The 52,572-nt window shown below is 52.6% G+C and overlaps 5 protein-coding genes and 1 non-coding gene across 12 annotated transcripts in view; all 6 read left to right on the plus strand.

Moving 5' to 3' along the window:
* Nucleotides 1–2,954, plus strand: part of Lrrc23 (leucine rich repeat containing 23) — a 9,713-nt gene extending 6,759 nt beyond the window's left edge. For all 4 annotated transcript variants that reach the window (XM_075982809.1, XM_075982808.1, XM_075982810.1 and 1 more), the window contains exons 6-8: nucleotides 686–822; nucleotides 1,867–2,160; nucleotides 2,618–2,954. In XM_075982809.1, coding sequence (XP_075838924.1) covers nucleotides 686–822; nucleotides 1,867–2,140 — 411 coding nt within the window. In that variant the 3' untranslated portion in view covers nucleotides 2,141–2,160; nucleotides 2,618–2,954. The remainder of the gene's footprint in view (nucleotides 1–685; nucleotides 823–1,866; nucleotides 2,161–2,617) is intronic.
* A 54-nt stretch (nucleotides 2,955–3,008) lies between these two features.
* Nucleotides 3,009–12,395, plus strand: Eno2 (enolase 2). 2 transcript variants are annotated; one of them, XM_075982805.1, is made up of 12 exons: nucleotides 3,009–3,359; nucleotides 4,490–4,592; nucleotides 5,050–5,145; nucleotides 5,252–5,310; nucleotides 5,619–5,688; nucleotides 6,063–6,196; nucleotides 6,388–6,610; nucleotides 8,543–8,740; nucleotides 9,454–9,655; nucleotides 9,933–10,041; nucleotides 11,090–11,148; nucleotides 11,433–12,395. In XM_075982805.1, exons 2-12 carry the CDS (start codon nucleotides 4,508–4,510, stop codon nucleotides 11,500–11,502), a joined length of 1,305 nt encoding a protein of 434 aa, XP_075838920.1. In that variant the 5' UTR covers nucleotides 3,009–3,359; nucleotides 4,490–4,507; the 3' UTR covers nucleotides 11,503–12,395. The 2 variants fall into 2 exon arrangements, with proteins under 2 accessions (XP_075838920.1, XP_075838922.1); XM_075982807.1 differs by having other exon boundaries at nucleotides 3,300–3,548.
* Nucleotides 12,396–16,814: 4,419 nt separating this feature from the next.
* On the plus strand, nucleotides 16,815–30,440 carry Atn1 (atrophin 1). Of its 2 annotated transcripts, none has more exons than XM_075982812.1 (11): nucleotides 16,815–16,833; nucleotides 17,164–17,234; nucleotides 23,136–23,311; nucleotides 23,753–23,890; nucleotides 24,032–24,145; nucleotides 24,913–26,903; nucleotides 27,076–27,298; nucleotides 27,545–28,241; nucleotides 29,153–29,296; nucleotides 29,608–29,788; nucleotides 29,911–30,440. In XM_075982812.1, the coding sequence occupies exons 3-11, from the start codon at nucleotides 23,285–23,287 to the stop codon at nucleotides 29,942–29,944; spliced, it is 3,549 nt and encodes a 1,182-aa protein (XP_075838927.1). In that variant the 5' UTR covers nucleotides 16,815–16,833; nucleotides 17,164–17,234; nucleotides 23,136–23,284; the 3' UTR covers nucleotides 29,945–30,440. The 2 variants fall into 2 exon arrangements, with proteins under 2 accessions (XP_075838927.1, XP_075838928.1); XM_075982813.1 differs by having other exon boundaries at nucleotides 24,916–26,903.
* Nucleotides 30,441–31,523: 1,083 nt separating this feature from the next.
* Nucleotides 31,524–31,585, plus strand: LOC142856666 (U7 small nuclear RNA). Its single transcript, XR_012911706.1, has one exon. It is a non-coding gene; the product is annotated as a U7 small nuclear RNA (small nuclear RNA).
* Nucleotides 31,586–31,704: 119 nt separating this feature from the next.
* On the plus strand, nucleotides 31,705–33,720 carry C8H12orf57 (chromosome 8 C12orf57 homolog). Its single transcript, XM_075982817.1, has 3 exons — nucleotides 31,705–31,882; nucleotides 32,096–32,272; nucleotides 33,492–33,720. Exons 1-3 carry the CDS (start codon nucleotides 31,831–31,833, stop codon nucleotides 33,641–33,643), a joined length of 381 nt encoding a protein of 126 aa, XP_075838932.1. The 5' UTR covers nucleotides 31,705–31,830; the 3' UTR covers nucleotides 33,644–33,720.
* A 392-nt stretch (nucleotides 33,721–34,112) lies between these two features.
* Ptpn6 (protein tyrosine phosphatase non-receptor type 6) lies at nucleotides 34,113–51,950 on the plus strand. Of its 2 annotated transcripts, none has more exons than XM_075982814.1 (16): nucleotides 34,113–34,425; nucleotides 40,057–40,179; nucleotides 40,397–40,591; nucleotides 44,052–44,241; nucleotides 44,387–44,503; nucleotides 44,601–44,714; nucleotides 44,842–44,938; nucleotides 45,233–45,312; nucleotides 45,497–45,646; nucleotides 47,244–47,375; nucleotides 47,503–47,657; nucleotides 50,598–50,665; nucleotides 50,759–50,910; nucleotides 51,006–51,097; nucleotides 51,465–51,607; nucleotides 51,749–51,950. In XM_075982814.1, the coding sequence occupies exons 1-15, from the start codon at nucleotides 34,412–34,414 to the stop codon at nucleotides 51,577–51,579; spliced, it is 1,794 nt and encodes a 597-aa protein (XP_075838929.1). In that variant the 5' UTR covers nucleotides 34,113–34,411; the 3' UTR covers nucleotides 51,580–51,607; nucleotides 51,749–51,950. The 2 variants fall into 2 exon arrangements, with proteins under 2 accessions (XP_075838929.1, XP_075838931.1); XM_075982816.1 differs by lacking the exon at nucleotides 34,113–34,425 and adding an exon at nucleotides 39,816–39,971.
* Nucleotides 51,951–52,572: the final 622 nt, after the last annotated feature.

Consider the following 52,572-nt stretch of genomic DNA (forward strand, 5'->3'; position numbering starts at 1 on the left):
TTCTTTATTATGTATACAATATTCTGTTTGTGTGTATGTCTGTAGGCCAGAAGAGGGCACCAGACCTCATTAAAGATGGTTGTGAGCCACCATGTGGTTGCTGGGAATTGAACTCAGAACCTTTGGAAGAGCAGGCAATGCTCTTAACCACTGAGCCATCTCTCCAGCCCCGATGATTTTTTTATTAATATTTTTATCATCATCGTCATCATTTTTGTAGTTCTGGAAAACCTGGTCTTTAGACTTATTTTTCTTCTTAAATTAAAATTACTTTACAGTTCCTTTTCATTGGGGGGTAGTCACAGCCCAGCCTGCAGATGGAGTCAGAGGTGACTTGCAGGAGTTAGTTCTCTTTCCACCATGTGGGCTACTGGTGCATGAACTCGGGTTGTCAGGCTTGACTCATGGAGCAATACTGCAGGCCCCTTCTTTATCTTTTATTTTGGGGAGTAGTGTTTGAAATATGGTCTCACACTATAGCCCAGACATGCCTGGAGAATCACTAAATAGCTCAGGCTGGCTTCTAACTCATGACAACCTTCCTGCCTTATTTTAGGGGTGGGCCACCCCACCTACTTTTGTACTTCCTTATTCTCTATACCACACTCTTATCTGCCCCTTCTCTACCCTCTCCTCCCTCCCTCTGCTCCCCTCTCTGAGTCACTGTATTGCATGCTGAGTGTAGGCTCAGAACATGCTGAAGAGGATAGAAGGCCTGGAGAACCTCAGCAACCTGACCACTTTGCATCTCCGAGACAACCAGATTGAAACTCTGGATGGCTTCTCCAAGGAGATGAAATCACTGCAGTACCTGAACTTGAGGTACGGGGTACAGCCTCTCTAACACCCACCTTGCACCCAGCCATCACCAACAGCAGCTTCTGAGTCAATGGCCCTCCCAGTAACCCACAGCTGGGTCCTTCTCTTGTTCTCCTTCTGGGTCCTGTCCTCTGCTTTCCTTCGTTCGTTCCTTCCTTCCTTCTTTCATTTATTTTTAATATTTTTAATTCATTTACTTTTATTTTATGTGCATTGGTGTTTTGCCATAGGTGTTGGGTCCCCTGGAACCGGAGTCACAGACAATTGTGAGCTGCCATGTGGGTGCTGGGAATTGAACGCAGATCCTCTGGAAGACCAGTCAGTGTTCTTAACTATTGAGCCATTTCCCTAGTCCCTCTGCTTTCCTTTCTTTCTTCTGTATTTGGTTCAAAGAGCAACACAAAGATCTTCTTGAGCTCTGAACATCTAAAAGAATCTGTTTTTTCTTTTCTTCTTCTCTCTCTCTTTTCTTTCTTTTAATGGTTTTAGTTTTTCGAGACAGAGTTTCTCTGGCTTTCAACTCAGAGATCCTCCTGCCTCTGCCTCTTGAGGGTTCGGATTGAAGGCATTCACTACCATATCTGGCTTTTTTTCTCATTTTCAAACATGGGGTCTTGCTACATTAACCAGGCTGGTCCCAACCTCTTGAACTCCTGCAGAGCTAAATTATAGGAATTCACCACTATGTTCTAATCCCTGTTTTTAAGCAATTCGATCTGACTCCAATGCCACTTTCCTGTCTGTATCCTATATAAATGCCCTTCTCTCTCTCCTAGGCCCCATTACCTTTCCATTTCTGGTTTCTTTGCTCCTGAGCTGAGCATCACCTGTAGAGGACAGCCCTTCACTGATAAAATGTAGCCTGGCCGTGGTGGCCCACGCCTTTAATCCCAGTAGTGGAGAAGTAGAGGGACACTTGACAGATCAGCCCTCAACAGTCATTGCTTTTAGGGCCCAGCTGGCGGTGTTCTTGCAGAGGAAACCCAATTCCTGGCTAGCGATCAAAGCCCATGCTCTTGAGGTAAGCCCTCGTGACCTCGTCCACAGGAGCAATATGATTGCTGACCTGGGGGAGCTGGCCAAACTGCGGGACCTGCCCAAGTTGCGAGCCCTGGTGATGATGGATAACCCGTGTGCAGACGAGACCGATTACCGCCAGGAGGCCCTGGTGCAGATGGCAAACCTAGAGCGCCTAGACAAAGAGTTCTTTGAGGATGAGGACCGGGCTGAGGCAGAGGAGATCCGTCAGAGGCTGAAGGAGGAACAGGAACAGGACCTGGATGTAGACCATGACATGGAACCTTACCAGCCACCGTCTTAGAGGCTCTTCCTAAACCCATAGTAAGGGAAATGCTGCCGGAAGGGCAACTGCAGGTCAAAGGTTGTGCACACAGAGGAGGCCAGGAGAACGCTTAGTAGAGAGCAGACTTAAGGGTTGGAGGTATCTTGGGTATGAAGAAAAGATGAGAGGCCCAGGAAGAGCTGATAAAGGACATGGGGGACCAGAAAAGTGAGTGGCAGGCAGAGGAACTGATAGGTAATCATACCCTGCAAAGGGATGGTTACAAAGGGATAGGTCTGGGGCATAGAGGAGCTCGTGAGGAAAGGAGAGGTGGCTGGAGGTACATGGAGGATGCGGCTGGGCCAGGGAAAAGATCCTGCACTGAACCTGAATCTAAAAATAGCAGGACATGGGTGGGGAGGCAAAAGGAGGGCAGCGAAGCAGAGAGTCTGAGAAGCCCAGGGATGTGGGCCTTTCTAGTGGGGCACAAGCTGCCCTTCTGTCCTCTTCTTCCAGGAGACCAATGAGGCTGGCCTCAAGAATTGATAAGACTCCAGTGGGGGACCACAACATTCATGGCCCTGTGATGGAAGTGGAAGATACTTGCTGTCTTTTGTCTCCGAATTAACAATTCATCATATCCCAAGGCCCAGGTTCTTTGGTGGTCATCTCTGTGTGACTTGCTCTATGGGCCTAAACTCCTAAGCTCTGTCTGGAGCCTAGATCGGGGACAGCCCTCAAGCAGGTCTGGGGTAACCAGGATGGAGTAGGGGTTGTCTGGAGAAAGGAGCTGAGGAGGTGGACTGTGGTGTGACAGTTCAGGTTTCAAATAAAACAGTATTTTGATATTCTCGAGTCTGACCGAGTTCATGGGTCCGCGTCATGGGCTTCTCCACCAGCATGGGTCAGTACCTGCCGCAGTGCTGGAGTGAGGCGACGCCTGCTTCCCTCGAGTTGGCTGGACATGGGTTATGAGCGCAAGTGCGCTTAGGGGGTGGCCATCCTGGTCCTGGATCGCCCCTCCCATCCCCCACCCGTTCCCCACCACCACCCGCGCTCGTACGTGCGTCTCCGCCTGCAGCTTTTGACTCACCGGGGGCTCCGGGTCACATGCGCCAGCCGGGCTCTGTAGGCGCCGCCCCCTGCCCGCCCCCCGCCCGCGCTGGGAGCCGCAGCCGCCGCCACTCCTGCTCTCTCTGCTTCGCCACCGTCACCACCGCCACCGCCACCGCCACCGGCTGAGTCTGCAGTCCTCGAGGTGAGGCCCGCATCGGGCCGCATCCCCCTTACTCGCTCCTTGCCGTGTTCACTCCCCTCTGTCCTGGGCTTGGCGCACCGGGCGGGTGACGCTGCAGACCTGCTTGTCACCTGCTTTCCCCAGCATCCTCCATCCCAGGCCTTTCCGGACAGCTCCCGGCTTTCTGGCTCTTACCTCCTCCCGGTTTAGGTACCAGCTCTCTGCACCCGCTTCTCTAACGGCACGGTTCCACCCTCGCCTGCCCCTCTCCCCACGCCGGTCTTCGCCTAGGGTCCTGCCGATTTGTTTCTTAAGTTCGATGTCTCGGCCTGCGGCGCGTGTTTGCCTGGCACGTCCTTTTTGCTTTGCATTTGGGAAGATACCCTCTCTCACCCTTCCTTGGCTGCCTCAGACTTGCTCTAGACTCGTTTTTCAGTCCCTCCTCTTCGCCTCTCTCCTTTGACATTTCCTTTTCTCCGATGCATGGGGGGGAGGGGTGAGAGGAGTGGGAATCTGTCTGAGTGTAGGGAAGACGATGGGTTCAGCCTGGACCACCTCACCATTCCCCACTGCAGCCCCTAGGGTCTGGAGGCCTGACCCCAGGATGCTGTCCCCAGCCAGACTCCTCTTGAAAAGAGGAGGAACTCATATTTGGGAGAGAGGTGACGACCCCGGAGAGTGTTTTATAGACCCTGTGTATGGGGGCTGTCAAGTTGGGGCTCTGCTTGCCCAGACAACCCCTCATCTTCCCGTTCCAAGATCCAAGGAAAAAATACCAGCCTGGCAACCATCCCGCCTGGGGAAGTCTAGGGGAACCCCACTGGTCGGTGAAGCTGCTGAGGGGCGAAGGAATAGCTGCCGTGCCCCTCCCCTCTTCACTGCGGGGTTCTCCCAGCTTGTCAGGAGATGTACCCCGCCCCTGCTGCAGCGAGCTCCCCTTCCTCACTGCCTTGACCTTTCCCTATCTCCACGGGGGGGGGGGGGGAGGAAGAACCCCTTCCTTCTACAGAGGCCCATTGCAGTTTGCTCCTCCCCACCCCCAGCCACTGCAGTAACCTCTTTCCCAGCCCTCCCAGCCTCTGGCCCCTCCCACTGGTCTCAGGCTCCACCCTTCCAAGCCTCTTATCTTTCTCCCATCTCTTCCATCCAAGGAGATCCCAACCATCACCATGTCTATAGAGAAGATCTGGGCCCGAGAGATCTTGGACTCCCGTGGGAATCCCACCGTGGAGGTGGATCTCCATACTGCCAAAGGTGATGGGCGAGGCATGGGCTTTCCACAGCCCCCACTTCCCCTGTGCTGGGTCTGGCAGATTTCAGAGGTTTTCCTTCATGCCCAGGGACCAGGGGGTGCTAGGCCAGGTTTCCATAGCTGAATTGTGGAGTCTGATCTTCCTCGACTTGTAGAGCCGGGCTAGATGGGTCTGTGTTCTAGTTCAGAGTGGGAACGGCCCTGCCTCTGTGTCTGTGTGCCTGTGCCAGCGCAGGAGCACGCATGCTCTGCCTAGCATAGTGCTGTTTCTGTGGCCTCCCACATGTGTCTGTGAGGCCTCAGATGGGCGGGTGAGGAGGCCCTGCTTGTGTAGCTGGCTCGGTGTATGTGAAGAGCAGTCTGCAGGGAAGTCTGGATGTAGGAGTTTAGGCTGGAAGGTCCAAAGAGCTCTTGGCCCAGAGTGTCCTCCCTCCTTGCTCATCGTACATCTTCTTCCAGGTCTTTTCCGGGCTGCAGTCCCCAGCGGAGCCTCCACTGGCATCTATGAGGCCCTGGAGCTAAGGGATGGGGACAAACAGCGTTACTTAGGCAAAGGTGATGGTGGCCCTCTCCTAGCGTGCCCCAGCCCCCTAGATGACATCCCCCTCCTTTCCTCTCCACCCCCCCCCCTCGACTGACCAGCCCTTCTTCCTCTTTCTAGGTGTCCTGAAAGCAGTGGACCACATCAACACCACCATTGCACCAGCCCTCATCAGCTCGGTGAGCCCCGCTCTTTCCTGGGGGTGGCGGCTAGACCTGAATCCTAGAAGAAATCTTGGACCCAGGGAGGGACAAGGGGAGGCAAAAAGAGCCCATGCTTTAGGAATTGTGGTTACAGAGGGGAGGAGAGGGAAATACTGCTTACTGCCCCAGCAGGAACTCAAGGTCCATAAAGTTGGCAGAGCAGGCTGCTGTCACGGATCTGGTAGGACCCTGCTCACCCAGAAGACTGTGTGTGAAGGAGGGGACCCTCTGTCTTAGGGCCCAGCCTCTATCCTGGCTCTGAGTAACGGGGGCTCTGCCCACAGGGTCTCTCCGTGGTGGAGCAAGAGAAACTGGACAACCTGATGCTGGAGTTGGATGGGACTGAGAACAAATGTAAGCAGGGGGTGGGCTGGGAGGAGAGGGAAAGCACAGAGAATGGAAGGGGCTCTGCTGGGGGCACAGTGGTTGTCAGGGGACCTCCTCCTCCCTTGCCCAAAGCCACTGCAGAGGGAGGGAACAACATTAGACAGAAAGACAGAAAGCTAGGAGTTGGCACGAGGTCGTCTAGGGGTGTTTAGGAAGAGGTGAGGCCTTCCCTTTCTTGTCACCTCCTCCCCCAACCCCTATATTTGTCGTAGAAAATGAATAAGTTGCTGTGGGAGGTTGGGGGGATCTCATTAACTAACTTTCCTTGGGAGTATAGGAGGGGCAGGGGCTATCAGAGGGAGAGACAGTTTTGCTCAGTGCCTTCCTCTCTACTCTCCCAGCCAAGTTCGGGGCCAATGCCATCCTGGGTGTGTCTCTGGCCGTGTGTAAGGCTGGGGCAGCCGAGAGGGACTTACCTCTCTATCGCCACATTGCTCAACTGGCTGGGAATTCAGACCTCATCCTGCCTGTGCCGGTGAGCCTAGTCTCTTCCAGAGGAGGAGGGGACTTGCATGCTGGTGAAGGGTGAGGGGAAGAAGGGGAAGGGGCAGCTAGAGAGAAAGGGTGGGGATGTGGAACCTGAGCCTGGCATGTGGGGGAGCTGGAGATCCCATCCCAGGGGCAGGAGGGAAGGCTTTGACTCCCTGACCATCTGTGGCTCCCCAGGCCTTTAATGTGATCAACGGCGGCTCTCATGCTGGGAACAAGTTGGCCATGCAGGAGTTCATGATCCTCCCAGTGGGTGCTGAGAGCTTCCGGGATGCCATGCGTCTTGGGGCAGAGGTGTACCACACACTCAAGGGGGTCATCAAGGACAAGTACGGCAAGGACGCCACTAATGTGGGGGACGAAGGTGGCTTTGCCCCCAATATCCTGGAGAACAGCGAAGGTGAGGCCTGGAGCCCGTACCCCAGCTCTGAGTCTCACGCTGGGAAAGGTGGCACACATGGGTCCTGAGGGGACTGGTGGCAGGTGCTTGAACTTCTGAAAATCTCAAGAGGTACCAGCCCTTAGGGTGGGCTCCAGGGGGCCTTCGGATGTCACACAGAGACCTTGGATATCAGTCTTTTACCTGCCCAGCCCAAACTGTTAGCATAGGTCCTCGCTGGAACAGAGACTATTGGGACGCGGTCTGGGTAAGGTCCATTTCATCCTATAACACAACAGACTTAGAGGACATATACCATGCTCTAGGGAGGTAATTCCACATGAGTCCCGTCCCCTTCCCAGGGGCCATGTTCAGTGCTGCAGAAGGGGACTGTAAAAATCATGGTTACAAGTGGAGGTACTGGAGGAGGGGTATGGCTCAGGGGTAGAGCACCTGCTCAGGCTGAGGCCACCACACCACACACAAATGTACACGCATGCAAATGCATGCAGATGGGTGCACAACATACACAGACTCTGCTCTGGAATTAGAGTCTCTGACTTTATTTGAACACTGAAGAGTTATTGGCTGAAACACCCAACACTTGGGAGGCTGAGGCCTAAGGGTTGCTATGAGTTTGAAGCTAGGCTGGGCTACATAAAACCATGTCCAAAAAGAAAGAAAAGATGATAATAATAATAATAATAAAAAGATGCAGAAGTGGTTTTTTAAGAACCAAGCATTTGGTCAGGAGGTGGTGGTGCATACCTTTAATCCCAGCACTCGGGAGGCAGAGGCAGGCAGATCTCTATGAGTTCGAGGCCAGCCAGGACTGTTTCACAGAAGAAGAAAAAACCAAAACCAAAAACAAAAAAATCCAATTATTTGCCGGGGGTGAGGCTGAGAGGATGTGGGATTGATAATGCCTTTAATTCTAGCACTTGGGAGGCAGAAGCAGACAGATCTCTGTGAATTCTTGACCAGTCTGGTCTATAGAACAAGTTCCAGATCAGTCAGAGCTATATAGAGAAACCCTGTCTTGAAAAACCAGAAAACGGAAAACAAAAACAAAGAAAAACCAAGCATTTGAGCAGGGCATGGAGGTGCACACCCTTAATTTCAGGTAGAGGCAGGTACATCTCTGAGTTTAAGGCCAGCCTGGTTTGCTCAGAGAATTCCAGGCTAGCTAGGGTTACTGGGTGAAAATCAGTCTCAAAACAAACCCAAAAAGTAATAATCCAAGTTCTACAAATATCATTGAGGACTAAATGAGATAATATATGAAAAAGACTGCTATGATGTGGTACCAAAGAAAGTCGCTATTAGGAGCTGCAGAGATGGCTCAGTGGTTAAGGATCCTTGCTGCTCTTGCGGAGGACTCAGGTTTGGTTCTCAGCACCCATGTAATTCCAAGGGGTCTAAGACTCTCTTCTGGCATCTGTGGGCACCAGCATGGTCATGGAGCAGATACACACATGCAGGCAGAATACACACATGCACGTGCACACACACACACACACACACACTCTGCTAGCCAGGCTGGTAGTGCAGACCTATCATCTCAACTACTTAGAGGCTGAGGAAGGAGAATTGGAAGTTCAAGGTATGCCCAAGCTATAGACTGGGTTCAAGGCCAGCCTGGGCAACTTAGTGTGACCCTTTCTCAAAATGAAAAAGAAAAGGGGGGTAGGAATGTGGCTCAGGGGCAGACATCTTGCCTCAAATGAATGAGGCCTTGGGTTCAAGAAGCAGCACCAGGAAGAGGTGTGGGCGAGGGGTGTGGGGGAGGGGAACCAGCACTACTAGTAACAGATTAACACTCCTCTGTTTCCCTGGCTAGCCTCTCTCTCCAGACCCTAGCCACACCTCCCCTTCCAGTCTTCGTTTCTTTCTCCTCCTTCTTTCCTTCCAACCCATTTCTCCTACCCACAACTTCACTGTGCTTGTCTCTAGCCTTGGAGCTGGTGAAGGAAGCCATTGACAAGGCTGGTTACACAGAAAAGATCGTGATTGGCATGGACGTCGCTGCCTCTGAGTTTTACCGTGATGGCAAATATGACTTGGATTTCAAGTCTCCCGCTGATCCTTCCCGATACATCAGTGGAGACCAGCTGGGGGCACTCTACCAGGACTTTGTTCGGAACTATCCTGGTGAGAGCGAGGGATGTGGGGGAGAGAAAGAGGGGAGAGCAGAAAGAGGTAGGGACCCTGTAGGGCAACTGTGAACCTTACCAGGTACATTCTGGTACCAGGTAATGTCCTGAGGAACCCGAGAAGCAGGGAGAAGGGGAAGGAGGTTTGAGTGTCCTGTAGCTGTAATGGGTCTCCTCCATCTGGTTCAGAAACTGGGCTCTCAGAGCTACTAGGTCCTAGCGGGGGGGTGGGGGGGTGGGGGGGTGGGGGGTGGGCTTTGGAAGGAGCAGGGATGGGGAGACATGGATGGATGTAAGAGGGAAGTGGCAGGCTTTAGTGTCTTTGATGAAGGTAGATACTGAAGTTGGCACTGCTGCCTGGAAAGAGTTACAGAGTCCCCAGATCTACCAAGGGCTTCTGCCACACTCCATGGAGGTTGCTGGCCTCCATCTTCCTAAGGGAGGGCAAGGTAAAATAGATAGCAATTCAGAAGGAGAGTTAGGGTAGGAATGAGGGCGGACTCCCTGGCAATACGAATAGAAATCAGAGAGGGTATGAGAAGGACAGCTCCCTGGGCCCCGACAAAACTATGAAATGACAGGAGTCCAAGCAGGCTTGGGAAGATGGGGGGGGGAGCAAGGATGAGGAAGCTTTGTCAGGGGGCAAGTCAAAGGCAGGTGTCCCTCCAGAGCTCAAGCAGCATTAATGGTCCCTCTCTGCTCCCTCGGCAGTGGTCTCCATCGAAGACCCATTTGACCAGGATGATTGGGCAGCTTGGTCCAAGTTCACAGCCAACGTTGGCATCCAGATAGTGGGTGATGACCTGACAGTGACCAACCCAAAGCGCATCGAGCGCGCCGTGGAGGAAAAGGCCTGCAACTGCTTGCTGCTCAAGGTCAATCAGATCGGCTCGGTCACGGAAGCCATCCAAGCGTGAGTGGTTTGCGGCCTTCTCCAGCCTGGCCCTTGTTCCTTCTGGCTCCCTCTTCCAAGGCCTCCTAGCCCGCGTCTGCCCTGGAGTGTTGGTGAAAGCTGGGTACCCTTTGCAATTCTCACACTCCTCTTCTCTCTGCACTTCACGATCCGCCCCCGCGGCCTTTCCGCTTAGTCATTTTCCTCCTCCAGCCGTTTCTTGACTCGGAGCAAGCCTGGGGCTGGTAGGGAATGCCTGCGCCTCGGGGCAGCAGGTCAGTGTTGGTGTGTCCTGCAGGTGCAAGCTGGCCCAGGAGAACGGCTGGGGGGTTATGGTGAGTCATCGCTCCGGAGAAACAGAGGACACGTTCATTGCTGACCTGGTAGTGGGACTGTGCACGGGCCAGGTGAGTGGAGCCAGTCTGCAGTTTTCGGAGAGATCTCCGTAGGGTTGGTGGGTGCTAGGCCCAGGTGGTCCTGCTGGAAGACTGACAGTCAGAGGAGTTTGAAGCTAGAAGTGTTGCTAGGCATTGGCATTACACACCTTTTGTCCCAGTACTCGGGAGGCAGGCAGATCTCTGTGAGTTCGAGGCCAGCCTGGTCTATAGAATGAGTTCCAGGACAGCCAGGGCTATACAGAGAAACCTTGTCTTAACAAACAAGAGGAAAAGGGGATGGTTTTGAGCTGGTGAGATGGCTCAGCAGGTGAAGGTGCCTAGTGCCAAGCCTGACTGACACCTCGAGTGTGATTCCTGGGACCCACGTGTTGGAGGAGAGCACCAACTCCCACCAGCTGTCCTCTGACCTCCATGTGCACACCATGGTATGAGCGGACTCACAGACATGTACGCAGACACAAAATCAATAAAGTATTGATTTTTACAATTAATTAATACAACCTCAGAGTAGAAGTTTCAGGTCTGGAGGTTTAGCTCAGTTGCTAACCTCAGTACATGTGCAAGGTCCTGGGTTCCTGCACTCGGGAGGCAGAGGCAGGAGGCTCTCTATAAGTTCAAGACCAGCCTGGTCTACATAGTGAGTTGCAGGACAGCCAAAGCTAGATAGTTAAACCCTGTCTCAAAACAAATAAACAAGCTGGGCAGTGGTGGCATATCCCTCTAATCCCAGCCCTCAGGAGGCAGAGGCAGGCAGATCTCTGAGTTTGAGGACAGCCTGGTTTACAGAGTGAGTTCCAGGATAGCTAGGGCTACACAGAGAACCCTGACTTAAAAAACAAAAGTAAATAAATAAACCATCAACAAATAAATGACCCGGACTTGGTGGTACATGCCTATAGTCCCAACACTTATGAAGTAGAGGCAGGAGAAACAGGAATCTAAGGCAAGCCTGGCACTCAATGAAACTGTCTCAAAGTAAAAAATGGTGGGAGAGGGGGTAGGTTCGTCCGACCAGGGGAAGGAAATCTTTAAGCTGTATATCCCCTGGATGTTTCAGATCAAGACCGGTGCCCCATGCAGATCTGAACGTCTGGCGAAGTACAACCAGCTCATGAGGTGAGGAGGGTCCCTGAAAAACAAGAACCCCAGGTCTGGGACTGAACGCCCCGTTAGGCCTTCATCCCATCTCTAGCATCCAGGACCTGAAGAGTAGCTGATGCCAGGAAGACTTTCACTTAGTGGGGCTAGGGAGGGTCTGATTGACAGATCACTAAGGCTACACTATAAACCAGGGAATGCTCACCCTGGGGCAGTCCTCAGAGAAGGAGCCTGGGGGGACCCAGAGAGGAAAGCAGATCCCTCCTGTTCCCCTGACTGCCACTTTATGGATCATCTCTCAGAATTGAGGAAGAGCTGGGGGATGAAGCTCGCTTTGCGGGACATAATTTCCGAAATCCCAGTGTGCTGTGAACCCTCGTTTGCCTGAAGACTGGCATCTCCATCTCATCCTTCTGGAGCCTCCTTGCTGTCCTGACCTGCCATGGTTCACCCTGATACCTTGCGCCCAGAGTCACCCAGAACACCTCAACTCACCTGCTCTGGCTGTTCTTGGCTTCCCCAGTCCCCTGCTGCTGCTGTTTTTCCTCTTCTCTGGGCCCCAGATTTTGGGATTCCATCCTTCCCACTTGCCTATCTATTCTCTCTTCTCTTAAAAAAAAAAACTGGAAATGAGAATGAAGATTAGAATGGAGTCCACAGAGGAGCCATCAGCGTCTGACAGGAGCTTCAGGACCGGTGTGCTGAGGTGTTTAGGATGGGACCGTGTGGCATGTGTGCCTCTCTGCCATTTTCATGTAGTGTATCAGCCATGAACTATGTATAGACTTGGTGTCTGGGGAGTGCTGGATGCGTGATCATGCCTGGCAAGGCTTTTGTGTGTGCGTTCACATTTATTTATTTATTTATTTATTTATTTATTTATTATTGTTCAGCTTGTCAATCAGTCAGCTCCCTATAACTAGTCTGAAATTGACGTGACTTGACAGGATTCGGCAACCGTATTTTCATGTGGCTGCATCCCAAGATGACCCAGGATGGGAGGCTTTGTTAGCATGGGAAGGTAACAGAAAAGGGTCTTAGCAATTGTTTCATTTGGTGTACTAACTGAAGCCTGGTACTTCACAGAATGCCACTGTATGCCCTGGGGGTTTTTCCCCTACGGCTCTCTCCCCAGCCTTTGGTTCCCTAGTCTTTCCCTAGCTGCACCAGAGCACTGCCTCACTCCCCCACGCCATGTCCCACAGTTGCCACCGTCTCTGTGGCTTTGAAATGAGAACCACCATTAAAGTCTGAATCACAGTGCACCCCCGTGTCCGAGGAGTTGTACTCTCTGTTCCATACGAGAGGAGGGAAGACAAAAGGACTGGATATTGGTGAAATGAGACAGCAGAGCTGGGGAGGGCACAAAAAAAAAAAAAAAGAAAGAAAGCCACTGAACATATGACCAAATCTGTGGCATCTCTGTCTAGGTGGGAATCCATGTTGATTTTGCCTTGTTTGTTTGTTTGTTTTGAGACAGGGTTTCTGTGGAGCCGTAGCTGTCCAGGAACTTGCTTTGTAGGTCAGGCTAGCCTCAAACACAGAGATCTGATTTTACCTTTTCTTCTTCTTCTTCTTCTTCTTCTTCTTCTTCTTCTTCTTCTTCTTCTTCTTCTTCTTCTTCTTCTTCTTCTCCTTCTCCTTCTCCTTCTCCTTCTCCTTCTCCTTCTCCTCCCCCTCCCCCTCCTCCTCCTCCTCCTCCTCCTCCTCCTCCTTCCTCCTCCTTCCTCCTCCTCTTCCTTCTCCCTCTCCCTTTTTTCCTTTCTCTCATGAACTAAGGATTCTTCACCTTCGGTCCAGGAGTCCCTCAAGGGTTAGTGTGTATCTGGAGTGAGGAGTAAGGTATTTTTGGTTCCCAAAGTCTTAGACCAGAGTTGGGGTGAGTGATAGACTAGCAACTAAAGCATTCCTGTACAGGCCTCCTCAACAGAATTTTGGATGGCTCTGAAGACAGGACTTCAAGGCAACCAATTTCTTTGGACTGCGGAACGGGGGAAGAAGAGGAGGGAAGAATGGTATTGGGTATAAAGGTGGGCCTGAGGAATCCGAGTTCTTTAGTAAACTGGACAGGACGCCTGAAGCTCCCCTATGAGGAGGACATCAGTGTGTGGCTAGAGGCCCTCTAACCTTTCAGCTCCAGTGGGACTGTGGTGTTGACCACTCAGCCTAGGGACCACCCTGGGGGTCAAACCCTCTTAAAGATGACTATGCTTTGGGTGCCAGGGCTCACGCTTGCACGCAGGATCTGCCCATGGGTAGCTGTGGCCACTAGGGGGAGCCCAAATCCTGCAGGACACCATACTAGACGTCAAGGTGAAGTTGGGGTGGGAAGAATTTCAAGGTTGCACCCTCTCTCACTCATCCTCTAGGGTTAACCTTTCGTTGGCGAATGGGCAGGAGCCACACTCTTTTTGCTCTTCTTCCTGTATCCCTCAGCTATTTTCCATTCAAAGAACTTCTTGCCCTCTCTCCTTTCCTGTACCTCTTAATTTCTATGTAACCATCTCATCTTTCCCCTCTCTCCTAGCACCCCGTTATGTCTCCCATGGGGCTCACTACACTTTTCTCTGAGATTTTCTCAGAAGCTCTCAGGCTGGCCGGGGCTATTGTAGCTGCATCCACCTTCCCTAACCCCGTCTTTTCTTTCCTCCATCCTAGCTAGGTGTCTCTCTGACAGCGCTCCCACCCCCTCCAGGTACTGGGCTGGATTGGGTTACAGCTAGCTCTGCTTGGGCCTCCAAGGCCCCTCTCTACTTTCCTTTTGTGCCGTTGCCTGGAGACCACTGGATTGTGGGGGGCTGGGGCCAGAGAAGGAGCTGGGGTGAAAGATGGGGGTGGGGCATATGTGTGATGCTCCCAGCAGCCTCGCTATGAGCCTGGCTTTGGGTACCAGAGGAACTAGAAGGGTAGTGCTGGCTTCTTTTCTCATTCCCTGTCCTTATCTAGGCCTGATTTTTTTTTCTTTTAGACTTAGATAAGTTACCATGCAGGCATTTGCCTTAGTAGTTAAACAAGGAGAAAAGCTGAGTCTAGAAAAGATTTGGAAAGGGCCTGGGCCAGGCCCAGTGGGAAACTAAAGGAAAGAGAGTAAATGCAATGGGGAGAGGGAAGAGGGAGGAGGAGTCTTGGAGCAAAATTAGTTGGTGGAGGGAAGGAGCAGAGGCTTTCCTGGAGGACCGAGGAAAAGAAGCCAGGGCCACAGGAGGCCAGGGAGCTGACCTGGTCTCTGGGAGGCCCTGGAAGGGGACAAGAAGATGGGCATGGGGGTAAAGTGAGTCCCTGCAGAGGCAGGGATTTCAGGGTGGTGCGATGGTGGGAGGATTCTCGCTCGATTTCCCTAGTGCTTTGGAATCTGTTGGAGCTTTGGGGTAAGTTCAAGAACTTGGCTGAATCTGGCCTAAGGAATGGTGACACAGGACCTAGTGAGCTGATACAAGGCCAGCCTTCCTCCTTCCTTCCCGAAGGTAGTCTGCCCGTCCAGTGTCTCCTACTCTACCTACTTGGTTTGCAGCTAGACTGGCCCCACAAATGCCCTACCCCCACTCCAAATCTGGTGAACTCCTAAGGGCTCCCAATCCAGACTCCGGCTCCAGCTCTTCCCACCTCCCAGCCCGCCTCCCTCCCTTTCTCTAGCCTTCCCAATTTCAGCTGCCAAAAATCGCCCTGTCTCTAGTGTCCTTTGTCCTGAGAGACGTTGCTGCTTGGTGCGGGGCCAGACAGGGAGTCCAGAAGAAGGCCCCGGTGGACTGACGGGGGGTGCTGACTTCATGGCTGGAGACTGGACATGACGGACACACTGACAGGACTCGATCACGCTGTGGTCTGGGCGGGGGACTACCTCCATATTCCAACGATTGTTAGAGGGAACCCAGGGCACCTAAGGGTGTGTAGAGGTCCTTTCCACTTCGTCCCTTCTGTGACCACGACCGAAGAAACCAGTAGTGACTTCAAACAGACTTGAGAAGGAAAACGGGCCCGAATATGAAGTGCCATTCCTCAGTTACCTCTACATGCCAGGGCCTGCCTCCCCATTCTGTCATTTCTGCGCGCCGTTCTCCGTTTCCATCTTTAGCTCTTCTCTTTCCCATCACTGACCCTCCCTCCACGATGCCACAAAGACCCTATTTATCTTGTATTTCCTTCCAGTCCTCTAATTCATTCTCCTCCAATTTATTTGCCAAAGGAAGCAGTTCTTAGTTCGGTTGAAAGTCCCACCCTCAGGTTTGATCAATCCACTCCAAACCCAGTCTCCCTCTAGAATAGGCATCTGGTCCCACCTTTTAAAATCTCTTCTGGGACCTCTCATGCCTGCGCTCCCACAGAGGTATCTGGACTCCCTCCAGCTTCACTCCATCACTCCCAAATCCTCGAGGTTTGCATTCAACACCGTCCCCCTTTAAACTCATCTCTTCCGAAACACCATTCCCGAGTATGTCTTCTTCATCTTTTCATCTTTTTCCGCCCAGGTCTCCAAACTTCCATCGCATTCTCTCCGAAACAGCCCCTAAACACCTCCAGTCTAAGGTTCTCGCCTTTCCTCCCCATCTTTCCAATATAGCCCCATTATCCCAGTCTCTACTTCAGGACCCCCCCCCAAACTCCTCCCACTTCACCCCTGCCACAGCCCCTTGTCCCCAAACTTCTTCAGCCTCCCTATGTCTGCCTTCACAGTCTACAGCCCCTCCCACCCAGCCCGCTCGCGCGCGGGGCCCGGGAGCTCCCCACGCTCGGCACCGCGAGGCCCTCTCCCTCCGCGCCCCGGCCGGCTTCGGCCAAACTCGCCCGGCGCCTCCCCTTCCCTGATCCTCCGCCCCCCGACTGCCGCGCGCTCCCTCCCTCGCGTCTCCTCCGGGCCCCTCTCTCCTCCGTTCCTCCGCGCTCCCTCCTTCTCCCTCTTCCTCCCTGCTCCCATCCCCCTCTCCCGAGCGCCCTCCCTCCGCCGTCCGCTTTCCTGTGCGAGTCGCCGGACGCGCCGCCCAGCCCGTCCGCCTGCCCGCCCGCCCGCAGCCCGGCGCCGGGCCGGGGCCTCGGGCCAGGACGCGTTTGTGGGCGGCTGGCATCGGGGCGGGCTAGGGGCGCGCGGCACGAGCGGCGGGAGGGTCGGGGGTCGCGGGCCTCGCTGGGGCCGCGAGTGCGGGCGGAGGCGGGCGGCGCGGCGGGGGCGGGCGGCGCGTTCCGGGCGGGCGGGCGGGGAGTGCGAGGAACCGATCGGGACTGCGCGGAGAGCGAGGCATGGGGGCCACCCTCCGGGGGGGCCGGGGCCGCCGCCGCCGCCGCCGCGGCAGCAGCGACTGAAGCCGCGCAGCGAGGAGGGCGGGGAGTGGCCGTCGCCGTCCCCGGGAGGCGCCGGAGCCCGACTGCACTCGCAGCCAGCCAGCCGTCCCGAGCCGCTCGCAGGTAAGGTCTGCTGCCGCCCGCCCGGGCCGCCCCGTTTGGCCCTGGGCTCCCCGCCCCCACCCCTGCCGCCCCCCCCTCCCGCCGCCGCCTCCATTTGTTATTTTCCCGGTCGCGTTCCCTCACTGCGGGCACGGCCGGGCCCGAGGCTGGGGGCTCAGGGGGTGGGGCCGCCCGGAGGAGGGACGCGGGCCCGGGAGTCGCGAGCTCAGGAGGTGGGGGGTGTCTCGGGAGGAGGGCTGATGGGGCCGAGCGTCGCCAGGACCAGAGCCTAAAGGGGAGGAACGCCGAGGTGGAGACTTGGCGGAGGTAAAACGGGGGATGCTGTGCGGGTGGTTCGCGGAGAAGGCAGGACGAATCGGAGAGATGGCAGCGAGGTGGGGCGTGAAGGCTCCAGAAGCCCCACAGGCCCAGAACCTGGGTTCCAGAACCCAGGATTGCGGGTATTAGGAACCGAAGGGAACTGGGAACCGGGAAAGGGGTGTGGTGGGTGGTAAGAACAGGATTGTTGCTGCCGAGAGGGGGGGACTGAACCTGGGGGAATGGAGAAGGACCAAGAGAGGCCCATCTTTGAGAAGCCTGGGGTGGAAATGGGAAGGCCGTATCTTTTGTGACTCAGTTTTCTTTTCCCCACTCTAGGTCACCTCTGACCCTGTTTTCCTAATCCCAGACCTAGTTACTTCGTGAAGGGGGCACTGAGGCTCGGCAGTGTGAGTCTCCCAACACTAATAAGAAAGGCAGGAATACAGAAGGGAGAATTAGAAAGGTTGGGAGGTTGGGAAAGAAGAGCGAATTGGGCAATCTTGTAGGCATTCCAAGGAATTGTGACCTCCACCCTCATCCCCTCAGCATTAGCTGCCCCACAGCAGGGCTCTATCTGGGAGGCCTTCAGTTACTGCTTTGATCCCGGAGGTCTCCCTTTGTGCCTGGGGCAGGTTACCCTAAAGCTCCCTTCCCAGAGGATACTGTAAGAAGGTCGGAGTTGCTTTGGCAACTGAGGTGGTAATAGTGGCTGCCAGATGGACCCCTGGGATGGTCTCTGGAGGGGCACTTTTTTTTCACCCATTTTGTTGCCATGGCTGTGATCCAGTGGGAAGTTCTATAGGTGGGGTTTCAGTACATAGATCAGGCCTCAGCCTGTAGCTATGTCCTATGGGCTCTTGGGAGGGGTTCTGGGAGATGTTTCTGGTTTTGCCCCAAGTAGGGGTTTCCTGAGGAGGTACACCCTTTCTCCTCCAGCGATCTGTTGGAACAGGTAGCACTGTTGCTTGCAGGTCATTTTTGCAAGCCTTTACCTGGGTATGGTGGGAAGACGAATATACTGTTGTTCAAACTATATGGTCTTGGGCTGGAGGTAGCTCAGTGGTATGTTAGTTCCTAATATACATACAGAGGCTCTGGTTTAAATAAAAAACGAAGTTCTATCATCCTGGGCAGTTTCTTCTGGCCTCTCCCACCCTTGTGTTTTATACGTGGTTGACTCTTCACACGATTTTACTTTCTTGAAGTCCTCTTTGGATTTCTTTCCTCTTTGTCAGTTCCCAGGGTGACCCCCTTCATTCAACCAATCTTTGACCTTTTACTTTCCTGAACTCACAGAAATGGCATGGCTCTCCATGCCTGTCTCAGGTGAGTGCCACCCAGGGGAGAGAACTATGGCACAACCTGGAGCAGAACGGGATGCTCTGGAACAGAGCTGGGAGACCAGGGTGTACTCTGCCTGTGTCTCTGTGACCTTGGGCAAGTCACTTCTCTTGTCTTTGAGCGCCACCTTCATTGTCTGATGAAATGGCCTCTGTGGCTCCTTCAGCAGTCCTGGGTTCTAACAAGACTTAGGCTACCGCATTGTTAGCTGCTGGTTGGTCTGTGCTTCATCCATATCTTGGTTATTTTCAAGTGATTGTCAGGCAAGCAGGTCTGAAATGATGGAGCCTACTCAGTGACCCTGAAAAAAATATACTCTGTAAGCTCTTCCCAGGGAGCCTGTGATGTGGTCATTTTCTGAGATTCTTGTATTATTTGTTTCTTAATTTCTTTCTTTAAAAAAATTTTTTAATTGCATTTATCTATTTTGTGTGTGTACCCTGGTGTACATGTGGAGGTCAAAGGGTATCTTGGTGTTGAGTTGATTCTCTTCTTCCGCCATGTGAGCCTCATGGTTTGATTCCAGGCATTGGTTTGGTAGTAATCTATGTTTTTGGTTTTTGAGATGGTCTTCTATTCTATAGCCCAAGCTGGCTTGACTTGAACTCACTCACTACAGGAGATGACCTTGAACTTGCGATCTCCTCACCCGTACCTCAGAGTGCAGGCATGAGCCACACCCTGTTTTATGTAGTGTTGGAATCTAACCCTGGGCTTCTTGCATGCTAGCCCAGCATTCTGCACACTGATCTGCATTCCTAGTCCCTCTCCTTCCCTCTCCTGTGCTTACTGAGAGACTCTTGGTTTCTGTTTCCTTGCCTGCTGAGTTTGGTCTCCCATGCTTTTCTTTTGCAGTAAGGAAATGGCAGTAGATGGGTGCTGTTGTCCATGGTAGATGCCCTGTAAGTGTTAGCAACAGCCTTCTAGGCAGAATGGCGTGCCACTTGGTCAGTTGGTGTTAGAATACCACCCAAGCCCAGACTTAACTATGATCTGACCTCAGTCTCAACTCCATCCCCACTCTGCCACTCCTCATCCCGGAAATTACTGCCCCGTTGATGCTGTTTTTTTCTCTTCCAAAGCTACTCATTGCAAATTTTATCAGATCTCAGCTGATTAAAAAGGTAAGAAAGGCACACAGTGATTGCTCTGTTCTCCAAGGAACTTTAGTATAGTTTTTGACCTTTTGGATCGTTTAGGAATCAAACTGACTTGGTAAACCAGTCCTGTGATGGGAGGGGGAGGGCAACAGATGCAGCCACAGGTAGTGTTCTTCTTGTCATGGCTGGCACTGTTGTCTGCTCCTCTTTGGTTCGGTTCTGCTCTTGGACATTTGTTTACTCCCCCTCCTTCTCTTTTCCCATTTGTAGTTTTATTTTTTTGAGACAGGATTTTATGAAACTGGCTGGCCTTGAACTTGCTATTTGCTGAGGGTGGCTGGGTCCTCCTGCCTTCACCTCCCAAGTGACGGAATTACAGATGTTGTCCCCGTGCCTGGTAATGCATAGTATTTTAAAACCAATTCACAAAACAACTTTTAAAAATGGTGGCTATAGCTGTAGTTGAAGTAAACTGGTTTACTGGGCAAACATCAGTTAAAACTTTATTTTTTTATTATTTATTTATTTATTTGGCTTTTTCAAGACAGGGTTTCTCTGTGGCTTTGGAGCCTGTCCTGGAAACTAGCTCTGTAGACCAGGCTGGTCTCGAACTCACAGAGATCCGCCTGCCTCTGCCTCCCGAGTGCTGGGATTAAAGGCTTGTGCCACCATCGCCCGGCCAGTTGAAACTTTAGACTTGGGGGCTCTGTCCCATCTATTTTGTGCCCATTCAGTGTAAGTTATTAAGTTCCCTGGAAATGTTAGACTTACGTGTTCCTCATTGCCTGCCTCAGTATGGTTCAGTGGGGTGGGCAAAAGCAATTACTCTGTATTCTGTGGAGAACTGCACTTTCCAGCTCAGAGTAGATGGGTAAATTTAGTCTATTTTCACCTGGGTTAATATCAACTGATTCAAAGGACCTGCCGAGCCTGGGGTATACCTGTACTTGAGACCCTCCCTCAAAACAAAACGATAACAGATGGACCTGCTGACATTCACTTGGTTTAAAGGTCATTGACAATAGTACACTTGCCTGGATGAGCTGCTCACTTACAAACCCGGTCTTGGCAAACAGAAATGGAAGACTACCGGGTTTAGTTTAAGGCTGGTACAAAGAGCATAGTGTGACGCTGTCTCAGATAAGGAACACAGACCCTCTATGTGTGTGCACACGACATCAGTGGAAAATATAGAAAGGAAAAAACTATGACCACAACAGTTTTTGCTCTTAAAATGTCTTAATGGGCATAGTGGCACACACTTTTAATCTTAGCATTCAGGAAGTAGAAACAAGCAGATCCCTGTGAGTTCAAAGTCAGCCCTGTCTACATAGTGAGCTCCAGGACAGCCAGGGCTCCACAGAGAGACCTTGTCTTGGAAAACTAAAACAACAACAATAGAGAAACAGACAAGAGAAAAGGTCGGGAGAGATGGCTCAATGGTTTAGAGCATCTGTGGACTTGTGACTCGTGCAGAGGACCCAGGTTTTATTCTCAGCACCCACATGATAGCTCACACCCATACTAACTCTAGTTCCAGGGTATCTGCTGCCCTCTTCCCACCTCCCCAGGGACCAGGCACACACGTGGTACACATCCATTCAAGCAAAACGTTCATACATAGCAAATTAAATTTTAAAAAATTATGAATGGGGCTGGGCGGTGGTGGCGCACGCCTTTAATCCTAGCACTCGGGAGGCAGAGGCAGGCAGATCTCTGTGAGTTCGAGGCCAGCCTGGTCTACAAGAGCTAGTTCCAGGACAGGAACCAAAAAGCTACGGAGAAACCCTGTCTTGAAAATCAAAAAAAAAAATTATGGATGGTTTTATGGCATGGTTTGCCTCTTAGCAAGAAACACAGGGCAAATCCAGTGTACTTGCCTGGCATGCTTGAGGCCCTGGGCTCAGTGCACCAGCACCCGGGGACTGAAGACTGGAAGATCAGGAGTTGAAGTTCAGATAAAAATGTCTGGCTGGATACATGGGTAGCTGGTGATATTCGTGTTTGTACTGCTAGAGACAGGTAGGCTGCTCAGGCCAAGTGAGAGCACAGGTAGAAGACACTATCCATGTCTGTATGGCTACATACAGCCAGGAAGGCTGCCCAGCCAAGTGAGAAGCAGACTTGATTTTGTAAGTCTGTATTGCATGTTTGCTGACATTTTGTCTTTTTGTGGTAGTAAAATCTTTGGAGGGGGCTGGAGAGATGGCTCAGCTCTTAAGAGCCCTGGGCTGCTCTTCTAGAGGTCCTGGGTTCAATTCCCAGCACCTGCATGGAAGTTGACAACTGTCTGTATTAACAGTTTCAGGGGACCCAACACCCTCACACAGACATGAGTGCAGATAGAACACCAATGTACATAATAAAAAATTAAAAAAATATTTTGAGTTGGGCTGGTGAGATGGCTCACTGAGTAGAGGCACCTGGGTTTGATCCCTGGGTCCCACATGGTGAGAAGGGAGAACTGACTAACAGGTTGCCCTCACACGTGCACACCCCTCCCCTCAGCCAGTCAGGGTATTTTGAGTCTGGTTACTGTAAAAGCTTTGACTTTTCTTTTGAGCCCAGGAAACCCCAATACAGCCATCCCTTTGATCCCTGGGGGCTTTGTTCCAGTACTCCACAGACACCAACATCAACACATACTCAAGTACCTTGTATGGAATGATGCTGTGTCTGTTTATACCTGTACACACTCTCCCGTGCTTTTAAAGTCACCTGTAGATCGGGTACAGTAAATTCCATGTAAATCTTTGATAACATGTACCTGTTCAAAGCCACGCAAAGAAGGTAGACAATGGCTGAGCAGTGAAAGCTGGAGGGGACCTAGGACTCGTGGAAAGGTTGCCCCTACTGCAGGCTGTGTCTGCACATCATTCTTGTAGATTGAGCCTGGGGTGGCAATGTAATTGTTTGAAACTTTCTGGGAATTTTTCCTCCCAAATATTGTCAGTTTAGGTTGACTAACTCTCTGGACAAAATTCCTGTAAGCGGAAAAGGCTAACTACTAGAGGATGGATCCTTAGGAGGCTGTCTAGAATGTTCTGTAGTTTTGAAGATACCTTGATTTGGGTTGAGGCTGGTGAGACTGTGCTGCTCAGTATGGGACATTTGTCTACATTGTCTGACGTGAATCAAGATTGCTATCTGAGCGAGTGATGTAGGCTTCTTAGAATTCTCTCCACCTTCTGAGGAGAGTTTAGAAGAGCGGGCGATCAAGTGTGGCCTTTGAAGTCAGATTGCAGAGGGCTTGATTCGTCCCTGTGGAAGGTGGGGCAGGCCGCAGTCACAGTCAGTCTCTGAGCTTCAGTCCCCTTACCTATTAGTCCCCCTTTAGGGTGTAATGGAGATGTGACAGGAAATCGTATGTAATGTGCTTGACACAAAGAAGATACTCAGTAAACTGATACTTCAGCCTTGTTTCTTTATGCTGCTTTTGAATTTGTAAGGCTCTAGAATTAAAGAGTGGGATTTTTTTTCTGCTGCTGTTTTGTGTGTTGAGGCAGGATTTTGTTCTTTTTCAGGCTGGTCTTGAACATATGATGCTCATACCATAGCCTTCTGAGTGCTGGCACTATACGCATTCCCCATACCAGGCTACCGATTCTCTTTAGGACTTGTGAAGGGTAAAATCCTGCTGTGTTAGGGTGGGGTTCATAGGCACACCTGAATTTTCTGCCTTCCCTAGAGGTGAAAGAGGTTATATCGTGAGTCCCCATCACTTAGCTGTTGCAGCCTATGGAGCAAGCCACAGTCGCAGTCTCTCATGCCTGTGCCTCTTGACCCCAAGGTTTAGGATTCTGCTTCTTTCTCAGACCCCTGCTGTTTCTGCTGTAACATGGAGATGCTGATGGTTTTTCCTAACAGGTTTCACAGAGAACACCCTGCAAGTACCACGTGCCTACAACTGCTCCCAGCTTCCCAGACCACAGCTGTGGGGAGCTTGGGGTACAGCATACGAGATTCTGTATTAAGCTGCTCAGGCAGAGGAGAATGGGGTCTCCACAGCCTGAAGAATGAAGACACGACAGAATAAAGACTCAGTGAGTAGAAGCTCTAGTGAGCAGTATGACAGGTCAAAGGGCAGGAGCAGGGAAGCTAGGGGGAGGGGCCTAAAGTGGAGAGCAGAAACAATGTATAGACTAAAGTGGAGAATAGAAACAATGTATAGACTAAAGTGGAGAGCAGAAACAATGTATAAAGTGGAGAGCAGAAACAATGTATAGACTAAAGTGGAGAATAGAAACAATGTATAGACTAAAGTGGAGAGCAGAAACAATGTATAAAGTGGAGAGCAGAAACAATGTATAGACTAAAGTGGAGAATAGAAACAATGTATAGACTAAAGTGGAGAATAGAAACAATGTATAGACTAAAGTGGAGAGCAGAAACAATGTATAAAGTGGAGAATAGAAACAATGTATAGACTAAAGTCAGGTGCAGTGGAACACACTACCCACTACCTGACTCCATCCTGCTCACAGATGTCAATGAGGAGTGGACGGAAGAAAGAGGCCCCTGGGCCCCGGGAAGAGCTGAGATCAAGGGGCCGGGCCTCCCCTGGAGGGGTCAGCACGTCCAGCAGTGATGGCAAAGCTGAGAAGTCCAGGCAGACTGCCAAGGTATTCCTCCTCTGGCCCCCACCGATGCCACAGCACTACAGCTGAAAGGGGATTTGGAGGGGGGCTTCAGGTCTGGCAGAGAGTAACTCTGGCGGGGGCTTAAGAGACAGAAGACGACAGCGTGCTCTTCCTCCTTCACAGAAGGCGCGAGTAGAGGAGACCTCTACCCCAAAGGCCAGCAAGCAGGGCCGCAGTGAGGAGATCTCAGAGAGCGAAAGCGAGGAGACCAGTGCACCCAAAAAGACCAAAACTGAGGTGAGAGGCCTGGTGCCTACTGTGACTTGTTTCTGACTGTTCTTTCTCTAAGCGTATTTTGTGCACCACGCCTACTTTGACTCTGCTCAGATAGAAAAGTCCTGTTGGGTGCTTATTTGTAGTGGTCCTGTCTATAATATGGTAGGCTTCAGTTAGAACAGTAGGTGACAGGGCAGGGCCAAGAGGGTAGGGAAGGCATCACAGCCTCCTTTGTGGAAGGGACAAGTAAGTTATTAGGATACAGAAATGGGGCTGGTAATGTGGCTCACTTGGTAGAGTGAGTTCCTAGTATATAGTGCTCAGTCCACACATTTAATAGCTGGACACAGCTCTGACCCTAGCATTCAGAGGCAGTAAGATAAAAATTCAAGGTCAGCCAGGCAGTAGTGGTACACACTGTTAATCCCATCAGGGAGGCAGAGGCAGGTGGATCTCTGTGAGTTCCAAGCTAGTCTGGTCTACAAAACTAGTTCTAGGACAGCGAGGGCCACACAGAGAACCCTATCTCAAAAAATAAACAAAAAGTTCAAGGTCATCCTGTGCTATTGGTGATCTGGAGGTCAGCCTGGGCTATATGAAACCCTGTCTTTAAAAAAAGCAAGCAAGGAAGAAAGAAAACAAAAGGAAACCAAGCATGGGGGATAGCTAAAGGAGATCAGGGATGCGCATAGAGTACACAAGAGATGGCAAGAAGGGTCTGCAGTCAGTCGTGAATCCTGGGAAAGCAGTAAAGGAAGAGAGGAAAACCGAGCCCTCTTCCCTGACAGCAGGAGCTCCCTCGACCACAGTCTCCATCGGATCTGGACAGCTTGGATGGGCGCAGCATTAATGACGATGGCAGCAGTGACCCTAGGGACATAGATCAGGATAACCGAAGCACATCTCCCAGCATCTACAGCCCTGGAAGTGTGGAGAACGACTCCGACTCATCTTCCGGCCTGTCTCAGGGCCCAGCCCGCCCCTACCACCCACCTCCACTCTTTCCTCCTTCCCCTCCACCACCAGACAGCACTCCCCGACAGCCAGAGCCCGGCTTTGAACCCCATCCTTCTGTGACACCTACTGGATATCATGCTCCAATGGAGCCACCCACATCTCGATTATTCCAGGGCCCACCTCCTGGAGCCCCTCCCCCACACCCACAGCTCTACCCTGGGAATGCTAGTGCAGGTGTTTTATCTGGGCCCCCCATGGGCCCCAAAGGGGGAGCAGCTGCCTCTTCAGTGGGTACCCCTAGTGGAGGCAAGCAGCACCCCCCACCCACCACCCCAATTCCAATATCAAGCTCCGGGGCCAGTGGTCCCCCTCCAACAAAGCCACCTAATGCTCCAGTGGGTGGTGGGAACTTACCTTCTGCTCCACCATCAGCTACTTTCCCCCACGTGACCCCAAACCTGCCTCCTCCACCTGCCCTAAGACCCCTCAACAATGCCTCAGCCTCTCCTCCTGGCATGGGGGCTCAGCCAATCCCTGGGCATCTGCCCTCTCCCCATGCCATGGGTCAGGGTATGAGTGGACTTCCTCCTGGCCCAGAGAAGGGTCCAACTCTGGCTCCCTCACCCCACCCTTTACCCCCAGCTTCTTCCTCCTCTGCCCCTGGGCCCCCAATGCGGTATCCATATTCATCCTCCAGTAGCTCTGCAGCAGCAGCTTCTAGTTCTTCCTCCTCCTCGGCCTCCCAGTACCCAGCTTCCCAAGCTCTGCCCAGTTATCCCCATTCTTTCCCTCCGCCTACAAGTATATCTGTCTCTAATCAGCCACCCAAGTATACCCAGCCTTCCCTCCCGTCCCAGGCTGTGTGGAGTCAGGCTCCTCCACCTCCTCCTCCCTATGGCCGCCTCTTGGCCAGCAACAACACCCATCCAGGCCCTTACCCTCCTGCTGGAGGCCAATCCACAGCCCACCCACCAGCCCCTACACATCACCATCACCAGCAGCAGCAGCAGCAGCCGCAGCAACAGCAACAACACCATCCTGGAAACTCTGGGCCCCCTCCACCTGGGGCATATCCTCACCCCCTAGAGAGCAGCGGCTCCCACCATGCACACCCTTACAACATGTCTCCCTCCCTGGGGTCTTTGAGGCCCTACCCACAGGGGCCAGCGCACCTGCCTCCACCTCATGGCCAGGTGTCCTATAGTCAAGCAGGTCCCAATGGCCCCCCAGTTTCCTCTTCTTCCAACGCTTCAGGCTCTTCCTCTCAAGCCTCCTACTCCTGCTCGCACCCCTCCTCATCCCAGGGTCCCCAAGGGGCATCCTACCCCTTCCCACCCGTTCCTCCAGTCACTACTTCCTCAGCTACACTTTCTACTGTCATCGCTACCGTGGCTTCCTCGCCTGCAGGCTACAAGACGGCCTCACCACCTGGGCCCCCTCAGTACAGCAAGAGAGCCCCATCCCCTGGGTCCTATAAGACCGCCACCCCGCCTGGATACAAACCGGGGTCACCACCCTCCTTCAGAACAGGGACCCCGCCTGGCTTTCGAGGCACCTCTCCGCCAGCAGGCCCAGGGACCTTCAAGCCAGGCTCACCCACTGTGGGACCAGGGCCCCTGCCACCTGCGGGGCCTTCGAGTTTGTCATCTCTGCCTCCACCACCCGCGGCCCCAGCGACAGGGCCGCCCCTGACTGCCACGCAGATCAAACAGGAGCCAGCTGAAGAGTATGAAGCTCCTGAGAGTCCGGTGCCCCCGGCCCGAAGCCCCTCGCCCCCTCCCAAGGTGGTGGATGTGCCCAGCCACGCCAGCCAGTCAGCCAGGTGAGCAGCCGTGGGGTTGGGTGCAGGTGGGTCTGGAAGCGGAAGACGAAGGGACGACGGTCACCGTGCTATTGACATCAGGGACACACGCTGGTGGGGGCCGCTTTAGGGACATGGGCTGGAGGGGGCTGCCCTTGAGGCTCGGGCTCACAGCCCTGCGCCCGCCCGGCAGGTTCAATAAGCACCTGGACCGTGGCTTCAACTCGTGCGCGCGCAGCGACCTGTACTTCGTGCCGCTGGAGGGATCCAAGCTGGCCAAGAAGCGCGCGGACCTGGTGGAGAAAGTGCGGCGCGAGGCCGAGCAGCGCGCGCGCGAAGAAAAGGAGCGCGAGCGCGAACGGGAGCGCGAGAAGGAGCGCGAGCGCGAGAAAGAGCGCGAGCTGGAGCGCAGTGTGGTGAGTGCGTCACAAGGTGCGCCGCGCGCCTCTCCCGGTCCCGGGCTTCGCCACTCCGGTCGCTTCGCCACCTGGCGGAGGGGAGGAGCCACTGCAGCCCCGAAAGCTCAGGCTTCCAGGCAGGAGGAAAAGAAAGCTGGGAGTGGGGTGAGGCGTTTTGGCTTTTCCCCACTGAGATAGTCGGGCGACGTGGGGCTGAGACTTCCCGGAACTGCAGTTCTGACCCCTCCTTTCTGTATCCTGCAGAAGCTGGCCCAGGAGGGCCGTGCTCCAGTGGAGTGCCCGTCTCTGGGTCCAGTGCCCCATCGGCCTCCCTTTGAGCCTGGCAGCGCTGTGGCTACAGTGCCCCCTTACCTGGGTCCTGATACTCCTGCCCTGCGCACTCTCAGCGAATACGCCCGACCTCACGTCATGTCTCCTGGCAATCGCAACCACCCATTCTATGTGCCCTTGGGGGCAGTGGACCCGGGGCTTCTGGGTTACAATGTCCCAGCCCTGTACAGCAGCGACCCAGCTGTCCGCGAAAGGGAGCGGGAAGCCCGTGAACGTGACCTCCGTGACCGGCTCAAGCCTGGCTTTGAGGTGAAGCCTAGTGAGCTGGAACCCCTACATGGGGTCCCCGGGCCAGGCCTGGATCCCTTCCCCCGACATGGGGGCCTGGCTCTACAGCCTGGGCCGCCTGGCCTGCATCCTTTCCCGTTCCATCCGAGCCTGGGGCCTCTAGAGCGAGAACGGCTAGCGCTGGCAGCTGGGCCAGCCCTGCGTCCTGACATGTCTTACGCTGAGCGGCTGGCAGCAGAAAGGCAGCATGCAGAAAGGGTGGCAGCCCTGGGCAATGACCCTCTGGCCCGGCTGCAGATGCTCAACGTGACTCCCCATCACCACCAGCACTCCCACATCCACTCCCACCTTCACCTGCACCAGCAGGATGCCATTCATGCAGGTAAGACGCTCTCTGTCCTCGCTTTGAACTGCGGCTCTGCTGTACCCCATAACGTTCTTCCGTTCCTGCTGGTCAGGCATCAGTCACCCTCTCCTGAGATTACCGTTCTCATCTTTGCTGGACTTCCCTCCATTTCTCATGCCCTCTTCCTATCCCAGCCTTCTGCTCTTGATAACGCACAAAGCCGGAGCCTTTTGAAGGATCGCCTCTTCTCTGTCTTCATATTCTTTCTCTAAGCCCCTCACATGCCAGCGTTCTTGTTCCTCTGTATACAAATCTCGTTTGTTGCCAGCATCTCCTTCCCTTACATCTAGGGATCTTCTGTGTTTCTGCCCATCTGCAGATTTAGAATCTTTTAGAGAAACCCATGTAAGTTTGGTTTTGGTGCCATACTGTATATATAAGTGCTCAACTGTAGCGCTTATAGCCCAGAACACTGCCTGGTTGGCTTTAGACTCTTTTATTTTGAGTTGCTTGTTTCTTCTCGCCCTCATCCGTTCTCCCTCATTAGAGCATTGGTTGATGTATTTAGTAAGTATACAACATAGCAGGCTTTGGGCATTCTCATACAGTGCCTTCTGCTCATATTCATCCCACCTCTTAATATTTTTCCTGTCTCAGTTCTTGAACTCAAAAAATGACCAGTTTTCTAAAAGTATCCTTCATCCCTTCAGAGCAGTGCGTTCTTTTCTTTCCTCCTCAGTCCTCTCTGCTAACTGTGATCTGTTTTCAGTTATACGTCTCTCTTACCAGCAGTTTCTTCTCTTCATCTCAGAGTCTCTAGCTTCCATTATGCTCCGTTCTGCTTTGGATCCCTTGGGTCTGTCTTCACAGGCGAAATCCCTCCACCCCAATGCATGGTTGTTCCTAACCCTGCCTCCTGGTGACACCTTCCTTTCTCTGCCCTCCAGCCTCCGCCTCGGTGCACCCTCTCATTGACCCCCTGGCCTCAGGGTCTCACCTTACCCGGATCCCCTACCCAGCTGGGACCCTCCCTAATCCCCTTCTTCCTCACCCTCTGCACGAGAACGAAGTTCTTCGTCACCAGCTCTTTGGTAAGGATGGAAGTTGGGATGGAGAAACTCACGTGAGGGAGGCCAGAATAGAGGGATTAGGGTGGCAGAGTGGGCCTGTAGAGTTTGGAGAGAGAGGTGAGGAGCTATGGTAGAAACAGAGGCTGAGGTCCTCCTAAAAGAGGCTCAGGTTCTAGGCCCAGGCAGAGAGAAGTTGGCACTTCTGGTTCCATTCTAGCCCTGGCCAGGCAGGCAGGCAGTGTAACTTTACAGCTTAGCCTTAGTTTCCGGTCTGTGAAGTGGCTGACCATCCCTATCCACCCATCACATGCTCCTGTCCTTCCTTCCCACAGCTGCCCCTTACCGGGACCTGCCAGCTTCCCTTTCTGCTCCCATGTCAGCAGCTCATCAGCTGCAGGCCATGCACGCCCAGTCAGCTGAGCTGCAGCGCTTGGCGCTGGAACAGCAGCAGTGGCTGCACGCCCATCACCCATTGCACAGCGTGCCACTGCCCGCCCAGGAGGACTACTACAGGTACGGCAGGTGCTCCCAGAGCACAAGGGGAGGTGGGTATGGGTATACCAAGAGGATACCAGGCCCGTGGGAGGGGCCCTCCTTCCTCAGTCTCATCTCTCTGATGCTTTGCCTCTTACTAGTCACCTGAAGAAGGAGAGCGACAAGCCGCTGTAGAACCTGCGATCCAGAGAGCGGCCACTGCTCCTTTACCCAGACCTTGGAGGACTCCTCCACCCTTTTGCCGCACCCAACCCCCCCAAAGCCGAGGAGAGGGTGCTGCCCACTGGCAGAGCTTCTGCAGCTGGGCGGAGGGAGGGAAGAAGGGACAGACAAGGTTAAGGCCCAGGGTTGTGTGCAGAGGTGGGAAGTGGCAAGGGTGGGGACAGAAAGTGCACAGTATCTTGGACCAGGTCCCTCTTCCTTATCCCCTGCTTTTCTTCTCCTCCCCTAACCCATTGATGTGATTATTTCATCTGTTAGATGTGGCTGTTTTGCGTAGCATTGTGTGCTGCCCCTGCCCCATCCCCCTGTGTGCACCCCCCTCGGCGATGTGTGCCCCTTGCCCGTCCCACATTAATAATTTATATATATAAATATCTATATGATGCTCTTTAAAAAACACCCTGACCAAAACCAACCAAACAAAAACATCCTCACACTTCCCCAGGAATTTGTCTGTGACTTATTTTTTGGGGGGAGGGTGTGTGGGTCTGTTGGGGTGGGTAGGGTGGGAGGTCTGATTGTCTTAGGGGAAATGGGAAGAGATGTGGGGGGCTTGACCATGCATCCCCAGTCATGCTTATGGGGGTACCTCACACTATTTCTCTGGTTTCTCCTAAGACTGGGAAGTTAAGGCAGCTGAGGCCTTTGAGAGTAAGAACAGGCCCACAGTGAACTTGACCTGCTCACACCTTGGAAGCATCCCTGTCACCGACCTGACCAGATTGCTCCAGAAACAACTTCAGGGATCTAACTCCCTTTCCATAGCCTAGTTTGATAAATGATTTTGAAACAGTTGCATTTACATAACCTCAGTAGGACAAGAAGATTTGTATTACTGATTTTCTTAAAGATTTATTTTTATTATATGTATGGGTTCATGTCTGTGCCCATGAATGCAAGAGCCAACAGAGGCCAGAAGATGATGTTGAATCCCCTGTAGCTTGAGTTACAGGCAGTTGAGAATTGTCAGGCAGGGTGACCCCTCTTTGCAGCCCCTCTATTTTTAGTGAGGCAAGGTCACGTAACCCAGGCTGCCCTTAAACTTGTGGCTTTCCTACCTCTTAGTTTTTGTGTTAGTACCACAGAAGTGCGGTACTATGCCCCGTAGGGCCTGACGTTCTGGATAACCCTTGCATTTTGAGAAGGGGATGGGTGACAAGAGCCTAGAAGGACAAGAATACATGGCATCGGGCCACATCGCCTACCACTCCATAAGGCCAATTACACCGGCTTTCGCTCCAAGCTTTTATTATTGCGAAGCCCTGCTTTTGCTCACAGCAACGAAGGAGCTGTGATTGGCTGTTCTTAGCCAATCAGCATTGGGTTATTTGCATAGCCCTCTACCAGACGGTGACAAACTCAAGAAACGACCGGTTTTAGTAGTCTTCTAGAATATTATTTACCGAATTGGATAATAAAAGTGTGCTTTGCTATCTGTATACTTCTGTGGGTGGGAAGATGGCACGCTGATCTCACCCTCACCGAAAGTGGAGTTCGTGCCTTTCCCGGGCTCGCTGCTAACGATGCTCATGAGTGTTACAGCTCTTTTAGAATTTGTCTAGCAGGTTTTCTGGCTCTTGCCGGAAAACCCCTCCCAATCTCCCTGGTTAACAAGAATAGCAACGGGCCCAGCTTGGCGGCTGGTGGGGTTTTTTCTCGCTGTGGTCCCCTATTCCTCTAGGACTTCCGTGCGTGTGTGTTAGGTCCACGCTCGGAGACTTCCGCCTCGCGCGCTATAGCTTCCTTTCCGCCTCCGCTGGCCCGCAGCTGTGGTAGGAGGCGGCTAGCTTCTCCAGATCTCTTCGGTGTTCCCATAGTCAAGTAGCGACTGGCGTTCTATGGCGTCCGCCTCGGCCCAGCCCGCGGCCCTGAGCGCAGAGCAGGCCAAGGGTGAGCCTGGTCCGGGCATGGGCCGCCTTTAGGGGGAGGGCCTTACTACCCATTCCTTCTCCAAGTGGGGCCTTTGCCCAGTAGGGCGGAGGGTTGGGAGGACGAGCTTATCGGGTTACTGATCTCCTCGGTCCACTAATTCCCTACCTCTTCCCTCCTCTGGGCTCGCCCGCCCTGCTCCGCGGACCTCTCTGGGATGCTTCGGTCTTGCAGTGGTCTTGGCGGAGGTGATCCAAGCGTTTTCGGCCCCAGAGAACGCCGTGCGCATGGACGAGGCTAGAGACAATGCATGCAACGATATGGGCAAGATGCTGCAGTTCGTGCTGCCAGTAGCCACACAGATCCAGCAGGAGGTTATTAAAGCCTATGGCTTCAGTTGCGACGGGGAAGGTGGGTCCCACATGGAATGGCGGTGGGATGGATTGGGGGTGGGGCTCATGATCAGTGGCCCCCGAGTCGATCTTTTTCTCGCCACAGGGCGGCAGTCACATCAAAGATTGGTACTCAGAGCTCAGGGCCTACTTATCCTCAGCTTTTTTTCCCCTTTCACTCTCTAAATTTAAAGTACTGACTCTTGAACCCAAGGCCTTATGTTGAGCAAGCTCTCCACCTCTGAGCTGTATCTACTCAGCTTTGAATCAGGAACTCACCAAGGTGCCCGGGCTGGCCTTGAACCAAAAGGCTCCTTTATCAGCCTTCTGAGTAGGTGGTATTGACTAGGCTTGAGTCACCAGGCCTAAGTCTAACCTGAGCTCTTGTCTGCCTGACAACAGGCTTCTGCAGTTTGGTGTAGGGGATTGAGATCTCTCTTCCAGGAATTATATATGTTCATTGATTGATTTGGCCCAGCTAGCCAGGGGCTGCTTGTAGATCTGGGATCTTGTTCTTATTTAGGCTGCTTGAGGACAAAACAGCTAACATGGTTCACCCGAGAGTGGAACGTTCTATTTTAGGACTTTTTTTTCTTTTTTGGTTTTTTGAGACAGGGTTTCTCCGTGGCTTTGGAGCCTGTCCTGGAGCTCTTGTAGACCAGGCTGGCCTCGAACTCACAGAGATCCGCCTGCCTCTGCCTCCCGAGTGCTGGGATTAAAGGTGTGCGCCATCGGGGGCTGGAGAGATAGCTCAGAGGTTAAGAACACTGCCTGCTCTTCCAAAGGTCCTGAGTTCAATTCCCAGCAACCACATGATGGCTTACAACCATCTGTATGGGGTCTGGTGCCCTTTTCTGGCCTGCAGGCATACACACAGACAGAATATTGTATACATAATAAATAAATATTAAAAAAAAAAAAAGGTGTGCGCCATCACCTTTTTTTTTTTTGAGACAGAGTTTCTCCGCATAGTCCTGGCTGATCTGGAATTTGCTTTGTAGACCAAGTTGGCCTCGAACTCAGAGAGCCACCTGCCTCTGCCTGTCAAGTACTGGCACTAAAGGCGTGCACCACCATGCCTGGGCACTTTAGGACTTTTTCACATTGTATCCAGTTGTGCCTAGTGGAAACTGGGGTGGGGGAGGGCTACCCACTTGTGTCTGTCTACTATCGGGCGTCCGTTCCCTGCCTTGGCACACTGGCCTCCAGCAGGCGTCCTTCCTTGCTTCCTCTTGCAGGTGTCCTTAAGTTTGCCCGCCTAGTCAAGTCTTACGAAGCGCAGGATCCTGAGATTGCCAGCCTGTCCGGCAAGTTAAAGGCCCTGTTCCTGCCCCCTATGACTTTGCCACCCCATGGGCCGGCTTCCGGAAGCAGTGTGGCAGCCTCCTGAGATTTGTTCTTGCGCGTGTGCCACCGCCAGGGAAGACGACCTTGCTCTCCAGAGGATAATAAATGCTTGTGACTAAACCTTTGTGTCGGTCCTTTGTAGTCTTGGCTACCCCCACTTGTTGATTCTCACTGCCTCCGGCCTTTCCCCCGCTTCAGCTTCCTTCCTATACTCTTTGCTGGGACCAACCCTGCTCTCAAGAGCCCCTTTCCTCTGTCCTCCCAGGGGGTGGAGTGGGAGGCTAAATGGGCCTCTTGGCATCCTGGGAGGTTTGTTCACAAAGGCGGTACCTCCTCCGAACAGTGGGCTTCAAGGCTTTTCTTTGAGCCCTCTTCTTTCCCGGGCCTGAGAGGTACCGTGCTGGGGGCGGTCCCTTGGCTAGGGTTACTTCCTGGTCTTTGCCCCTACCCGCCCTCCTGCTGCTCTGTCAGCCTGAGCTCCAGGTGGAACAGCAGGTGGCTCCTCCCCTTCCAAGAGAAGTAGGCCCTGGCAGGCCTGAAGCCTGCTGGCCTGCCTCGGGCCTTTGGGAATTTGACTGTGGTGGGCGGTCGCGGGCCAGCCCCGCCCCACCTGTCCTTCCCTAGGAGACCTGCCATCCGGGGGCTCGTCCTCAAAGTGTCACAGGTCTGACAGACTGGAGACAGGAGGAAGTGGGTGACAACCAGAATATTCTTCCTGAAGGTCTGGTCTGGATCCCTGGACAGCTGTGCCACTGGATTGGCCCCGCCCCCATCGCCCTTTTCCTGTGACTTCCCCCACTCCTCCAGGGAGATGCTGTCCCGCGGGTAAGTCCCCTGTGCCACCTGTGTCCTACAGACTCCTGTTAGTCTGGGCGGAGTTTGCCACCACCATCAGCCCCTGCCCTGGGTCAGCTTCCTGTCTTTGTCAACTCCTTCCCACAAGATTCAGGACCACCCCCTCCCAGGGTTCATTCATAGTCCTCTGCCTCCCTTTTTCTTTCATCAGCCCCCCGCCCCCAAATGTGTAACCTCTGGCGTGGGGTCTTCTGCTTCTGCCCCGTCTAGGACCTATCCCCACTGGGTAGCTCCCTTCACCTCAGACATGACTGAGGCACATTTGAGAACGTTCTGCCACTCCTAGGCAAATTCCCCCTTACTTCTGAGCCTTGGTTCTGTGTGTCCTTTCCCTGCTCCCCAAAGGGAGCAGACTTAAGTAGATAAATTGAGAATTCCCGGGGGTTGGGTACTGCTGAAGATGCTGCTGTATGGGGAGATGTGGTCTCTGTTTAGAGAGCCGGCTGCCAGGCTGAGGTGATAGAATGGATACCTAAGCCATAGCTAGGATTGTTTCAGATGATTGACGGGTTAACGCCCGGCAAAAGAAACACAGAAAGGTGCTGGCAGGTAATGCATGCTGGAGACATTACTGGCTGAAAGGGGGAGGGGGGGCTTTCTGATGAGGTGACATTTGAGTTAAGACCCAGTAATGAGATAGAGACAGCCATGTTGTGACCAGCAGAAATAGCAAGTGTGAAGCCAGAATAGGAAGTGTTCACTCCAGAGAGAGCCATGGGCAGCTTAGACCTGGGTGGGATTTGGGTAGCTGGCGACTGTCATTGTTTGTACCAAGTGCCCACTGGTTTTTGCTTTTCCTGCTCCCGGGAGCTGCTCTGTTTGCACTCTTCCTCCCGTGTGTGAGGGCGGTACTGAGTCTTCCCAGCGGGCTTGGCACGGCATCTCCTGGTACAGAACCTTTGCTTGATTCCTCAGCCAAGAGCTCTGCAGCTGGGGTCCAGCCCCTTGAACACTTAGGCTCGGCTGCATTGATGGGATTACACTGAACAGCCCAAGTGGTGATGTCATGCACGCACCTCTGAGTCCTGGTCCATCTGCCTGTGGCAATTACCTGCTCTGCCATCTCCCAGCATGCTTTGCTGTGCCAGTTATCTGCCTAGTCTGCTGTGGCAGTGCCGTGGCAGACAACTCTCTGGCCACAGACAGCTTTATTTTTTTCACCTTCCCACTCAACCCACCGCTCACTCAAAGCTTGTGACTCTGGGCAAGTTACTTAACGTGTCTTTAGTTTCTGTTTTTGTTTCTAAAATTCACATAGTAGCAAGTAAACAGTATTGTCATGAAAATTAACCATAATGCAGTTGTCTCAGCGGGTGTAGTGGTGTATGTCAACACTGGGGAGGCTGATGCAGGAGGATTTTTGAGTTTAGGCTAGCCTGAACCACACAGTAAGATCCTGTTTAAATAAATAAATAATAAAAAGAAAGAATAGGTTACTGTCAGCGGTAGAATACTTGCCAAACATAAAAACCTGAGTTTGATCTCTTTCGCAATAAGTAAATATGGGGCGGTGGTGGCGCCTGCCTTTAATCCCAGCACTCAGGAGGCAGAGGCAGGTGGACCTCTGTGAGTTCAAGGCTAGCCTGGTCTACTGAGTGAATTCCAGGACAGCCAGGACTGTTACACAGAGAAATCTTATCTCAAAAAAGAAAGAAAGAAAGGAGAAATAAACGAACAAAATAGAATAAAAGTAATCACCACACAGAGAAACCCTGTCTCGAACCCCCCTCCCCCAAAAAAATCACCTGCCAGTATCCATTGAGGGATTGGTTCCAGGAAACCAGAAGATATCGAGCTGTACAGATGTATTTGCATTTAACCTATAATGTACTAATGCATATTTTCAATCCTCTCCAAGTATTTACCTGACACAATGTAAATGCTATGCAAATCATTATACTGTGTTATTGAGGAAATTACGGCAAGGGAAAAAGGTCTGTGCAGCTGGCTGACTCCACAGATGCAAAATTGGAAGACAAAAACCACTGTCAAATGTTAAAGCTGATGACATCAAACTATACCACTTAGGCAAGAATGACCTCCCCAAGGCTGGCAAGTGCCGTCACACTTGGCCTTTTGTCCCAGGCTTCAGCCTCCTGAACACTGGGATTTTAGGCGTGAGCCATCACACCTGGTTGCTTTATTAGCCTTTTAGGCCAGAATTTAGGAAATCTTGTTAAGCTTATTTATTAGGTGGGAAGATCAAGGCCCAGAGACGTCCGGTAACTATGTAAGATCGTTGTACCCAGGACCTGTCTCTTGCATCGCCTTGATCTTGTTTTCTTTCATACCCTGCTTCCCAGAGGAATTTCTTTCTCTTCTAGATACCAGGCACTTACTTGCGTTTAGGACTGTCAACCTCCTTGCGCCTGTTGAAAACAAAGACAAAATCCCTACATCCTAGGTGGTCAAGGGCTCAAATGGGATGATTGTGTATCTTGTCCTAATGTTCTTCCGATTCCAGGGTCCTGTGCCTTGCTTCTTAGGGGATTGCCATTATTTTCCTGCCAGAGGATAGCAGGGGTGGTCCGTCTTATCGGAGTGTCTCATTTTCTGGCGTGACACTCTTTAGATACACGTAAAGGGTCAGGAGTATTAGGTGCCTTCTAAGTTCCTTTGCACAAGTGAGCTTAACCCTGGAAGGAAGAATCCTAGGTCTGGTGCGGTCAGTGTGGTGTTAAGCAGGTACCCGGAACTTCCTGTGTCCCTGCGTGTTGGGGTCTGCCCCCAGCGAGGCATGTATATGGATGGACACATGATGGGGGGCCTGTGAGTTGTGCTTCTTTATGAGGTATGCTTGGATATGGCTGTGTGAATCCTTACTCATCTGCCCGCAGGGGCAAACCAGGAAGCATCCATGTAACCTTGACTGTGTAAGAGTATTCACGAGTCTTCTCACTGGATACTTCCCTGGGTTCTGAAGGTCGGGATGGGAACAACCAGGGTGCTTGTGACTCCCCGTGCTGGAACCAGCTTTGCATGTGGTTTTCCTGACCCTTGGGGTGAGCTGGGTCCATGGGAGTTCTAGATACTTGATATCCCCAAGAATGACAAAAGACTTGTCATAGAGGGTATTTTTTGTTTGTTTGTTTGTTTTTTAAAACAGGGTCTTGCTATGTAGCCCTGGCTGGTCTGGAACTAAGTCTCTATGTAGCTCAGGCTGGCTTCAAACTTGTATTTATCCTCTTGCCTCTGTCTTCCAAGTACTGGAATTCCAGGTGTGTGTCACTGTACCTAGCATGACTGTGAAACCCAGGGCTTCCTACATGCTAAGCCAGCGCTTCACCCAGAGCCACACTCTAGTCCTTGCTGGTTTTTGTATTCTTTTATTGTTTTCTATTTTTGATACATACCATATATACTATAAATAAATATTAAGCGTACAGCTAACTCTCCACTAATTCGTGACTTTGGGTTTGGTGCAGAGTGGAATCCAGCGCCTTGTGCAAGCTACCTTTGAACTACACCTCAAGCATCATACAGTTTTGAAAAAAGTGTAAGGGAACCAGATGTGCTGGTGATGCTTATACTCCCAGCTACTAGAGAGGCTGAGGCAGGGGGATTGCAAGTTCAAGACTACAGAGTGAGTTCCAGATTAGCCTGGGAAACTTAGTGATTGATACCCTGTCTCAAAATAAAAAATAAAAAGAGAGCTGGGGTATAGCTCAGTATGGGGCATTTGGCTAGCACGTTTGAGGTCCTAGGTTCAATCCCTAGGACTGCAGAAATATAAGAGGAATCAAATCAATAAGAAAAAGAAATAGGGTGGAGGATTTGCCTCAGTGATGCTTGCCGCCTGCAGAGTGAAGGGACTGGGTTCGTTCTATCTGTCTGTCTGTCTGTTTGTCTACCTACCTACCTACCTACCTACCTACCTACCTACCTACCTATCCATCTATCTGAAACAGGGTCTCACTATATAGCACTGACTGTCCTGGAAATCATTATGTAGACCAGGCTGGCCTCAAGCAGAGATCTGCCTACCTCTGCCTCCCAAGTGCCAAAATTAAAGGCATGTGCCACCATGCATGGCTAGGGCTTGGGTTCTAATTCCATCATGGCAAAAATACCAAAACTAACCAATCAAAACACCACAAACAAATACGCCCCAAAGGCTATAAAGGACTCTGGCTCAGCTCTGCTTTCTAGCAGCTGTGTTCCTCCCGAAGGGAGACACCAATAGGAGTTTTTGTTTTGTTTTATTTTGTTTTGTTTTTTAGTTTTTCTGTGTGGCTTTGGAGCCTGTCCTGAAATTTGCTAGGAAGCCCAGGCTGGCCTTGAACTCACAGAGATCCTCCTGAGTGCTGGTACTAAAGGTGTGCACCACCACTGCCCAGCCACCAATAGAAATTTCTTGGATGTTCTGCTTAGCAACTTGTTTTTCTTCTGACCCTGACTTGGTAGTGTTTGCATTTTGTTTTTATTTGTTTGTTTTTGTGTTTACGCTAGGGATTACACACACAGGGCATCATAAGTCTTTGGTCTGAGAGCTCCTAAAGGTTACTCTCTCTGTGAGCGGCTGCCACGTTGAGACCTTGGCCAACACCCTAGCCTCCAGGACACACACACACACGTGCACACACATGCACGTGCACGTGTGTGCCCTAGCAGAGTCAGGGTATAGGAAAGAGGCCTATAAACAGCCCCTACCAGTAGAAAAGGCCCACACTTGACGGTGCTGCGTGAGGTCATTTCTGTGGGGCACTCTGCTGTGACAGTGTCTCTTTTTGGACAAGGGGTCTGTTGATTACTGTTCTTTGGGTCCTGAGGGTTGGCAGACAGTATTTAAAAATCATTGGCTTTGAAACTAAACTACTTAGGTCTGAAGCCTGCAATTTACTAAGTGAAAAGCCTGGGGCAATTCCTCAAACTTCTTAGCCTCAGTTTCCTTGTCTGTAAAGTGGGTATAAAGATGGTGCCTGCGTGATGAGGTGTGGTGAGGTGTAACTCACGGGAGGAATGTAAATAGCATTGTAGCAACGAGTCTGGCATGTGGCAACACTCCACTAAATGACAGTGTCACTGCACACCGTCCTTATTAGATTGTGCCAAAGAATGCTGCGGAGAAGCGGGGACAAAACCACGAGCCGATGGCCACGAGGATTCACATGTGTGAATCTTGGCCTGGAGGGGCCCGAGGGGCACACACGTGTGTCCTTGTCTCTGGAGTCGCGACTGTTCAGTGCCATATACTCCTGTGCCTTTGATGGCAGACTGTGGCAAGTGGGCCCTCCCCCACCCTGCCACCCTTCTGCTTCTCTTCCCTTGCTCTGAAAAGAGAAGTACAAGTGAGTTCCCCCAAGGGGTCGGCCGCGCCCCTTCCTGTCTCCGCCCTACTGGCTGTCCCAGGCCAGTGGAGTAGTAGCCCGGTAGCAGGACAGCAGGTTGGGGTTGTAGGAGCTTGGGCTCGGAGAGCCTTGCTTGAGGCTCAGGCCTAGAGTTTTCCCACCTGCCCAGGCAGGCTGTTCCCTTCACGTTCTCTGCAGCTATTTCAGCAAGAGCCCCAGGATGGTGAGGTAAGACCTGGGACCCATGGGAGGCAGGCAGGAAGGATGGTCTGGCCCTCAGGGGACGTTACCTCACCACCTTGTGCACCTTCAGGTGGTTTCATCGGGACCTCAGTGGACCTGATGCAGAGACCCTGCTCAAGGGCCGGGGAGTCCCTGGGAGCTTCCTGGCTCGGCCCAGTCGCAAGAACCAGGGTGATTTCTCCCTCTCAGTCAGGTGGGTGGCTCTCCCTGCGATTTGGCAGCTCAATGTGTGCATGTTCTTCGGTTCCCTGGGTTGCATTGCCTCCTCATGTTGTATTGCTCCCCTGTGTCCCTGCCTGTGTCCACTCCATTCCGTGTGCCTTTGCATTCCGGCCCCTCAGCCTGTCCGTCCCCCAGCCCATCCCACTTCTGCTCCTGTACCTGGGGCCTCACTTCCTGGTACCCTGCAGGGTGGATGACCAGGTGACCCATATTCGGATCCAGAACTCGGGGGACTTCTATGACCTGTACGGAGGGGAAAAGTTTGCGACGTTGACAGAGCTGGTGGAGTATTACACACAGCAGCAGGGCATCCTCCAGGACCGGGACGGCACCATCATCCACCTCAAGTACCCACTGAACTGCTCGGACCCCACCAGCGAGAGGTGAGGGGCATTGCAGGCTGGCCGAGGCCCTTGAGAGAAGTGTAAAGGAGGTGGGCACCCAGCGCAGGTGGCCTGCTCACTCACAGACTGTGCCTCATCCCCACTCTCCCACCCGTGTTCCAGCTCAGTGCTCTGAGACTCTTTCCTACAACTCACCCATCCCAGGTCCCCCGAGGCAGCAAGAGAAGGTCTCCCCTTGCTTTGCTGCAGGGTTCATGCTGTCTAGCAACCTAGTCCTGGGAGTGACAGTGAGGCTACTTCTTGTGGCTGGTGTTTCCCATCAGGTTGGCCCTATTGCTAGAAAGCTCTTACTTCTATGGAACTCTGTTGCCTTTCCCCAGCTCTCCACAGTCTGGGCCTCTGAGGTCCCCATGTTAGTAAGGCCTTAGAGATCACTTTATTGGGGTGCTCAGGGCTTTATCTCAGCAACACAGCGAGGATGGGTTGCAGAGTTTGGATGAAGCAAGGTCATCGACATGGTCACAGGTCTAGAGGGGTAGAGGGTCCAGGCTGGCCTGGCTCCAGGAAACACTCCGGACATCCCCACTAGTGCTGCAAAGACGTGGCCCCCATAACCGGACTGGCTATTCTCATGTGGTCTCCCCAGAGTGTGTACCAAGAGAAGGCACACAGATAGATGCCCTCATTGCACCATGGCTCATCTTAGCCGGGCAGCGTAGTGACTAACAGCTCCCATTAACGTAAAGGGCAGTGGAATAACACTAGGGGCTTCTCCTGGACTTCTGGGGCCGTGCCAACTTGTTTTTGTTCTGTGTTTGTGTATTTACTGTTGAAATGATCCTGAACCTTGACCCCCCTCTTCCCCTACTGGGGCCTAAACCCAGGACCTTGTGCATGCTGAGTGCGTGCTTTGCCACTGAGCTACTTCCCAGCGGTTTTTAGTCTTTTTTGAGATTCGTGCCTACACATTAGCTCAATATTTTTGTTGAAGTCACTGATGAAAACTTAGAGTCAGCGGATCAGAGAGCTTGCCTAGCGTGCACTAAGCCCTGGGTTTGCTTCCCTGCATTGCATAAGCCCAGTGCTGTGGCAGTCCCAGGCGGAGGCAGGAAGACCAGGAGTTCAAGTTCATCGAAGCTGGTCTACACTTCCTTGAAGACTTTCCCATGTGGTGGCAGACAGAAAGGGAGGCACGCCTCCTGCTGTCTGTTCTTCTCCCTCTGACCTGCAACTCTCAGGGTGGGTTGGCCTCTCAGATTCGCTTTTACCTCCTCGTCTTCCTTTGTTGCTGTCCCAAGCCAGGAGCTTCTCTCCTAGAGGAGGCCGAATATGGAGGTATAGCAGAATCATAGCTGGTATGTTCACTAGGATAGGGAGGAAGTGGGAGCTGAAAGGGTGTCAGGGGAGCAGGATGGGACAGAGTGGAGAAAGATGGGGTGCGGGGAAGCATGCTGCACCACTAGGGGGGTAGCAGATGACTCCAAGAGACACTTTGGATGGGCAACTAGAAAGCTGAGTTTCATTCCTAACCTTGAGGTAAGTGGCAGCCAGGAGCCAATACTCCTTGTGTCCTTGCCCCGCCTCTTCAGGGAAATTTGCATTTGTCCCCTCAATGGTGAACTCTCTGCCTGTGGTCAGTTCACATTTGCATGGAGACTTCCTCATCCTGTCCCTGAGGGAAGGAGCTGAACCCCCTCACTTTGCTTGGGGGCCCTGACTTATCCCTGAGGTAGGCGTGGGTAGGGGTAGAAGCCTCTGACAGGCCCTAGGCTATGGTGTCCCCCTGGCAGAGTTGAGAAGGATCAGGAGGACTAAGCCCCGCTCTCCTTCCCCCTCCATCTCTGCGGTTGGAAAATGCTGCCCCCCCTCTGTCCCTGAGCTGAGGAAACCCTCACAACCTCACTTCTCACTCTCTCCCCAGAAGGAGTTTTGTGTTTTTTCCATCACGTGGTTTCCTGTGAGGCTAGGCATTGTGGGGCTACAGTTTCCTCCTGGGAAGGGGTGCTTCACGGAAAGGCCCTTAGTTCTGCTTTCTGCCTTGCAGCCCCTTTGGACCCCTGCTGCCCCTTCAGTCACACCATCCTGGGCTCCCTGGACCCTGAAACCACTCTCCTCAACGGAGTGTTGGGGCTCCCACATCCCTGAGGAATTTTCTATCGGTCCTTCCTGACATCTGTGGTTTGGGTCCTTCTACATTTTACTGTCCCTCCTTTAACCCAGTCCAAGTCTGTGTTTCATGGGGACCCCTCTTTTTGTTTCTCCAAATATTCTAGGTATTGCTTGCCTGTTTGTTGTAAACAGAAGAGGCTCTAGTTTTTTGTTAGGACCCCTCTCCTTCATTGCTCCCTCCCTCCTTTCTCCCTCCCTCCTTTCTCCCTCCCTCCCTCCCTCCTTCTCTTTTCCCTCCCTCCTTTCTCCCTTTATTTTGGTGCTGGGGAATGAACCCAGGGTCTTACATGTCCCACTGAGCTATAACCTCAGTCTCCATGGTTTGAACTCTGTGGAACCTTTTCGTTTATGAGTTGGGGACCTAAGCCCAGTGTGCAAGTGCTTAGCCTCTGTTTTCTGGGAAAATGGCAACCTCTCAGCTTTTGTTTTGTTTCTTTGTTTTAAACGATGTTTGTTACATTTGTACGTGTAGAGGTCAGAGGACAACCTGTCGGAGTTGGTTATCTCCCTCTGCCACGTGGGTCCTGGGGATCGAACTTGGGTTGTGGGGCCTGATAGCAAACATTTTTACCCTCGGCTGTCTCACGCGGAGGCCTTTTCTCCCTCCCTTCCTTTCAACCCACTCTGTAGGCCAAGCTGGCCTCCAACTCACAGAGATCCACCTGCCTCTGCTCCCAAGTGCTGGGATTAAAGGCATGCACCACCACTGCTAGCCTCTGCTCTTTTTTTCTTTTTTGAGGCAGAATCTTACTCTGTAGCTCAGGCTGGCTTGAAACTCACCATGTAGACCAGGCTACCCTCAAACTTACAGTTATCCCCTTGTCTCTGTCAGCCCAGGCCTCACTGAGGTAGTCCAGCCTACTGAATGCTGGGATTATAAATGTGAGCAACGGCTACACAGAAAAACCCTATCTTGAGAGAAAAACCAAACAAAATAAAAGTGAGTCATCATAACCCAGCTATTTATTTATAGAAGCAGGTGGGTCTTTTTGTTAGTTTGTTTTTGATACAGGGTTTCTCTATGTAGCCCTGGCTGTCCTGGAACTCACTCTGTAGGCCAGGCTGGCCTCAGAGACCCACCTGCTTCTGCCTGAGCGCTGGGTTTAGAGGTGTGCGCCATTACGAGGACCATGCTGGCCTCCAGTTCATTCTGTTCTCACATCTCCCGAGGAGCTGGGATTCTAGCTCCAAGCCTGGCTCCTTCCTCTCAGCATCTTTGTGAGGTAGCGATGGATCTCAATGTTGCGGTGGATTTGAAAGCTCATAGCTCAGATCTGGCAGGTGTCAGTGCCCACTCGGGCCTGGTCACCAATCTTTTCAATGTACCTAGGTGGTACCATGGCCACATGTCTGGAGGGCAGGCAGAGACACTGCTGCAGGCCAAGGGCGAGCCCTGGACATTTCTTGTGCGTGAGAGTCTCAGCCAGCCTGGTGATTTCGTGCTGTCCGTGCTCAACGACCAGCCCAAAGCTGGCCCTGGTTCCCCCCTCAAGGTCACTCACATCAAGGTTATGTGTGAGGTAAGTCAGCTGGGCTGTGGGGACGGCCTCATGCCAGAACTTCATCCAGAGTTGTTGGGAGGGTCTTCTGGGGTTGGATTTAAGACTGGGGGGTGCCAGGACGGGGTCTCAGTCCTGAGGGGTAGCCCTACTTGGTGTCCTTCAGGGTGGACGCTATACTGTGGGTGGCTCAGAGACCTTTGACAGCCTCACAGACCTGGTGGAGCATTTCAGGAAGACGGGCATTGAGGAGGCCTCAGGTGCCTTTGTCTACCTGCGGCAGGTGAGGAGCCAACCTGCTGCGTCTTCCCTTCCCCTGAGCTGTTGATGTGGGCTTCTGAGGTCTCTCAGTCTCTGATTCCCGCTTTTCCTCTCCCCAGCCTTACTACGCCACTCGGGTAAACGCGGCCGACATCGAGAACCGGGTCTTGGAACTGAACAAAAAGCAGGAGCCCGAGGACACAGCCAAGGCTGGCTTCTGGGAGGAGTTTGAGGTGGGTACTGGGGACAGTGGAGCTGGGATAGATGAGGCCACCTTGCCTTCTTTGTGCTGTGACATAGCTCTGACCTCTCCACCCGTGCATGTGCCTGGGGCGCGGGCTTAGCTCTCTCACCTTTCAGAGTCTGCAAAAGCAGGAGGTAAAAAACTTGCACCAGCGCCTGGAAGGGCAGCGGCCTGAGAACAAGAGCAAGAACCGCTACAAGAACATTCTTCCCTGTGAGCTCCGCCCCTCCGCCCCTCACTGCTTCCCCTCCACCACAGACTCCACCTCCCCACTGCCCAGCAGAGCTCTCCTCCCCCAGGAAACCTCTTTTTCCATGAGCCTCCCCATAGCTCCCAGGCACCCTCCTGCTCCCGAAGCCTCTGCCCCCACCCCAGACACATTTGCCTCTGCCTGCTGCCCTGTCCTCTATGAGTTCATGGTTTTGGAGACAAGAGCATCTGTTAGCTTGGGAAGGGTCTGCCACAGGGTATGGCCGGCCCAAGCTGTTTCTTTTCTACCCATGTCAGTTGACCACAGCCGAGTGATCCTGCAGGGACGAGACAGTAGTATCCCTGGGTCCGACTACATCAACGCCAACTATGTCAAGGTAAGTTGGGCGAGCCATGTGGGAACAGACTCTGGTCTCTGAGAGCTCCCTGTGTCTTGGGGTCCATGGGTACAGTGCCTCTGGGAAAAGCTGGAGCTAGTATCTTGGGTAGGGTTGATGGTGCTGTGAGCACATCTATGCCCACTTACAGTCCTGGGATGGGTCTCTCTATGTTTGCATCCAGAACCAACTGCTAGGTCCAGATGAGAATGCGAAGACCTACATTGCCAGCCAGGGCTGTCTGGAGGCCACAGTCAATGACTTCTGGCAGATGACCTGGCAGGAGAACACCCGAATCATCGTCATGACCACCCGTGAGGTGGAGAAAGGCCGGGTAGGGCAAAGCACCACCCTCTTGTCCCTCACATTTTCTTCCTCAGTCCTTGTTCACCATACACAAGGAAGATCAGGGGCTGGTGAGAAGGCTCAGAGGCTTAAATGTATTTGCCACCAAGCCTAACTCCATGAGTTCAATCCCTGGGACCCACATGGTAGAAGGAGAGAACTGACTTCTGCAAGTTATCTTCTGAGTGCCACATGCATGCTATAGCACATGTGTGTTCATACATGTACACTCACAGGGAGATCTAGTTTTATGGATCTACATACATATACATACCTCAGTGGCAAAGACCCAGTGCCTGTTGGGAAGCTGAGACCTGAGATAGTCTCCTCTATACACTGTGACTCCTGGACACCCAGCCCTCCTCAGCTCCAGATGCCCTGTGTGATGATATAGCCTAGTGGCAGAGCGCATGCCCAGTCCTGGAACCCTGGGTTCGATCCTCAGCACCACAGAATAGGGCAAGCATTCTTCATACATCCGTTTCTTCCCCTGTCCTCTCTGCCCCAAGCATCTTGCCATCAGTGGCTCCCCCTTGCTCCCCCTTTGCGCACTGGGAAGTTTTCCTCTCAGAAGCACATGGCATCCAGCTGCTCACTCTGAAAACCCTTCTGTGGCTCCCAGTTGCTTCTGGGATAGAAAGCTGCCCCTGCAAGCCTGGTGGCTTCCCTCCGATCCTCATGGCTCCCTGTAATACACCCACCTCGTGTGAAGGCACGAGCTCAGTTTTTGCCAGAAACTGGCTCCCTGAACCGCCTTGCCTCACAGACTCCGGTTTGGAGTGCTCCGTTCCTGCTTACTCTGTGAGGCTATCCTGCATTGCCCTCTTAGCCCTGTGGGAGAATTGGCTCCTTCCCTAGCCCTGCTTCTGAGACATGCTCTGTATACCTGTGTCTCTTGTCTGTGTATCACCCTGTGTCCTAGGACACGGACCATGCCTGGCTTGGTCTTCCGGGGTTTGTAGCGCTAGGGATGAAACTTCTGGCTTTGTATGTGTGAAGCACACGTACTCTCACTAGACTGCATCCACTGTCTGCGTTTTTCTTGAGTTTGAACCACAGCTCAGTTGCTACAGCTTCAGTGGTCACTGAATGAATTGTAAGATTAGATGGTTGATAGTTCCTATCTTATAGTGGTTAGCCTGAAGCCAGGCCCCAGGTCTGATTTTGAGCTGGCTCATCCCTCTTTTAACAGACGTCCAGGGCAGGGATGGGGAGAAGGCTCAGCCGTCGAGCCATGAAAGCGTGAGGACTGGAGTTGGGGTCCTCAGAAGCTCTCGTACATTCCGGGTGGGCAGAGAAGCTTGCTTACAGTTTCAGCTTTGGCAGGAGGATGCAGGGGATCCCCAGGGCAAGTTGGCTAGCAAGGCTTGCATATTGGTGAGCTCTGGGTTTGATTGAGACACCCTGCCTCAATGAATGAGGTGGAAGAGTGGTGGACGATGATTTCCATCCTCATTCTTATGCCTCCACATGCAGCCCCCATGTATGTACCTATACAGGTGTGCAAAAAAAAAATTCACTATGCCTGGGGCTTAGAAAGCCGCAGAGCTTTGCCTCTGTGCCTCACCCCTCCCCCTCTCTTTCAGAACAAATGTGTTCCTTACTGGCCGGAGGTGGGCACTCAGCGAGTCTACGGGCTCTACTCTGTGACCAACTGTGCAGAGCACGATACAGCAGAATACAAACTTCGCACTTTACAGATCTCCCCGCTGGACAATGTGAGTGTCCCCAGCCCCTGCACACTCCAGGGGCCTCACCTTCTGTTTGTTCTGTAGTTGGGGTGGGTGGGTGGGACTAGGAAATTGTGTGGACGCAGCAGGCACTGACTCTGTGTCCTTGGCCTAGGGGGACCTGGTTCGGGAGATATGGCACTACCAGTACCTGAGCTGGCCTGACCATGGGGTTCCCAGTGAGCCCGGGGGTGTCCTCAGCTTCCTGGATCAGATCAACCAGCGACAGGAACGTTTGCCTCATGCAGGGCCCATCATTGTACATTGCAGGTGAGAGGCGCAACATGAAGGTAGTGTTTACAAAGCAGCAGCGGGGGGCTGCAGAGATGGCTCGGAGGACCTTGTTAGACTCCTAGCACCTACATAGTGATGTATAACCTTCTCTAACTTCCGTCCCAGGGGATTCAACACCCTTTTCTAACCTACAAGGGCACTGCATGCACATGGTACACAGACATACATGCAGGCAGAACACCTGCACACGTAAAATTGAAACAGCAGCTGGCAGGTGAGCAGTGCTGCCGGCAACATGGCTAGGGACTTACTGTATGCCTGCCCGGACCCCAGCTTCCTCTGAGCCCTCACTGCTCCAGTGCTGCCAGCAACATGGCTAGGGACTTACTGTATGCCTGCCCGGACCCCAGCTTCCTCTGAGCCCTCACTGCTCCAGTGCTGCCAGCAACATGGCTAGGGACTTACTGTATGCCTGCCCGGACCCCAGCTTTCTCTGAGCCCTCACTGCTCCAGTGCTGCCAGCAACATGGCTAGGGACTTACTGTATGCCTGCTCGGACCCCAGCTTCCTCTGAGCCCTCACTACTCCAGGCCTGTGGTGGACCTGCTTGTGGGTCCTTGGGTTTCACCTCTCACTGCTCATTGCTGGGCATGGTGGCGTATACCTAGAGTCTAGCATTTGGGCACTGAGACAAGGGGACCATGAGTTCCAGGCCATATAACTAAGACCTTTTTTCCCTCCCTTCCTTCCTTCCTTCCTTCCTTCCTTCCTTCCTTCCTTCCTTCCTTCCTTCCTTCCTTCCTTGACAGGACTTCTCTGTGTAACAACCCTGGCTGTCCTGGAACTCACTTTGTAGGCCAGGCTGGCTTTGAACTCACAGGAATCTGCCTGTCTCTACTTCTGGAGTGTTGGGATTAAGGGCATGCACCACTACACTGGGCATAAGATCTTTCTTTAAAAAAAAAAAAAATTTCACCATGTATGTGTGTATGTCTATGTATATATGTGTATCTGTGTGTGCACCATTGATAGCTTCTTTTTTTTTTTTTGTTTTTTGTTTTTCGAGACAGGGTTTCTCTGTAGCTTTGGAGCCTGTCCTGGAACTAGCTCTTGTAGACCAGGCTGGCCTTGAACTCGCAGAGATCCACCTGTTTTTGCCTCGAGTGCTGGGATTAAAGGCATGCACCACCACGGCCCAGCCATTGATGGCTTCTTTTGTATGACCTGAGGAAACAGGAACCAGTTTTGTCCCCCCTTCTCTGTCCCTGTAACCCAGGCCTGTGGAAGCTTCTAGACTTCCTCCTTCCCTCACTAACAGCTGTCTTGCAACTGGGCTGGGGGTACCCCCCATTCTGTCTTGGGGTCAAGCTCTGCACGCTACTATCTTGGGGACAGCTCATCCCCAAGAACTACCTCTCTGCCACCCCTCCCCCATTCACGTACTTCTTGAAATCCCCATAGCCTTTATTTAGAAATTACAGGAAGGAAGTGGTATGGGGGGGTTATTTTTGACAATCTGGGTTTGAAATTAGACAGCTCGACTTATGGTAGCAGCCTCACGGACTGGGCTGTAGGCAGGTCTGGGGTCTGCATCATCTGTCTGCTCAGAGTGGGTGGAGGGGGGTACGGGTAGGGGTGGAGGGCGGGGGGGGGGCGGGGAAGGGAAGCATACTACTGCAGTTTCTCCACACCTGAGTCTTGGGCCAGCCCTTACCTTTTTGCCATGTTGAAGAAAAGAGAAATGAAGTTCCACAGAGAGAAAGTTCCACCTCTCTGTCTGTCTGTCTGTCTGTCTCTGTATGTGCTAGGGATGGGACCCTAGGGCTTTAAGCATATTAAAAACATGCTTTACCACCAAGGCACACCCTAAGCAAAATGTAACTCTATGTGTATGTGTGGGCATGTGTGTGGGCATGTCCGTGGAGATCAGAGGCCCTCGTTTTTATGGCTCTCCACCATGCACACACACATATACACCCACTCATGCGTGTGCGCGCGCACACACACACATACATGTGTCTGTGTATATGTGTCTCACACTATGTGGCTCAGTGGCCTGGAACTTGCTAGGTAGACCAGGCTGGCCTCAGATTCACAGAGGTCCACTTGCTTGTTTGATAGTCATAATAGTCACTGAGCCATCACACCCATCCCAAATGTAACTTGTGTGTGTGTGTGTGTGTTTCTATATAGACCAGGCTGGCCTCTTGAGTGCAGGGATTAAAATCATGTGCCACCATGCCTAGCTCTAAGTGTGACTCTTTTATTTATTTTTTTGGCTTTTTGAGACAGGGTTTCACTGTGTTGTGCATCCCTGGCTGTCCTGGATCTCACTCTGTAGACCAGGTTAGCTTCAAACTGAGAGAGATCCAATTGTCTCTGCCTCCCGAGTGCTGGGATTAAAGGCATGCCCCACCACCACCTGGCTCCAAATATAACTCATTTCTTTTCCATTTGGCTTTTTGAGATAGGGTTTCTCTGTATAGCCTTGACTGTTCTAGAACTAGCTCTGTAGACCAGGTTGGCCTTGAACTCATAGAGATCTGCCTACTTCTGCTTCCCAAGTGCTGGGATTAAAGGTGTGCACTACCACCCGCCCAGCCCACTCCAAATGTAACTCTTGAAGGCTGGAACGGGGGGAGCCCAGGTACCTGAGGAGCAGGTAGGACAATGGCAGGGTGTGACATTCTGTTTCTCCAAGGAATGAGGATAGCCATCATTTGGGAGGAGTGAGGAGTGGGAGCAGGAAGTGGGGAACAAATTCTTGGTAAGGAGGGAAAGGGTATCTGTACCCCCAAATAGGCAGCTGCTTGTCCATCCTGTGACTGGGGCAGAAGGATGGGTGCAGAGGTGCACTTTGCTGGCCTAATGACCTGGACACATTACTAACCCTTGTGGCTGGTGCTGTAGGTTCTTCATCACTTCCCATTTCCTAGTAAGGGCTGGACCTTTGATGGTGATCCTTTCTCTCTGCAGTGCCGGCATCGGCCGAACAGGCACGATCATCGTTATTGACATGCTCATGGAGAGCATCTCCACCAAGGGTGAGGACCCCTGGGCCGTGCGGGTAGGTGTGGGAGAGACAAGCCGTCCCTTGGCCTTGCCCACCCTGAAGTTCCACGGCCACCCTTGTCCAGGACTAGACTGTGACATTGACATTCAGAAGACCATCCAGATGGTACGGGCACAGCGCTCTGGCATGGTGCAGACGGAGGCGCAGTACAAGTTCATTTACGTGGCCATTGCCCAGTACATTGAGACAACCAAGAAGAAGCTGGAGATCATACAAGTGTGTCCAGAGTGGGGCTGATGGGTGGGAGGGGAGAGTGGGCATCATCCAGTCCTGCTGGTACCACCATCTTCCCACCACACCTTTGCCCACAGTCCCGGAAGGGTCAGGAGTCGGAGTATGGGAATATCACCTACCCTCCCGCTATGAGGAGTGCCCATGCCAAGGCCTCTCGTACCTCCTCCAAGTGAGTGATCCTGCTTGTCCTCCCAGCATCTCCCCCTTCTCCTGCCCAGTCTTGACTGTCCTTTCTGGAGTGGACTAGTGTGGAGGTTGGGGAGACCCTGGTTCAAGGTCAACCTTCTCCCTACTACCTCTGTTCTTCAGTTTTTTCTGAAGCGCCCACTGTGATTATGGGTGGGCCTGTGCTGAGGACCAGCTGTGGACTCCTGTGAGTGCAGTCGTTGCCCCCGGGAGCTTTGTGTCTAGTGTATGGACAGTGAGCGGGCTCTCTGGCTTTCCTGGCTTCACTAAGTGACAGTGAGTTCTGGAGGGGCTGCTAGTAGGGGATCTGCGCAGTGTCCAGATGCCTTCTCTCCCTCCCCCATGCCCAGACACAAGGAGGAGGTGTATGAGAACGTGCATAGCAAGAACAAGAAGGAAGAGAAAGTGAAGAAGCAGCGGTCAGCAGACAAGGAGAAGAGCAAAGGTTCCCTCAAGAGGAAGTGAACTGGGCACTCATCTGCAGGTGGCCATGGTGAGGCCCCTTCTCCCCCTGTCCCCATTTCCCCCGCTCCAGTTCTGACATGCGAGGGGTGGTCACAATCTCACTCTCCCCTGCCAGGGTGTCCCCAGGCCCCAGATACCCCCTGACCCACTTCCTCTCTTTTATCTGCAGCATCAGCCTTAATCCATGCAGAGGCCTCCACTGGACAGATCAAGACCTGTGGCCCACACCAGACCCTGGGACCACCCCCATCATTTTGTAATTTAAATAGCTATGATCCTCTGAACCTGTATATAACCCAGCAAGCCCCCAGGCGAAGCCAGATTTCTATTCTTGTAAATAAAGCCCCTGGACCTCTGTGTGTTGCCTCCAACCTTGTGTGCCCCATGTATCTGGAGGCTCTGGGCAGGCTGGGACTGGGTTGCCACGTGTGACTGTGTAAAAGTTCAATCTTCTGGGTTAGATAGACCCAGTTCTGGATGCTGCTTCACACAGCTAGATGCCTGCGGCCCTCCTAGGGCTTAAATTGTTCTGTGTTCTCCCTCTCTCATGCCGGGGATGGCACCTAGGTCTCCTGTGTGCTTAGCAAGTGCTCCAGCCTTCTTACAGCAGAAGGGTGATCTGTGATCTGGACTCATCTGCCCTTCTCAGTGAAGATATTGCCATAGCGAGTGCCAATAACAGTGGCCACTACTACATTACACACTGAAAACAGGCCTGAGCCCTATTTAAGGGACTATAGAATGAATTAATACTAGATACATTCTTATATATATATATATAAATTTAAAAATTTTATTTGTTTGTTTATTTTGTCGTACGGGACAAAGCTCAGAGCATCCCACATGCCCGGTAGTGAGCAGCTTTCTCACTGAGCTATCTGTACCCCTGGCTCTCGCCTGGGAACCTCTATTATCCTTATTTTACAGTGCAGAAGTCTGAGAAAGTGAGGCCCAGGGAGCAAGGTTGCTCGAGGTTCCGGGACTCCTGGCCTC

Source organism: Microtus pennsylvanicus, chromosome 8 (assembly GCF_037038515.1).
Source record: "Microtus pennsylvanicus isolate mMicPen1 chromosome 8, mMicPen1.hap1, whole genome shotgun sequence".
Lineage (NCBI taxonomy): Eukaryota > Metazoa > Chordata > Mammalia > Rodentia > Cricetidae > Microtus > Microtus pennsylvanicus.

Excerpts from the sequence above, each read along its gene's own strand:
- Atn1 (XM_075982812.1), top strand. The coding sequence starts at position 23,285 with ATGAAGACACGACAGAATAAAGACTCA. Across the intron at positions 23,891-24,031 it reads AGTCCAGGCAGACTGCCAAG|AAGGCGCGAGTAGAGGAGAC; the intron begins GTATTCCTCCTC and ends CCTCCTTCACAG. Across the intron at positions 26,904-27,075 it reads CACGCCAGCCAGTCAGCCAG|GTTCAATAAGCACCTGGACC; the intron begins GTGAGCAGCCGT and ends CCCGCCCGGCAG.
- Eno2 (XM_075982805.1), top strand. The coding sequence starts at position 4,508 with ATGTCTATAGAGAAGATCTGGGCCCGAGAGATCTTGGACTCCCGTGGG. Across the intron at positions 5,689-6,062 it reads GGATGGGACTGAGAACAAAT|CCAAGTTCGGGGCCAATGCC; the intron begins GTAAGCAGGGGG and ends CTACTCTCCCAG. Across the intron at positions 9,656-9,932 it reads GTCACGGAAGCCATCCAAGC|GTGCAAGCTGGCCCAGGAGA; the intron begins GTGAGTGGTTTG and ends TGTGTCCTGCAG.
- C8H12orf57 (XM_075982817.1), top strand. The coding sequence starts at position 31,831 with ATGGCGTCCGCCTCGGCCCAGCCCGCGGCCCTGAGCGCAGAGCAGGCC. Across the intron at positions 31,883-32,095 it reads GAGCGCAGAGCAGGCCAAGG|TGGTCTTGGCGGAGGTGATC; the intron begins GTGAGCCTGGTC and ends TCGGTCTTGCAG. Across the intron at positions 32,273-33,491 it reads CTTCAGTTGCGACGGGGAAG|GTGTCCTTAAGTTTGCCCGC; the intron begins GTGGGTCCCACA and ends TTCCTCTTGCAG.
- Ptpn6 (XM_075982814.1), top strand. Across the intron at positions 44,242-44,386 it reads ACATCAAGGTTATGTGTGAG|GGTGGACGCTATACTGTGGG; the intron begins GTAAGTCAGCTG and ends GGTGTCCTTCAG. Across the intron at positions 47,376-47,502 it reads AGATCTCCCCGCTGGACAAT|GGGGACCTGGTTCGGGAGAT; the intron begins GTGAGTGTCCCC and ends TCCTTGGCCTAG.